The 61865-nt window shown below is 33.2% G+C and overlaps 2 protein-coding genes and 1 long non-coding RNA gene across 14 annotated transcripts; 2 read left to right on the top strand and 1 right to left on the bottom strand.

Annotated features, from left to right (window-relative positions):
• The first annotated feature begins 19591 nt into the window (after positions 1 to 19591).
• Positions 19592 to 24459, top strand: LOC143243385 (uncharacterized). The gene is made up of 3 exons (XM_076487250.1): positions 19592 to 20569; positions 21145 to 21314; positions 23431 to 24459. The coding sequence occupies exons 1-3, from the start codon at positions 20280 to 20282 to the stop codon at positions 23613 to 23615; spliced, it is 645 nt and encodes a 214-aa protein (XP_076343365.1). The 5' UTR covers positions 19592 to 20279; the 3' UTR covers positions 23616 to 24459.
• An 8899-nt stretch (positions 24460 to 33358) lies between these two features.
• LOC143243383 (dynein axonemal heavy chain 12-like) lies at positions 33359 to 49301 on the bottom strand. Of its 9 annotated transcripts, none has more exons than XM_076487242.1 (7): positions 49161 to 49299; positions 43146 to 43241; positions 39829 to 39967; positions 37002 to 37122; positions 36568 to 36780; positions 34091 to 34370; positions 33359 to 33618 (listed from the first exon to the last, which is right to left on the bottom strand). In XM_076487242.1, exons 6-7 carry the CDS (start codon positions 34325 to 34327, stop codon positions 33385 to 33387), a joined length of 471 nt encoding a protein of 156 aa, XP_076343357.1. In that variant the 5' UTR covers positions 34328 to 34370; positions 36568 to 36780; positions 37002 to 37122; positions 39829 to 39967; positions 43146 to 43241; positions 49161 to 49299; the 3' UTR covers positions 33359 to 33384. The 9 variants fall into 9 exon arrangements, with proteins under 9 accessions (XP_076343357.1, XP_076343356.1, XP_076343364.1 ...); XM_076487241.1 differs by having other exon boundaries at positions 36596 to 36780; XM_076487249.1 differs by having other exon boundaries at positions 36596 to 36780; positions 37002 to 37142; positions 49161 to 49293.
• Positions 35980 to 51054, top strand: LOC143243384 (uncharacterized). 4 transcript variants are annotated; one of them, XR_013024394.1, is made up of 3 exons: positions 35980 to 36267; positions 38677 to 38963; positions 50325 to 51054. It is a non-coding gene; the product is annotated as an uncharacterized LOC143243384 (long non-coding RNA). The 4 variants fall into 4 exon arrangements; XR_013024393.1 differs by lacking the exon at positions 50325 to 51054 and adding an exon at positions 49043 to 49179; XR_013024396.1 differs by lacking the exon at positions 50325 to 51054 and adding an exon at positions 41660 to 41756.
• Positions 51055 to 61865: the final 10811 nt, after the last annotated feature.

Here is a 61865-nt window from a genome sequence, read left to right as displayed (position 1 = left end):
TACATAACGCAGTGGAGGAGGTTCCATCATGATCTGGAGTGCTTTCTCCTTCCATGGAACAATGGAGCTTCAGGTTATACAGGGGCATCAAACAGCAGTTGACATGTTGGAGAGAGCATCCTTATTGACTGAAGGCCCTCGCTTGTGTGGAAATAACTGGATCTTTCAGCAGGACAATGCTGCAATCCACAATGCCCGCAGGACAAAGGTCTTTTTAATGGCAAATAATGTGATTCTTTTGGACCATCCAGCGTGTTTGCCCAAACTGAACCCCATTGAAAATGTTTGGGGTTGGATGGCAAGGGAAGTCTATAGAAATGGACGTCAATTCCAAACAATGCATGATCTTCGTGAAGCCATCTTCACCACTTGGAATAACATTTTAGCCAGCCTTCTGCAAACGCTTGTATCAACTATGCCAAAGTGAATGTTTAAAGTTATTTGTAATGACGGCCATGCAACTAACTACTGAGAACTCTTGTTGGGCATTTCCTACCCTGTTGAGGACGTCTTTTTGGTATGGTTTTAAACTTTTGACTAGCTAGTATTGAGGCTAATTTCATGGTGTTCACATTTTCCCTATTAAATGCTATAAAGTTTTTTTTTCCCTTTTCTTATTTTTATCTTTCAAAGCTCTACTGAAATGAGTGGTTGAGTCTAACAATGCAAAATGCATATTTTTTTCTTTGTGTTCATTGGCCTTAAAATTTTGGTCAGCAGTGTATATATATATCATCTGAATAAGGAATTAATGCATATAAATGCAACATTTAGGTAACGATAGTAAATATATGGAACTGTAAGTATCTATTGTTTCTGTTTAGTAAAATACACATCATCTGAACAAAAAATATCACATCTAGATTCAGTAAACAAACAATAATACCTGTATGTAGAACTGTAAGAATTTATTGCTTCTTTATGAATTGTGTAGTTTTATCATCTGAACAAAGCATCAACACAACTAGATTCAACAATCAGCCTTTTGTGGGAGAAAACTTTGAAGAAGTATTACAACTGCAGCTTCATTACACTTGCGTAATGTTATGTTACTCATTCGTTTATTTTGTTCATTCTGGTACAAAATTAATATTTTGTGTTTCATATGATTAACCTTGTTTTATATTGTTTAAGATGCACTTATAAATTATCATCAAAATACTGAACGAACCTAACCTAATATGTGAACCTGAATAAACAGTATGGCTGTGATATATTTGTCTCTGAGGTTGCCTCAGTGATTTATGATAGTTATTTTCTCATTTCATTGTAAGTACTTATACTATCTATTTACTTACTTAACCTTAACTTTTCCTGTACACAAACACAATGTAATCAGTGTTAGCTGAAAATAAGTAAGAAGCCTATTGAAAATATATTGTTGAATTAATTAATAAAGTTAATTTTTTTTATATCTTCTATGATAAATTCAGTTTATTTTACACTAAGATTCTGGTAACAGACGTGTAGGCATATTAAAACTGTAACAATGGAATAAAACCTACTCATTTGAAAACCTTTGATTACAGTTCTCACAAAACTAAAATGTTAGTTAAAATGGTAAACTAACTATAGTTCTTAGTCTAGTTCTTGAAATTTACTTCATTACTCAAATCGCATCAAAAGTAACAGTGAGCATAAATATCCACCATTAGGACTGTTTGGGAAAAGTTATGATTTGACAACCCTACAGATACACCTATAGTATAGAGATGTTTGGATGTTTCAATACTTGTTTTAAAAAGGCCCGGCATGGCCTAGCGCGTAAGGCGTGCGACTCGTAATTCGAGGGTCGCGGGTTCGCGCCCGCGTCGCGCTAAACATGCTCGCCCTCCCAGCCGTGGGGGTGTATAATGTGACGGTCAATCCCACTATTCGTTGGTAAAGAGTAGCCCAAGAGTTGGCGGTGGGTGGTGATGACTAGCTGCCTTCCCTCTAGTTTTACACTGCTAAATTAGGGACGGCTAGCACAGATAGCCCTCGAGTAGCTTTGTGCGAAATCAACAAACAAACAATGTTTTAAAAAATTGTTAATGTTACATCATATAATAAATTACTTTTAAATTTGAAATGTTAGTAAAGATTTTACACTTACATGGGCTCAATTAATAAGGGTTACATAACAATCAGAATAAATAACTTGAAATATGAAGAAGACTAAAAAAATCACAAAGTAATTTAAATATAGATAAACTATTATCAGAGTATGCTTATGACAACTGAAATTAACATTATCAGAAATTATGTCATATGAATTAATATGCGAGACCAGCTCCATCCAAAAAGAAATTTGTAGCAAATCATAACGTTTTCTAAGAAGCGAGAATAAACAAACAGTTTGTTTGTTTTTGAATTTGGCGCAAAGCTACTCGAGGGTTATCTGCGCTAGCCGTTTCTAATTTAGCAGTGGGCTACTCTTTTACCAACGAATAGTGGGATTGACTGAACATTATAACGTTCCCACAGTTGAAAAGGCGAGCATATTTTGTGGGACGGGGATGCGAACCCGAAACCCTCAGATTACGAGTCGCACGACTTAACCCACCTGAACAGACAAATCCAGAATCAGTAGCAAATTCGTCTTCGTAAACTAGACAATAGTAAGCAACATAATAAAGTAGGATCTCTGTCTCGAAATGAGGTCAACAGTGTGTGAGCTTATCAAGATAGGGCTTCCAAGTATACCTCCTGTTCAACCTTGACATACTTCAAGCATCTGGAAAATACATGTAAACATGTTATTCCAAGCGAAAACGTTGGGCCGTGTTTCTAGACACAGAGCATCTTTGAATTTCTATTTGATTCTATTGTTGAAAATGCTGCTTAAAAACCATTGTCATCCTAAGTAAGATGGATTATGGAACGTTATCGCTTCAAGTCCATGCCTTTTACAATGACAGTTACGCTTCAGGGCTGTTTGTAAAGTTCACAATCATTAGGAAAAGCGTAACCTGACGTGGTGACAAATGCGGGGAAGTTCCAAAAGCATTTTGATGTAATACAATACAAAATAGCTTTTAAAATGTTTATATTGCACTAAATACCGATAAACAAAAACTCGGACAAATTTATATATATGATACTCACCTACATATAAACAAACTGCTCCCTTAAAAGACCTGCAAAGATGACAGATTTATTGATGCAACACATTCTTGAACGTAAATCGGGTCTACCAAACAAATCGTTAAAGTATAAACAAAAACAGCTGTCTAACAAGTCCTTAAAAGATATAAAAGTTACTGGTATGAAACAATTATTATTTTAAATTCTTGAAATTAAAGATACTAGCCAGGACTTTTTACAGAGCGCTAGTCAACACGGTATTACGTATTAGTGTAAGAATTGTAAACTATTAAATTTACTCCCCTTTATGGTTCTAATTAGTTCAAGGTAGAGTAATTACCAGATGTCTTATACGAGGATGGTGAAAGAAAACTGACTATAAGTATCTTCATATCTCATCTATTTTTTATTTTAATTTTTAAAACAAGCGTATACACTTCACCAAGGGCATGTCACATTTCCCATAGATGTACATAGTAAATTGATAATTGTGGTTAGTCTTTTTTTCTCTTAAGAGGGTATCGAACCAATACACAGAACCAGTACAATAAAATTAATGGAGAATTCGAGACATTTTGAGATCAACACAAGGTTATTTATCTTCGGAGCTTTTAAAGTCGTAGTTAGACCTGAGAATTTTTAATTTTATTCAAAGAATCACAGACATACAATTTCAAGAAAATTATTTATACTATTTTTTACACATATACCTAAAAACCATAAAATATGCGAATGACTTGCTCTAAATTCAACATAAATGCTTTCGACAATAATTGTTTTAATGGAACAGTTCCAGTAGAAAAAGATAAATATGAGGATATATAACAGTAAAAATCAAGCTTTTATACTGGCGGTGAGCAGAATACAGTTAGTCCATTGTGTGTTTGGCCCGGCATGGCCTAGTGCGTAAGGCGTGCGACTCGTAATCCGAGGGTCGCGGGTTCGCGCCCGCGTCGCGCTAAACATGCTCGCCCTCCCAGCCGTGGGGGTGTATAATGTGACGGTCAATCCCACTATTCGTTGGTAAAAGAGTTGGCGGTGGGTGGTGATGACTAGCTGCCTTCCCTCTAGTCTTACACTGCTAAATTAGGGACGGCTAGCACAGATAGCCCTCGAGTAGCTTTGTGCGAAATTCCCAAAACAAACAAACTAGTCCATTGTGTAGTTTTGTGCTTGAAAACGAACAAATAAGTTTTCATTTATTCTCCAATAAATATTTTAATTGGCACAATATTTTATTCTTGTAGGATTTTTATTATTTTTAACTTATAAATTTGGTTGTTCTAAAAGATCTGAATTAAAAAAACAAATTATTATTTAATTGTCCGTTGTTGTTTTAGTTCAAAGCTACATAATAGGCTGTCTGGGCTCTGTCCACCACAAGAATGAAACCCTATATTTTAGCACTGTAGCTTTAATAAACTCAATACTGACTCAGGAGAGGACAAAAGAAAAATAAACTGAAACCATGTGTTTCACCTTAGAGACATCTTGAATGTGTGTTGTTGTTTTTCATATCACCGTTAATAAAAGGAATTAATAAAGTACAATTATACACAAAACCAAAACTTTTTAAATGTGTATCTAATGTGCATGAAGACTGATTTCCATATATATAAAACCTACTGATATCATAAAAAACGGTCAATTTTTCTGTATTTTTGTTAAATACAACGGTTCCTACTAAAAGTACTTCACTACAAGAAGTCAAAAAAGTCACTAAGTGCTCTACATTGTCGTTGAACACGTACTAATTGTGATTTGTGGAAAAACAAGCATATACAATATTTTGAAGTTATTGTTTTACGAACTTGTTTAAATATTCTTTTAACCAGTGATTTTAAGTATTGGTAGCTGATGCATTAATGGGTTATTGTAGAGAAATGTTTGTTTGGTTGGTCGCACCAATGAGATTAAATGAAATCATGAGTACACGTGCGGTTTGATTGGGATTTCTTCAAATAAGCTGATGCCTTTTTCGGAAGAAACAGTTCCTCGTAAAGTTCCAACGTTGTTTTCAAACTACTTCAAAATATGAACAAGGGTCGCACGGAGATCAAATAATGCTGAAAGTCTTCGTAATTAACTAATGTTGTTTTTCTTCGAACCATTCAGGAATAGTAAGAAAGACAAACAGCTTCCTTTCTTCAATCTTGCCGAGAAGAGTTTTTATTTTGATAAACCTTACACTATGGTCATGGAAAAATGTCATTATGGTTCTGTTAAGTGTGCCACTGCTGTGTAAAATCTGAAGAAGATTATGCGATGGACATTTGGCATATGCTTCATAATTCAGAACATTGTATGTGAGGTTATTAGTGAACAGGAATAGGAAATATTTTTTATCGTCCATGGTTGATGTACATTGTTTGTTTTAATCGAATACAAATTACATTTCCAACTCTAAATGACTATATTTTTGTTTCTTTTTAACATGTCGGACTTCACAACAGTAAGGGAAAATGTTCGATAGCAATAACCTCTAGATGAATGCAGAAGCCCCCTTCTGTTATAGTTAAATATAACGTACTTTTGCATATCTTCAATAAATAGTGTACGATGACCTCTTACAGAATATTCCTTTGAGATAAATTTAAGTAGTCACAAAACATATATTTTATGTTTACTAGCCAACTGATCGCTTAAGAGAAACGTAGCATACAAGTTTGTGATTTTTTATGAGAAATCGAAGAAAATAATGAAAAATTTAAAGTACATATAAAAATATATAACGTACTTGTAAGATATTTAATCTATCTGATATCTTCATTAGCTTATATTTATTTTCTTGCATTATTTAATCAACCTATGTTAAATAAGATCTGAGTGTAGATCATTAAATATGTATATAATCTAAGTTTTTGATTAAATTTTGGAAAGTAATGCAGCCAGTAATTTCACTATTTTCCCTATTTGCTTTATGTGAAGTGTCCATCTCACCAAATCAGCGTATTTACAGTTTAGGGACGATTCCTTACGCCCCCATCCTTGTACAGCGGTAAGTCTACAGATTTACAATGCTGAAATCAGCGGTTCGATTCCCCACGGTAGGCTTAGCAGATAATCCGATGTGACTTTGCTGTAAGAAAAACACACACACACGATTCCTTATATGCATTATTAAATGATTCAAATATAAAAGTAACATTATTGGCTTAACGTGCTACTACGCTATGTAACACAAATTTTGTTCCTGGATAGTATGTGTTATTTCTTAATTGCTTATGTTATAAAAGCCAGAAAATGACCAATATTTCCTTCAAACTTTGCTTATGTGACCTGGATAATGAAAGTTATAAATTAACCTATTTTCTATGTAAAAACGGGCAAAGTTGCACATTTTCATTCACATAAGGTCTGAATAACACAACATATGAATCAAGATTTACATGTATTTATACTAACGTTATACAAATATGTTTAGAAGTAAGTAGTTTTTCGAGATTTGCGACTGTAATCTAAATCAATTTCACGCATCAGCCCTCAAATATAGTCTCCCATCATGTTCTCGTACGCTCCTTGGTAGCGGCGTTTAAAGTCCAGTATATCTTGGTGGGAGCGCTCGCCTTGGCCCTCTGAGTATGCTCCAATGTTCTCCTTGAATTTATCAAGATGAGCGTCTAGAATATGGACTTTCGTAAAATGATAATATAGTATTCTCTCACATTTCAATCCTTTCTAATACAATTTTGTCAATATAAAATTTTCACTCTTTGGACGTCACATAACACAGTACTATAAAAAATGTATTTTTCCTCCTCTGATATGAGAACTTGATGTTAAAAATGGCAGAGTAATCTTAAGACCACATAATTTCTTAACGTCAGTGCAATACCTTAATAGAACGAGGTTTTTATGTAGTGTTCTACATAGCACAAAATTACATGAAAGAAACGAGAATCGAAGAAACATTTTCACCAGAAAGACACCATTTAAAAGCATATTTAATTACAAGTAGTATTTGTTCGTGTTAGGACAAAGTCATATTGGACTACCTGTGTTTCCATCACGGAGAATCGACCTCCTGATTTTAGTGTTGTCTATCTGTAAAATTACTGATCTTCCACCATGGGAGTTAAGAGTAAAGTTTCTGAGTCGAATTATGATGTCTTTTAAATGAGAATCGAAATATATAAGTATATAAATTAACTTAAGAAATGTTTGTCTCCTATTGGGTCAGCGATAAGTCTGCAAACTTATGACGCTGAATGAGTTATTATTCAGTGCTTTAATTATTATATAGCTTTCATAACAAGAAACTTACCTGTGGCACAGAGTATGCCTGTGAACTACAATGCTAGAACCGAGTTTCGATACGCGTGGTGGGCAGAGAACAGATAGCCCATGGGTAGCTTTGTGCTCAACTTCAAATAAAAACAAACAATAGTGTTAAAATATAATTAGTTTAGAAGTCTTAGTTACGACAAATTTCGTTGCGTTAATCGGTATGGGTCGTATGTTGTGTGTGTAGTTTATGTTTTAAGATGACATCACATTACTCGAATTTTATGAATTTTTCTTATTTTCTTGAGTGAGTGTTGTCACATGATATCGTCTGACGGTTGGTAGAAAGTTCTAGGGCTATGTTAGGTGTTTGATATATAGGCAACTAAGTGAGCGCAAGAAAAAATGTGAAGTCAGAAAACGTTAAGTTAGTGAAGGTGAAGTTAGACTTCGTAGTTATTGGTCTAGTCAGTGAAACATTTCAGACAATGCCTTCTGGGATCCTTAATGGAAGAGTAAATTCGTAAATGCAAAGCTCTAGAGAGAAGATTATGTGACAAAATAACAACTAAACGTGTATAAAGATTTTACAGACTCTGGAAGCCGTATATCAGAGAACTGCTGAGTTGTATATACACGAGTAACAAAATGTGAGTGATAAAATAAACGAATTACTTTTCGAGATGAACCACCTTAACAATAAATACTTGGTCCAATATATAATGTGGAATAGTGATTTAGGCACAAGCTCTGACGTTATTCAAATACCTAAACTATTTCAGGTTACATTATTGGTGATCGAAAAGTACTTAAAACCCAAATTAACGTTGTATACAATCACCGTTATACGAGGCCTAACTGTGTTTATTTTATTAGCCAGCCTATAGCAGAGGGTAGGGCCAAATAAGTGAAACATTAGGCGTATACATTATAGGTTCTCCTTTAAATTTTACCTTTCATGAAACTGGAAGAAGAATCTAAACCTAATATATAAACTATGGTATTATTTTATTCTATTGACGACGTATCGAGCAACGCTGTTTTCAACCCAGAAACAAGCCTATCAGTTAACCTAGGAAACATTTTGAAAAGAAACGACATATGAAAATAGAATGTGACGTAGTAGAGCAACGAGAATTAAACAATATTATAAAGTGATTGAAAAAAGTAATAAAAATATAAAACAATGAAAAAAATAATATAAACATTTTAAGGTAATAAATGAAGGTATGGTAATTTTTTTTATAAAAACGTAACCATTGGTTAATAAATACACACACTCTTATACGTTTAATTCAAAACCACCGCACGTGCAAGAACTGTTCTGAGCGTCACGGTATCATTGCAACCTAACGGAAATTTGAATTGTGAGATAGCTTTAAAAGTGTTAGTGCAGAAACTGTCAATATTAGTTAACTGGAAGTAATTACAAAACAAACAAATCTGCTTCAGATTTCGTAAGACGAACAAAACCTAGTAAAAAAACTTGATTTAAATTTTACATCAGGAATTAATCGGTAAAATATGACTTAGATTATTTAAGCACTTGATTACTTGGATTCAAATTAATAGGCCTAAAACAATTAAGTCAATACATTAATTTAATATAACTATAATTATGAATATATGAAAATGCAGGAGTTTTAAATTTAGTACCAAATAAATCTTGAGTTACAGTAGAATTATTGGGAACATAAATAGGCAAATTTGTTATGTGCTTGCCGTGAGATGACTTTTATGCCGATGTTTCCAATTGAGTTCTTCCAGTAGGCGTTTTTGACATCGATTGTAGGCTGTAACACAAAGTTTAATATTTAAGGACTTGAGTATAACTTTTTAGTTTTGCAAGTTGATAAAAGCTATATCTAAATCCATTTTCTGTAGATTTGAAGTCAGAATTTTCTTGTGAATGAAAAAATAATGCATTTTGACCGTATCTTTGAATTAATATATTGTCTACCGATTTTCTGGCATGTAAACGCAGATTTACAGAAATATTACAATTATTGTAATCAGGGGTGTAGATTCAGGGGGGATGGGGGATACATCCCCCTTCATTTTAGGTGGGGAGTATGGTGCATATAATTCCCCCCCCTACAGTTTGGTATGTTGAATTGTTTTATTGCATCACAGGCCTACAAATTGTATGTTTGTTCTTGTGATTCTCGTGTTCTTGCCAATCGAATTACATAATTAGGCCTAGATGTAGGCTTTCTCAGTAGCCGAAATGTGTATCTTTAATATAGGCGTACTTCTAAGCTTTTCGATCAAAGCGATAGTTCGTATCAGTCAGTAGGCCTAAGTATACATGCAAGGCTTGCAAGCACTATCACAGAATCTGCCTACGTCTTGTACGTAGTGTAAGATTAAGTAAAATTTTCATCACAATAGATTGAACAGAGCATGAAATTCGAAAATATTACTCCCAAGCGTAAACTCCTGCGATCTAGATCTTGGAGGCCATTTGTAGTTTGTAGCTGCATCAATCTTATGTGTGTATTGTGCGGTTTTCCTACGCCATTTGTTCTTATGCATGTCTAGCCGGTTTTATTGTCGAACGCCTTACTCTCCTTAGTTGCCGAAGCTGATGACAGTGGTGTACGTTTAGTGTACAGCTTACGACAGGTTCGGGCCGCTCGGATCCAGACGCGCCCCACATACCCCCCCCCCTTCTCCCTTTAGTTTGAGCCTCGATTTTACAACGGGGCTCATTAGACCTGTGTTTGTGGCTCTCATTAATCCATGAAATTTCAGATTATCACTGCCCTCTAATAAAGTGCTAATGCTTTATGGTAAAAGAACAATATATTCTCTTATCATAGATGGTAAAAATATTGTATTTTCTTGTATAATCAGAACACAAAAGGAGCGATTTCAACGGCCTGAAGCCTTTACTCCAATTGTATTGCTAGTTTTTGTTTAGGTGTCTTAATTTAATAGACGTGCTTATAGATATTATATCACAACGTGTTTGCCTTTTGATGAGCTTTAAGTGGAATATAATATATTTATGATTGTTTAATTACTTTTCGAGAAACTTGCAATTACTTGTGTTGTAACTAGCACACATTATTGAATCAGCGATGCCCAGGTGGTCAGTCGGTTCGGTAATCACTGTGAGGTTTGCGCGTTCGACTTAAATACTTTGTACAGTTCAGTCCTACTTCCATTCTGTTCTATCTTCGTTCGTTGTACGTTAGAGTTTTTCAGTAAAGACTGTATTTTAGCCTGTTGAGTCATCTTGGAAACACATGCCAATTATGACAAGCAAGCGTCTGATACTTTCCGATATTAGACAGTTCTGCAAGCCAGCTACTGGTATTACAAGTGACAATGCAGATAATCAAACAGCCTTAAGCAAAGGAAAACAAAACTTGCCATACAGAGGAAATACCATGTTTATCAGAGAGCGAGTCTGAAAATGCTTGTGCAATTATTGCACATCATGAACCACCAGATAGTTGTGAAACACATTTGTGCAGTAATGAAAAATTTGACACTCCACAGATACATTGTGGAAAGCCATATCATCCAGATGCACAACTAATACCACGACAGAAAGCAAAATCTCAAAATATCAACTTCCAGGGCAATCGGTTTGATGAGTTCCCATGGCTGCACTTCGACAATCAGACTCAAAAATTCACATACTTTCATTGTGCCAAGGCGGAAAATACAGTCCTTTTTATAGGAAATTTGGAGAGGCCAGTGGAGTATACCTTCATATCCACCGGTTTTAGCAACTGGAAAAAGGCAAAACAGAAATTCAACGAACAATCCTCCTCTCAGCACAGATTCGCTATATCTGCAGAAGGTTCACTTGATGTAACTCCAGTGACTGCCTAGCTACATGATGGAAAAAAGAAGCAGCAGGAAGAATGCAAAAGAAGTCTAGCCAAATTATTCAGAAGTTTACGTTTCTTACTGCGTCAAGGTTTAGCATTACGTGGACATACTGATACGGAGGGGAACTTCCTGCAGTTTATGAAGCTCCTGGAAGAGGATGATCCTGAGTTGACGGCCTACTTGTCAAAGAAAACCACATTCATCTCACCCCAGGTTCAGAATGAAATAATGGAGATGTTCATCCATCAAATACTGAGGAACATAGCACACGAAGTGCAGCAAAGTAAAATCTTTGCATCAATGGTTGATGGCACTCAAAATGTTACAGGTGCCGAACAGGAAGCAATATGTGTACGATACGTAGATGAGAACCTTGACGTCCATGAGACATTTCTTGGTTTGTACAGTGTTTCCAATACAACTGGTGAAACAATATCCTCGACTATACTTGATGTACTGACTAGACTCAATTTAACACTATCAGGATTAAGAGCACAAATTTATGATGGAGCCGCTAACATGAGTGGTGCGTACAGTGGATGGCAGGCAAAAATAAAAGAGAAGCAACCGTCAGCTTTGTTTTATCAAGGCTAATTTAACAATGCAACATGCAGTTGAAGCTTGGGAATGTGTTTGATATTCTATCCAGTGGGCACATGAACTTGGTGTCTTGCTTCAGAGGTCAGGCAAATACAAGACAATCTTTGTAAATATTGTATCGTCAGACAGCCACAATGGTCCAGTTAAATACATCCACCCACTGTGTCCAACACGCTGGTTGTGCCCCCTAACTGCAATTACATGTGCTAATGATCACTATAGTGACATTGTTGATTCTTTGTTTGAATTAGCAAGTGAAAAATCAGATGTAACAGTGAAAGCACGAGGTCTGCTGGACATATTTGACACTTTTAGTATTGTTGATGGCTCAGCATCCATTAGCTGCATAAGAGGAACTAAACCGTGCATTCTAAACCATATTAGCGACAGTATCTGGCATGATTGATGCATCTGCAATGACAGTTGAGCAACTGTGGGAATTGCGAACAGAGGAAAATTACAACAAGATATTTGATGAAGCTGAGAAAAAGGCAATTTCCCTAAATCTGGTGCCTATTCAACTACCACGCATTCGCAGATCCCCAAGAAGGATCACAGGTGATGGCTCAGCTCATCATTCTGCAACAGCTAGAGATTACTACAGAAGCCAATATTTTGAATTTGTTGACACAGTTATATAATATCTGACCACTAGATTCAATGCAGACAACAATGACTTGAGGCAATATCTGACATTTGAGAACATGATCACATTTTGCAAGTATGACAACTCGGTTATAAACTTCTATCCAGAAATCTCTGCACAACGGCTCGAGTTTCAGTTGCTCATGTTCAAAGAAACAACAAAAGCAGTATCCCTGAAAGGTGCGAAATATGCTTACTGTAAAATGCATGAAACAAACCAGCAGATGTTTAGTGAAGTGTTTCTTCTACTGACAATTTCCTTGTGTGTCCAGTATCCAGCTGCGAATGTGAATGCAGTTTTTCTGCATTAAGACGGCTGAAGACGTGGTTAAGGTCAACTGTGTCTCAGTGCCACCTCAACCATGTGGCAGTTTGTCACACTCACAAAAGATGAGGTCGACAAGATAAATATAGAAGAGCTCATGAAAGAATTCATAAACAGATCATCACAGAGGAGGTCTACGTTTGAGAACATGTAGACCAGAGGACTAAATGAAACTTACTTCAATGAAAAGTATGAATAATTATGTGCTACATTGTATTGATGTGTAATTTTCAAGAGTTCGCAAAGACATTTTAATTATTTTTTATCAAACAACATGAACAGTTTTTCAGTAGATATAAATTTATCAAGGGTAATTACTAATTTTATTAATATTTGAAAACGTAATTCATGCAATGAAAATTATTAGTAACCTTGTCAAGTATAATGGCCATCTTTTATACCGAACAGTGTGCAGGAATAAAATCATGTGGCAGTTAATTTGTGACACATTTGTCTTTATCCCATTAACATTTTGAAAACTGTTCACGACACCTCACATACAAACCCACATGGAAACATTGAAGTATCGTGGCAGCAAGATTACTCTGTGACTGCACGTTTACAGCGTTCAGGTTCACGTAATCAGAAATTACCAATTTGTAAATTGAACAGTCCACATAAGTGGTTGCAAAAATCATCCCCCCCCCCATCGGGTGTAAAACATCTACGCCCGTGTCCCTAAGAGTACTTTCTAAAGTTAATATTTTCACAGGTCATGTACATCTCACTTAATGTATCATAAATTAAAAATACGACACCTTGAAAACATCAGCGCTTTCAAAGTGGGAGCATTTCTTCTCCATGCGTTAACTACAAATGATCTTTTTGTTTTGTTTCTGTCTGTCTGTGACCTTTGTCGAAGTTTCGATCTTATATATTTGGAAGAGCCAAGTGCGTTTCTGTCTCAAAGATCTACGAAGGTCTGTTTGTAGTTGACCTCTTTACAAGACCAAGTTCATATATTTTTATCTATTGTCTGTTGTCATTATGATGCTGACTTATTTTGTTTGTTGTGTTCTTGTATCTTGTGCTTTATGTTTTGTACAGCTCCTGAACTGTTGTATTATGTATGGGAATAAAAGTATGTTGTTTAGTGATGTTTATGGTTAATGTTATGAAATCTTCTTGTTTGGATTCATGATGGGGAAACAACATGGTTTGTTCAAAGACAAACAAACACGGCCTTTTTATAACAGAAGTTTGAAGTTACTTTAGTGACTTTTAGCGATGTTAAAATTTTGTAATCTTTGTATAAGAGTATATTCCACAATTCTTTAGTCATAGTTTTTAATCTTATGTTACATTTTGGTTGAAAATATTCAAACTAGTCAAGTCGGTTAATAGCGAGTATCAAGCTGACGTGAGATTGATCTATGTTACTGAGTGACGGTGTGGTACAAACATTGCAACTAAACGAGTTTAATTAATTGATGGTTTAAATTTGTAACTATTACTAGCAATACAAAAGTAAAATCATTTATAAGGAGAAAGAAAGTATAAGACAATTTAACCTATTGCCATTGTTTTCATTTCAGAACCCATAACAGTGAAGATGTGCATAGTTTCGTTTTCATTAGCGACAGTGGGAATACCACTTTTAATATGTTTATTATGGTAAGTATAATATTTCTGTTGGTTAGATTTGTTTATTTTTAGGTACAGAGCCATCCAATGGGATCGAACTCCTAATCGTAGTGCTATTAATCTTGAAGTTTACAGCTAATTGATTGGAAGAAGTAATAGTTTAGAAATACTTCAATGTATCTGACGTTTATTATCACGAACTTTAAAGTGATTTCGAATACTGAAAAATTTCCAATGATACTTACGATTTTCATACTATTTAAATATATCTAACATGTAAACAATTTACGACTCAGGAGTTGTAGAATTAGCAAATAAATTCGAATATTTAACTAGTACCTACACTAGGCAAAATAATTTAGATTAAACTGTTATTTATCAGTGTTGATTAGATTTACTAAATGACTAGTTAATTCATTTAGTATAGAATTGATATTTTCGTATTTATTTCTTTTCCCCTTACCTGAATCTAGGATCTAATTTAAATTTGTCTTCGAATAACGAAAATTTGTGATGTTGATCAAAAGAAATAAGAATGCTATCATAAAACATGTTAGGTAGCTGGTGTACTAATATACCACTGTCAACATATAATGAAGTTAACGATTGACATGTTGCGGTAAAATTGCCCCTATTTGTCGCCGGTTTCATCTTACTTTTAATATAAAGGTGTACCTACTTATGTCTATAACTACAAACAGATTTAGCAAAATTAGTTCTTTTTCTTTTAGTATGATAATATGGAAACGGAGACAAACAAACCAGCAACAACAGAGAGACGCAACAATAAAAGATAATCCGGATATTTATGACGTGAGTGTTAACAACCATTTAGTTTAAGGTGCTGATAAGCAATATTTATGTTTCAAATTTATGCAATGAGCACAGAAATGTAGTTTTACTTTTGTTTATTTGTTGTGGAGCATAAGGCTACACTACACAATGGGCTATCTATGCTGTCTCCATTAGTGGTAACGAAACTCAGTTTGAACTTTATAAAGCTTCAGATTTACCACTGTGGTACTTAGTTTGAAAGAAAAATATGTTACTTTCTATGAAACTGATATTGTATTCTTTCATATTTTCTGAATGATGTTATTTGTTTTCGTACAACTCTGAACAACAGTTGGTCTGGAGTGTCCTGGTGATTATTGAGTTACATTCACGAGGTCGAATCCTTCCATCGAACATGACTTTTGTTACTGCCTTGTGGTCATTATACTATAACGATCAATTTCACTATCTGTTAGTCAAGAGTAACCCATGTCTAGTTTTGGAATATTACAGTAAGGGACGAATAGCAGTCATAACCCTAGTTTTGTACGAAATTCAACAACAACAACAAAACTAAAAAAAAAAAGAAATGTTTGTGCAATTCGTCCTTAATTGTGAATTGGTATACTACAAAGAAGTAGCTGGCTAGCACCACTCACTACAAACACTTGAAGTACGATAATCGAATTTTGGTATTTCACCGTCACTCTTATAACGCACTCACAGCCCGAAAGTTTAGAGAGTAAATTCACAGCAACGGTATTCGATCTATGAATTCATTCTAACTGAAAACATAGTAATATCCTAGATATACACCTAACTAAGCAGTAAATCTACTGACATATCACCTGTAGAGTGAATCCCAGAAAATACGTACTTTATAATTGTTGTACTAACACTGAAATATATGTTTATAGATATTGAATTTCTATTCAAATTTGAATATACAATTTTAAAACTGTTGTGATCGAATGTTAAGCCATTCTTTTGAGGGATTTTCAAATTTGACACTGTGACCTTAAGGAATTAGTTCATCAAAGTACATATCTATTATATTTTGGTAATAAGCAAAGGAGACAAATTTGTTTTCCAGTCTCAGATATATTAACTTTAACTCAGTTTCAGGATGGTAGCTCGGGTTTCTATTATGTCAGTTCTGCATTAAAAGTTCTGATGGACCCGATGATTAACGGGTCAGCTTTAAATTGGAGTTGAACGTAAATTAATATTGATAAATCTCGTTAGCACTGAAAATAATTTAGCATTAATAAGAGCTGTTCTTTATTTTGATATTCATTGACGCCTCCTTAAATTCTGAAAATGACAAAATAATTACATTTATATCAAGGACAGATTAATATTTACATTAAATATTGCTATGAGAAAATATAAAAATCACACACCTGATTTCTTAAAATGAAATAAGTTTAATGTATTCGTGAAATTAATATTAATGTATTTGGGTTACATTATAATCAATGTTTCTTCTCCTACCTAAAGATTTTAATTATTTTTAAATATTGTTTTAAAATAAATACTAATATATCTAATAAAACAACAGATCGTCTGACTTCTTTTATTAATTTCTTCTATTGGTATTTCGACATTAACGGTCACTATTCAGGAAATAGTAATACTGATAATCTATACAACAACAAGATGTTGTTCTAATGATTCTTTCCTTGTAATTATAATAGAAATAAAATTTATTTGTTAATTTCATAATTTTACTTACTTTTTTTTTCTATATAAGTCTTATTATCTGTTTTCACAATTTTACAACTTCTACTGTCTTTACGAATCCAGTTTCTTCTGCCCTCTTAGAACTGGGGATTGAAAGTGGTACCAAAACTTTGATTAAGTGATTTAGTTTTACGAGGTGAGCACAAAGATACAAAAGTGGTTCTCTCTGCTTTGCTCTCCACACATATATTAAAACCAGGTATTTAACATTGTAAGACATACTGCTGTACCACTGTGGTCGCGCAAAAAATAAATTATAAATTTTTTTCGAAAAAATAATTTTTTATCTCTTATATTACATTCCGAGAAAATGAAAACATGAAATATACCTCTTTTAGGGCTTACCAGATGGGTTAAGACAATCGATTCGTAACCTGAGGGTCATGGGTTCGAATTCCCGTCGCACCAAACATGCTCGCGTTTTCAAACGTGGGAGCGTTGTTATGTGACAGTCAATCCCACTATTCGTTGTTAAAAGAGTTGGTGGTGGGTGGTGATGACTAGCTACCTTCCCTCTAGTCTTACACTGTTAATTTAGGGACGGCTAGCGAAGATAGCCCTCGTGTTGCTTTGCGCGAAATAAATAAAAACAACAAACAATCTTTTATGACTAAATTACATTATTAAAAGATATCAATATATTTACATAAATTACATGTTAGATTTCCCGAAAAAGTCCACTATATGCCAGTAAACAGTTTCTGAGCGTATCTTGGAAATATTTAGAGTTCTAAAAAGAAAACTACATTTTCATGTGTTCCTTTTTTGAGAACGTAGTGTAAATGAGAAAAAGAATGTCTTTCGCAAAAATTTTTGCAAATTTTTTTGGCACTATTATAATTATCTTGTAGAAAAATGTGGTTGTACAAAACCGGTAGTAACTGTGAAACCGTGAAAAAATTTACTGACAATTAGAGAAAAGAAAAAGCAAGTAAAACTTTGTAATTATAAAATAAATAAGTTCCATTTCTGTTATAATTATGAGGAATAGAATGGTGAAGATAATATTTAAAAGAGAAAGTATGATGACTAATTTTAGTTAGTTTTGAACATTTGTATGGTATTAAATTTATACATGGAGTTTATTGTGTATCTGAATCTTTTGAAAAGCATACGTATTTATTTAGATTATTCATATGTAGTTGAAAGGTAATATTTTTCTCTGAAAGGTTCTCAGTAAAACTATTTTCTGAACAGAAACTTTTGAAGTTAAAAAACCGGAAGAATAAATTAATAAAAGAAGCGGCATATCCCTGGATTTACAACGTCAGAAACCTAGTTTCAATATTCGTGATGGACAAAGCGCAAAGCGCTCATTGTGTAGCTTTAGCTTAAATTCAAACAAACAATTTTTTGGTTAAATTTATATATATATATGCATTTGTTTCACTTGGATACAACAAAACCAACGACTTCGAACCACACCAAAAGCCTCGAAGATTCCGAGAAAATATCCGAAGAAAAAGGTAAAATATCTCTATTTTTCGACTGTCTATTGTTAAAATTATTAGGTTTTAGTCAGAACTTTTCTGAAATATTTATTTTATATGTGACAAAATCTCTTCTTCCTCCTCCTCTTCACTAATTTACACCAGTTGAAATATTGGAATACAAGCAATCAAAGTATAGAAGTAAAACTTCACCAAAATAAAACAGAAATGTTTCACAAACAATTTCTATCAAAAAACGGAGAAAAGGAATTGGGAAAGAGAACAATTTATATGAATTCACTACCTTCAACGCATAAACTTCCATTTTCCACAACTGAACTTTGTGTTCGACAATATGCATTCAGAATATTAATATGATAAAAGCGACTAATCAGTTAATCAAATAGAATTAGTCAATACACATCCTGAACTTTTTTCTTATCAAAGCAAAGACAGACCATATGAGCCCAGTGTTTTAAGCCAGAGTTATGCAGGACCATCAAAGTTTCTTAGGCCTTAAAAACTAACACGTCTTATATTCAGTATATCTTACCAGCTTCTTACCACATCAAATGTAATTAAAAAGGATCAAAATGTAGAGAGCAAAACACATTTCTTATAGCCCAGAAATATATTGAAGACAAAAGAAAATCTTGCTCAGGGACTTGTCGCGCTCTAGCAGACATCTTTCTTTAGAAGAGTTGGAACAAAACCAAAATCGTTTTGACTATATTTTAAGTGAGCATGAGTTATCATACATTTTAATGGAGTACCAAATAATCTGTTAACTGGTATAGACTACACTCAGATAAAATAAGACAAAAATCGAATCTAACATTACAGCCAATCAATGCCGTAAACTCAATTCATCACCAATTTAGAGCATCATTATCGCGAAAAGTTGGATGAAAGAAAAGTAAAAATCATAAGACAACCAATTTGCATGACCCTTTTACCAAATGAACATCTCAAATAACTTTCGGATTACAAACCACAATTGCGTGCTTCTGATGATCACTCAAAGCTAAGCACCAAAATAGGGGATGAGACACCATGCTGAGTTATTACACTTCTAATATTTATAAACAAAAAAGTGTGAGAAGTCTTGACACATTCTTGGAAATAAATATTATTATTTTTTCTACATACCTGATGTCCTGTTAAACGATATTTTAGATCATGTTTTGTCTGTACTTTACAATTTCTTCGATGTCAACATTCAAATTTATAAATTTAAACTTTTTGTTTTAATTGTATATATCCTTTAACATTAACGAAAATTTACTTTATCTTATTCGTCGATTGAAATATAGGATAAAATATTTTGCTGATATTAAACACATAAAATTAAATAATAATTAAACTTGGAACATAAGGCAGAAGTACACATTCCTTTTGATACTTATGTGAAGAAGCACATTAGGCTGGTATAACAAGTTGGCAAACAACGATTTATACATACAATGAAGTGATGTACATGTTTCCACAGAATATTGGTCTGTCTTCTTCAAATATGGTCTTTAACTCAGCAGTATATGGTTTAAGCAGTTTAATTCAGTTTCTAAGTCGTTTTTGCAAGTACATAATTGTAATAAAATGCAGTAGTGAGTTAGTGAATGTAGGGTTTCCCCCAAACCAAAATGTAATTGTTCATTTTACATCCTGTATACATATATATATATATATATATATATGCTTGTGTTTGTATAAAATGAAATAATTCGTAAAGATATTAGTTAGAAACTTTTTAGAAGGCAAGTTTATAAAGAAAACATCTGTATAATATTTTTTCTTCAGGTGTAATACTATCACAGAAGATCAAGCACGTGGGAACCACTGAACAATGTCAAAAAGGTAACGTCTTCTGTGACGAACAACAACAGTCAGCTCCTCCAGAAGTGACCAAAACGTATGTATTTTGTAGTAAATCCTAACTCTTAGCTTTACTGATTGTCAGGGTCTTCTAGTCACAGTCTATGGGACGCAGATTTGAACTCTCGTCACACCGAACATCCTCATCCTTTTTGCCGTGAAGGGTGTAAATGTATTATGACGTATTCATTATTTGTAATAATTGCTTTTATTCCAGCGACCTGTGCAAAGAATCGAAGTCACCGAAAACGTCACTGAAAAAGCGACTTCAGGTCTTTGCAAGATCCACCAGAAATTCCATCAAAGGCATCTTCTGCAGGGAAGATGCCAACAGACCAAACAAGAAAGAAAGACGGAAAAATCCGCGAAGGTCGAGAAAATCATGTTGTTTTCCCACGTGCTTCGGAAGAGAAAAAGGAAGTTCTATCGACGAGAATGACTCTGTGTGTCACTACTTGTCGTAAGTACGAGGATTTAAATGGGATACCAAATTTTCATACTGCATATACTGAACGCAAACTATTGAATTACAAGAAACAAGTTGTGATAAATAAATTGTAACTGTAAAAATTTTGTTCAGGCCATGGCCTGACTGGCCTTATCGCTTCTTAGGATTCTCTTAGAAACATACATTTTTGACTATACATATATGCATATGCTGGACTGTCTTAGTAGAAGAGATTAGAATAAATTAATGTTTCAGTTTAACTTCAGTGAAGATCTATTTTAAAGAAGCGTGTTTTTTTTTTCAGATATGAAAAATACAGTAGTTTTGACATCACTTTGGATGATCTTTGATTATTAACTTAATATTCATTCCATAGCAAAGCTTAAATTGTATGGAGTTTGTATATTATGAATATTAGTGTAACTTCTTTTAACAACCATGTCGTGTTTTTCATGTTTGTTACTATCGTCCACTTGACATAACAGTAATTGAATGTTTTAACTTTTTCATCCATGTTAATATAAAAGGAAAATATCAACCTGTACATTAACTTATTTATTCACATGACGTATTACACCACATTTCAGTCACTCTACGTCTGAGGAATCTGAAAACAATTCCCTACCTCTTTCCGACTACACGTGTGGTCGATTCGTTCAGTTTCTCTCGGATGGAACACGTGTTGTGGAAGTAACAAAACCTCCACATAAGCCCTACGGATTTTTTACCGCTCGGAGAAAGGTCGGAAACAGCAAAGGTAAGCATCCTCTTGTTTGTACCAGAATATCGTTTCTTTTATTATTACTATTTCCACAAAGGAGGTCCTAGAGGTATTACCAGTTGTTATCATTTGCACCGCCGTACAGTTGTTTTCTTCTCTGTTTGTTTCTCAGTCTGAAGGCACTAAAATTATGTCATGGTCCAGCATGGCCAGGCGTGTTAAGGCGTGCGACTTGTAACCTGATGGTCACGGGTTCGAATCCCCGTCGCACCAAACATGCTCGCCCTTTCAGCGGTGGGGACGTTATAATGTGACGGTAAATCCCACTATTCGTTGGTAAAAGAGTAGCCCAAGAGTTGGCAGTGGGTGGTGATGACTAGCTGCTATCTTACACTACTAAATTAGAGACTGCTAGTGCTGATAGCCCTCGAGTAGCTTTGCACGAAATTAATAAAAAATAAACAAACGATGATGTAATATGAATGAGACTTAACATTATGATTTGTATTGCCGTGATATTAGTAAAACGTGCACATACCATGAATCATGAGAATAATTATGCACTCTATAACATGCATTATGACACGTGAACTTGAAAAACAAGAAATAAAAATATTTGTTACTCTTCATTTTGTTTTTATCTACCCTTGAAACAAAACACATTAGAGGACCCTTCAGTAAGCATCAATTTTTTGAATATATTTCATCGGTGCAAATCTAACCAAAAATGAAAGGATTATTTGTTATTTTCAGGTTAATTCATTGTAGGGGAAACAATATTGTCCTGACAATTATCATGACATAAACTTAAATAAAATAAAGTAACCGTTAATTTGAAAATAGAATTACAACAATTTTAACTGATGATGGTACCATGTTAAAGGTTCAAACGATGTAGTTATTAAAAGTGAGGATTTACTTCATGTCGAAGTTGTTGTTATTGTATTTTGAAATAAATTATGTGGTCGAGCAAATTCATAACTAAATATCAAGACGAAGCTTGTTTCAGCGCAACATAATATTTTATCAATTAGTTATTTTTTTTATTTCAGGAGAAAGTAAAAATCACCTGTATTAACTGATTTTGAAATGATATATAGATTAAATGTTTTATATCGTGACTGAAACGATCTCATCTGAACTTTTTACAATTTACCTTTACCAGTTGTTCCTTTTGGGATAAAGGAAGAAGGTTTCAAAATAATGTTTGGAAAATAGCTATGGTGGACATAGCGCAGATAACTGATAACGTAGATGGGAGTTATTCACGGAATTACACTCACCAACAACTGCTGCACCCAAGAATGGCATCGGTGTGCTTGTGGACTCAAGTTTGGGTTTTGATATTCGTGACGGGTCGAGCACAGATAACCCATTGTGCATCTGTTCTTTAATCCAAATAAACAATCCAACTCTTAAAACGTTATTTTCTAACCGAATAAGTGTGATTTGACTTTCATTCTCAAAGCATACCCACAGCCTTAAAGATTGAAGTATCTTCTTATGGCGGTGAGATATGAACTTTTATACACGCGGGTCCACTTTCCTTTTCTGCTAACTCTAAGGTCAAGCCCTGTCCACTTAGCACTTTCAACAGGAAAAAAACATAAAATTATTCGATATGACCTTGTGTATTGCCTCTCTTCAGTAGTTAAAAGCCTGAAAAAATGTCTGTAATTTGAGATATAAGTCAGGGAAAAAGGATGCGAAATTGAGCATGGTTAATAATGACCCATTTGCTCCAGGACACGTTGTAATACTAACAGTTATACAACAAACCTCATTAAAAGAAATGGGATAATTACGCCTATATAATTGTAATTCGCTGTTTCGCATGTTTTTAATTTATTTGATGTTGCTTTAAGCCACAATGAGTTATTACTTGTTTTTCTGCCAAAAATAGTTGAATAAATTTCAGTATAACTGATATATGATTAATATATTAAAAACATTGAGTTGTTAGTTTGGGAAATCCTTACCTGTAGAAAAAACGCAATCTAATTTTTCATGTGTTTCGACAAGCATAGTCGAACAAATCAAATTAGATATTAGTGGATGAATTTTAGTTGGGCAGGTAAAATGCAATAACAATGCAAATTCACTTTAAATATTTCACTATTCATATATATATGTATCGTTTTGTTGGTTTCAGGAACATTTGTAACCCGGATGAGAGATTGTGAATCATCGATTTTTCTCTCTGGGCTTCTCGACGTAGGCGATGAGATTATAGAGGTTGACAAGATAAATGTAAAAGAAAAAGACATCGACGAGGTAGACCACCTAATAATGAAGAAAAACAAAGTACTGTTGAAAATACTACCTCGATCAAAATAACAACTAACAATACAGAAATTGATGATATTTCATGATATTGATAAGGTCGTTCCCATTCAAACTATACTTATAATAATATTATAAATACTCACATGTAATATTTTTGTTTTCCATAATTAAAACTCATATCCCGTTTATTTTCTCTTTTTATATAATTTACAAATATTTTCCCACAACTGATGTAAAACTAATGGGTCTACATTCAATGAGACAATTTGTATTACCTCTCTTGAAAAGAGAATATACCTTAGCTAACTTCCAATCCTCTGTTTTTTGACAACTGTTTAAGAACTGATAAAAAATAGTAGTAAATGTCCCACCTATCCAATCTTTAACCTCCCTCAAAACCATTAGGGAAATGTTATCTGACTTAGGAGTCTTATCATTTCTTTAATCTTCTAATGTTTTTCTTAACCAGTTCAAAATTAATTCAGTAAAATAGTTCAAACTCGTTTACATTAATCAATTGTTCAAAACGTAGAATACTGCTTAAATATTCGTAAATAAAAATCGAAGAAAAACAAATTTTAGTAACCCAGCCATCTCATAATCACGATATACTAAGCTTTCTATATCACCCTTGAAGGGCCCGAACTAACAGCATTCTTACATTTTGTTTACTCTTTATGTACGTAAAGAAATCTTTACTGTTAATTTTTAAATTTCCAGCCAGTATTTTATCACACATCCTTTCCGATGTTCTAATTTCGTGTTTCACGATTTTTTTATCTTCTATAATCCTGTGAAACTCTTGTCATACAAGTCAATTTATTATGCTTTTCTTCGAGTTTATCTCTTAAACCCTTTCTGAGCCAACTTGTTCTCTTTTTTTTACCTCCGGCTACCCCTTTCTTTTTCTGAGGAATATATTTAACATGAATGTTGAAAAATTATCTTTAAAAATATTCCACATTTGAGCAGTGTCGCCACATAACTTACATAACCAATTAACAACAGATAATTCTTGTTGCATCCTCTCAAAACAGTTTTTTGAAACTTGTAACCAAAATATCTTTATCATTTATCTCCATTTGTACCAAAACATTAAACCTAATAAACCAATTATCATTTGCATCGAGATGTTCTCTAGCTCCAACACTCTTGATCATTTCCATATTTGAAATTAACAATAAATGTAAAATAGCATTGTTTCTGATAGGTTCCTTGACTATTTGGTAAATAAAGTAATCCTGAAAAGATTACAAAACATTTGTCTTCATGGTTTGACCCTAGCAGTTCCCAATATATATGCCTAAAATTAGAATCGTCCAAAATTATTACTTCATTAACAATTTATATCTTAATCGCATTGTAGAGATTCTCAATTATTACATCAGCATCATTTGGTGATCTGTAAGAAATTCCCACTAAATAGCTTTTCCCTTTTTATCCACTGATACAGACCGTAATGGATTTAATCTTCATACTATTATCTTAAGTATTTTCAATTACAACAGGATGTAACCTACATTGTGCATATACAGTCACTCTTCTCCTACCTCTTTAATACTCCATCCCTAATAAATAGCCAAAAAACCCTCTACTTCAAAACAACCTCTATATCAAAATCATCTAGGGTTAGTCGTGTTTCGAATATTTTCATTATATAAAAATCGCCCATTCCTACCAGTACTCTAAGTTATCTTTTTTCATTTCTTATACGTCTAGTATAACAATAATAACGATTAAACTTATCCTTATAACTCCTTCTATGCTATTACATATCTAAAACATTTATTTGCCTCTTATTTGTTTTGCATTTAGTTTTTCTGATCCTTAATATTGTTTAGATCTAATTAAAATCTTCTCTTACAGCTGAGTTAATAATCTTAGTAAGCAAGCCTGCCCCTACCCTATGTAAATGTAAATCATCCATTACAATAAATCTCCCTGTATCCGCTGAACTGATCCCATAAGTCAACTAGAATATCTGCTTATTCTTAAACCTAGCACTTAACCCTAGTGACATATTTATAGCTTCATCACTACAATTAATTTTTGGCAGTATCTATGATAAAACTAACTTATGGCATTTTTTGTTAAATGATTCTACAGCTAACTGCATCTCTGCAGGCTCTCTTTACATACTAACTAAACTAAACTAACGTGGCAAAGGTTCAGTTTAGAGAGAGAGAAATCAGAAGAGTTCTCCCCCCAACCGGGGTGTTCAGGAACGTTGTGGTTCCTCTTCGTCCCCTTTCGTGGATTGTTATTAAGATTAAGTGGTGTTTTTTTTTTATTTTAATAAATTAATTATTGTTATTATTTTGACTTTTTGGGTGGAGGATGTCTCTCTAAATGTTGTCTTGGGTGGAGGCAAAGGCAGCAGCGGAAAGAAAGGCCAGGGACCTGTCCCGAAAGGAAGAAGTTGAGCAGATGTGAATATAATTCAAATCCAGATCAAATCAAACGGCACAATTCAGGGTCTGGCAAAAGAGTTGCCTGGGCTGGGATCTAGAAATCCAATGCCTAAAGATTTTGATGTGGGGGGAAACGGGAGTGCCCCAAGAAAACCCACTTTCACAGGACAGGCGCCGAAAGTTTTGCCTGTCGTGTGCCCTGTATCTGAAAAAAAAAGGAATTCATGTTAATGAGATGGATTTTATTTATTTAGATTCTTTGTTGAGTGGATTGTGATTCTTGAAATATGTTGTAAGGTGATATGTATTTTGTTGGTGCACTTGATAATTTGTGTAGTGATGCCGTTAGTTTGTTTCTATTTTCTGCTTTTAGATAATATTTGAGAGAAAGTTCTGTTATTCTATCTCTTATAGTTGGTAAATTACTAATGTCCCAAGCAATGGGAGGGAAGCAGTGGGAAGAATGTCCCTAACAACGGGGGTAAGCAGTGTCGGAAATATCCCTAGCAACGGGGGTAAGCAGTGGGGGAACTTTACATAGCAATGGTAGTAAACAGTGGAAGAAATGTCCCTAGCAACGGGTAATAAACACAGGGGAAATGTCGATTGCAACTGGTGGTAAGAAGTTGAGGAAATGTCCCTAGCAATGTGGTAAACACTGGGGGAATACCCCTAGCAACTGGGGTAAGCACTGCGGGAAATGTCCCTAGCAATGGGGTAAACACTGGGGGAATGTCCCTAGCAACCGGGGTAATCAGTGTCAGATATGTCCCTAGCAAATGGGGTAAGCAGTTTGGGAAATGTCCTTAGCAACGGGGGCAAGCAGTGGCGGAAATGCCCTTAGCAACGGGGGCAAGCAGTGGCGGAAATGTCCCTAGCAACGCGGTGTAAGCAGTGTCGGAAATGTTTCTATTAACGGGGATAAGCAGTGTCCGAAATGACCCTAGCAACGGAGGTAAAAAGTAGGGTAAATCTTCCTGGCAACGGGAGTTGGCAGTGTCCAAAATGTCCCTAGATACGGGGGTTATCAATAGGTTTAATGTCCTTGTAAATCGGAGTAAGCAGTGGGGGAAATGTCTTTAGCAACGGGTGTAAGCAGAGGGAAAAATGTACCTAGCAACGATAGTAAAAAGTGGGTGAAATGTCCTTAACATCGGGGTTAAGCAGTGTCGGAAATGTTACCAGAAACTGGGGGTAAGCAGTGTCGGAAAAGCCCCTAGCAACGGGGTTAAAGAGTGGGGGAAATATCTTTAGCAACGGGGGTATGCAGTGGGGGAAATTTCCATAGCAATGGGGTTAAGAAGTGGGAAAAATTTCCCTAGCAACGGGGGTAAGCAGTGTCCGAAATGTCCCTAGCAACAAGGGGTAAGCAGTGGGGGAAATGTCCCTGACAACGAGGGAAGGAAATGGGGGAAATGTCCCTAGCATCGGGGGATAAGCAGTGAGGGAAATGCCCCTATCAATGGGAGGCAAGGAATGGGGTAAATGTCTTCAGCAACGAGGTGTAAGCAGTGGGGAAATCTCCTTAGCAACGAAGTGTAATCAGTAATCATCACTACGCTCCGCCAACTCTTGGGTTACTCTTTTACCAACAAATAGTAGGATTGACTGTGGGATTGACCGTAACATTATAACGCTCCCATGGCTGAAAGGGCGAGTATGTTTGGTACGACCAGGATTCGAACCCGCGGCACTAAGTTTTTGAATCAAACGCCGGGAACTTTTAGCGAGTGTGAGCTGAGATATAGGAGAGTTTTCTGCAAACTCTTGAGTTTATATGAATAGTGTAGGAAAAACTTATAACCCTTTCCCAGCGACAACCACCTTCACTTATCTGAACAAAGATAAATTACTATACTCACTTGGATAAAACTAATTACCCATACTGAAAAAAACAGCACCAGTTGAATGAGAAGAAAAAAGAAATGGATCCAACTAGGTCGACGAAAGTGTGGGTCGCCAAGAACAAAGCGATGCTGACCACTGAAATACAACCACGACTCTGGAAAACGAAGAAACATCCACAACGAGTGGCCTGAAAAACAAACAAAGAAGTCTACTTCGCTTGGTGGCCAAAAACTATGAATAATTTAGAATTTAGAAAAAATTCCCCATTAGTGGCACTTTGTAATATTACAAAAGCAAAATTAACATCTCTGGAATGTGATAAAGAAAACAATAAAAAGAATATAAAAGAATAACGAAAACCAGAAAGAAAAATAGTTAAGTAATTCAAGTGAAAATTCTGAAGATGAAGGTGAAGAAACTTCTCATACAGAGGTGGAGATAGTTCCTTCCTACACTAACAATAATACGAATGATGTTACTAACTTAAACAAAGCCTTGGATGTTGATAACGCAAAAACTAATGAAGAAGAAAAAATCTAGAACAAAGCGATGAACAAACAAATGAAAATGAAGAGTTTACTCTGGTAGTGTCGAAAAGAAAAAGTGGAAATTCATTACAAAATGAAACTACAAACCAAAAAATACACCAGTTAAAAGAAAACACCCAAATATTCTATTATTATTGAGGCGAGCCTGGCACATATAATCAACCGCAACAAGCAGCGGAAGTTACCAGATGTAAACCAGGTGTTGAAACAGCTTGTGTCAAGCGTTTTCCTTGAGGCGGTATCATTGTCCGAAGTCAAGGAACTGCTGACGTAAATAAACTACTTAAAGAATGGCCCAAGGACGCCTTCGCACCTGGGAACATGAATATATATTTACCAGGAACTAATCCACAACCTAAGGCAATAGTAATCCGTAGGGTGTACCACTCCATAACAAAACAGGATATTGAGCAAGCATTACATAAACTAAATATACCATACTCCTAAAGTGGAAAGAATTATCTCCAAGGTCACTAAGAAACCAACAAATTTAGAAAGAGTTTACATGGAACAACATTACAACATCTTGGAACTGATAAACAATGGTATCATTTTGTGGTACCAAAATTCCAAGTTGATCAGCTTAAAACACCAGCAGTAGAAATTACACAATATTATTGTATAATTGCCAACGATATGAACACGTTTCAGCGGCATGTCTAGCAACACCGAGGTGTTGCGGATGTGGCGGTAAACACCACATATCTGCATGTAAAAGAACAAGCTACACCAAAATGCTGTAACTCTGGGGAAACACAAACAGTAAATTACAAAGGGAACCTTCATGCGAAAACAGTATAACTGTTTCTCATTATTTCTGTACCAGTAATGTGATGTCCCTGCGAAAACAGAAATTAAGCTCTAAGCCAGAACCCTATAACCCATAATTCCTGGAGAATCTTTTAAAAGGCTCAAATCTATCACGGAATTAATAAGTTCATCTTGTATGAAAAGCTGTGGTTCATCAGATGCTTCAAGTTGAAAACACTCATTATTATTATTTCTATTGACATCAGATTCAGAATCAGATAACACTGTATCAAGAGTCTCTGGTGAAGTAGATACAGCTACATCAGGTCTTATTACAAAATGAAGATTGGATAAGAAATTTCTTTTTTTATTCCGAGTATTGCAGCCTTGCATGTTTTTGAGAAATCTTGTGATATTTTGTCATTGATTCTTCACAACAAACTAACGACAAATGTAACAGAATATATTTGAATCATTTACATGACCTTTTGCTGCAATAACGACAACAAATAATACTAAAAAGAAAAAAGTATCAAAGTGCACGCACAATCAGATACTATCCAGAAAGAGCCCAGCATGGCCAGGTGGGTTAAGAATTCGACTCGTAACGTAAGGGTCGATGGTTCTAATCCCTGTCGCACTAAAGATGCTCTCTTTTTTCGGCCGTGGGAGCGTTATAATGTGACCGTCAATCTCACTAGTCATTGATGAAAGAGTAGTCCAAGACTTGGCGGTGGGTGATGATGACTAGTTGCCTTCCCTTTAGTCCTACACTGTTAAATTAGGGACGAATAGCGCAGATAGCTTTCGAGAAGCTTTACGCGAAAATCAAAACAAACAAACCTGTTTCCTTGTTTCTCTCTAAGTTCAGCAGATTTTGTTAAATGTTTAACAGTTAACTGAAAAGCGAACTGCATTCTCTGTTAAAACTCAGTCTTGTAATCACTACATAATAAATACTTTAGAGGTCATTATCTCTTTCTTAGGCAGCAGTACATATCTACCATGTAGTTGAAAGAACGGACTTTCGAAAGTAGACTCATTTTCAGCACATACGTAATAAATGAAAAAGCTCTGTCCAAGTATTCTGATCTTTCTCACAGTATTGAGACATCGTATCCAACAAAGTTCTGTTGAATCTTTCTACTAATACGGTTGGAGTTGGATGAAAAGCAGTTGTTTCAGTTCTTTTTTTTTGTTTTTTTGGCAATTAACAAATGAGAAATATCTTTTATTAACTTGGAAACAAAGTTACTTTCTATATCCGACATTAAATACTGGAGTACAACGTGTCCAGCTACAATGTTATTTTAAAATACTTTAACAATCGTATTCGCTTTTTTATCAGACACACAAGTTATTTATTTACTCATCTTTATTTTGTTCACTAATCACATGATTTTAATTACTTCTAATTCATCCTCATTTTCGGTTCTAATTTTGTTAGACTATTCTCATCAGTTTCAGCGACTCTACACTTATGTTACATGGAGCATTCACATTAGAATGTTTTCTACCCGTTATATGAATTATTTCAAAATCATAATCTTGGAGTACTAATGACCAACATGGCTAACATAGAGGAAAAGTTCATTAATGTTATTAGTCATCCTAATGGTACATGACATGTGATGATAGTAAATTTCCTACCATACAGATAACAACAAAAAGTTTTCATTCAATACACTACGGCTAAACATTCTTGTTCTGAGACCGAGTAATTTACTTCAGCTTTTCGTAAATGTCTACTGTAATAAGTTAAAGGATGTTCTTTTTTGTTTTCATTTAATTATGGCAACACTGCATTTATAGCATAACCTGAAATATATATGTTTAAGATAATTTATTTACTAACGCCTGAGTAACTAAAAAATGAATAACTTAAAATGAGTGATTTTAATGCAGCGTGTCCTAATTTCACGAAAGCTTTTTGTTTTTTATCTGCCCAAATAACTTTTCTTTCTTTCTTAGTAAGCTCAGTCAGAGGTTTGCCAACAATTCAAAATGTGGTGTAAACCTACTACAAAATCCTATATATCCTAGAAAAGCAGGAATATCTAACTTTTTAGTTCAGGTTTAATACTGTTTTCATTGTCATATGTCTTAGATATTCTATTTCATTTATCAATAACTGACATTTCTTTAGTTTCCTGTATATTACGTAACAGATAAATGTCTTCAACTGTTACAATAATCAATCACTTTTTAAATTCTTCCCCAAACTTTAATTTTCCGTTCTTCTGAGGACCTTATGCAACCGGGGATACATAATGACTGATAATGCCCTCTGTTACCGCTTGTTCAAACATGTTTCACACTTCTCTATCTCTGGCATTTTATGAGGTTTTCTGCTATAGGTTTATTTTCATTTAACACTATTATGTGACAAACTTGATTTTCACGACCAGGGTCACATCTCCTACAAATATTCTTCTGGTTACGTTATTACGCTTTCTTTATGTTTTCTTTCACATTTCCTAAGAAATAAATAATAATTTATTTTACTCTGTCGTGTCTGGTGTTTACTATTTCTCACATGATGCTGTGCTACTGCATCTAATGTTTCACAATTAGTAGCCTTGTCTACTACTGCGTGGTTAGGAAATATTACTTTACCTTTCACATTTTCTTTTATGAAACATTCATTAGTTATTACAACAATATTGCTATATTAATTAATACCAATGCTTGTAGCTACAATCTGTGAACAGTATGAGTGTAATTATTCCAAAAGAAGTATGAAAGATGTTCTGCACCCTTATAACATATGTATCTGATACCACTGGTGTTTCGGTACTTTCGAAATTCTCGTACAGTTGACATTCAAGTTATACAGAGTTTTCGTGTGAACAGGCTGGAAAAGCTTGTAATGAGCATTGGATAAAGAAACAAGGGCTACAAACAGTTAGCCTGATACCAAGTTCACACACAAAAGTCCAACTCCAACATGTGTTTTGAAAATAAAAGTCGAGTTTTTCCCCGAAAAATCTAGATGAGTGATGATATATATTCACTTGTTATCAATGTTCTTCTCTTTTATTTCAATTTGTTTATATTTTTCTTCAGGAACATAATAATAAAAAAATATCATTATGATGAGGGAAATAATAAATAAATCTAACTGAGAGTTTGTTTTCTACAAAATTTGTAAACAATTTCTACACGATAGAATAAAAAAACAATATCAATTTCGATATCTACGTGTGTGAATTATAGAAAATTTGTTTTTAAAATTCAAATAACTTGTATGTAATTTAAATTATGAGATCTATGTGCCATTGGAAAACATATTAGGAACAGTATTCAAAACCCCATATGCAGTGATGTTAATGGGACACACACTTACGTGACATTAACAGATCAGTTTTAAAACTTAGTTTGCCAATCCTCAAAATACGTTTATGGGATATGATGTGTGACTGGCGACTGAAGAAGCTTTCTTTCATGATACAATTTTTTACGAGATACTGTGACATCTAACGACCTATTTTCATTTCAACAAATGAAAGCAGTGACCGTCTGATAAATAAAAGTTCGCTATTAAATCTTTACCACCATCTATAGTCAGAAATCATTATTAGATGTGATTTTATATGAATTACAGAATATTTGTTTTTGAAACTAAACTGATTCATCAAAACTGTTAAAAGACAAACAGTTTATTATATTCATTAACTTCTGATCTAATAAACCAATGGTGATCAGAATTAGATAATAAATCTCGGGATTAGTACAGCTAATTCAGAATAGGATTTTTACTTATTAACAGCCCTAATGTCGACAATATGCCATAAGATCTAGGTTATTTCTAAACAAGATATCAAGCTAATAATGTAGTGTAATCATAAAAAGTGAATAAAATGAAACCCGACAAACCTTAGAACATACATTTACACTTAACATGAGACATTGGTGTTAGACCTATTACATTGTTAACCGTTACATTTTCTGTATAGTTCCACAGAGATTCTCAACAAGTGTTTATCATAATACAACCACACTATATGCATGTAATGTCTATTGCTGAATGCGTGTTACTTTTCAGACCGGCTTATATACGGCAAATATAGTTTGCGGAATACTATTTAAGTTAACAATTTCATACAACATATCTTATATACATTATAAATTAAATATATTACAGACATATAATAAAAAAGTTAGTAAAAGTAAACTGAAAAAAAGAATGGAACATACTATACGAAGCACATACCAATGACTTGGAAACATGATTGTAAAGTATATTAAATATTTTTATTGGTTTCAAATCTGTTTAGACATTCTTAAACAGCAGTTAAGTAAAACTGTAATATGGATAAAGAAAGTTATTAAACGAGAACATGAGTTGTTAGTCGTACATTCATTCATGGTGATAAATACCGAACATGTTGGATTTAATTTAATTTCTGTTCCTCGTTGGATAGTTAAGATCTGCTGAGCTACTACAGATAGAACTTCTAAATCAAAACAGGACCAGGCACCACAGGAAGCAAGACCCTTAGAATAAAACATTAAGCTCTGTTCAAATTATTCTATAAAAAATTATTAATATCTATAGAAAACTTCTGATATAAGTTAGCCATCAATTTTGCTTTCATCATATCTTAAATTAAGCAAATTGTTATTGATAATATTGCAACATCTTACATTTGTGAATGTCATTTCTTATAAAAGACAATATATACATATATTAATGAATTAAAGATCATAATAAATTACAAATTATTTACAATCAACTGTAAACTGAAAATACAAACTGTTCAAAAAGTGGTACGTACTAGATTCTAATACAAACATTTTTAAAAAGCATAACTAGTGTATTGCTGACAATTCATTTAGTATTAATACTTCACTTGTATTTTTGTATTGTGACTTTAGTGGATATCTTTAACCTCATTACCATACAGTAGAAACGATAATTGTTACAGTGAGAAATTGTTTATTTCATGAGGAGCAGAGGATACATTACCTTGAAAAACTTTCCTAAAGCAATATAGTCCAGGCCATCTGAACAATTAAATACAACACACTGCTTTGCAACAGCTTTGGCCAAGTCCTTTGTGGTTTCAGTCATCCCAGTGCCTGGCTGGTCCTTCAGGAGCACAACCCAAATGAAGATGCAATGCCCCAAAGAGGGTACATTAGCAGCGATCAGTGAGAGGAGTAATAACAAGCCAAACAGTGTTTCCCAAATATTCATAGCCATATGTCAGAGATGAGCTTATCACAGAAGTTATCATTTTTTCATCCTAAAATTAAAAGGTGGCATAATTGCTGTCTTACTTCTCAAAGTAACAGAATGTTTTCCTTATTTTAAGTTATTTTAAGACCAAATTAAACTGTCATTTATAATATACATGTTAGTGTGCATGTCTATATATATACACATTTTTTCACAGTTTGACTTAGAATATGTTCCAATATCATTTTTTACAGATGGTAACATTAAAGAAATAAAGTAGTATTTAAACAACTTAATAAATGAGCTATCAAGAAATGTGCTTTACCTAACTTCTGCGTGTCATGTTCGTATATGCATATACACCTCGACATTTTACTCTATAACTAAACATTTTAAACTGAGAAAACGATTTTTAAATTTGTCCTTCAAGAATAAGAGGGATGAAGGTTACTTTACATAAGACAGTTAGAAAACATGACTGAAAACTGATATAATGGTTGCTAACTTATGGCAACACATTATTTCTTTTATTAAACCTTATTAACCTCACTCATATATAGTTGTAGATAATACGATATGACTCAATATGTGGTAGATTCAAAAGATTCAATACAAAGGAGCTGTAGGCTCAGTGACATTTTGCTTTCATCTCATGGTTGTCAAGTCCTTGAGAAAGACACATTATTTTGATTGTTTCAGTCTATCAAGCATATCAAGCTGCACAATGGGTACAAATTATTAGCTAAAAGGTTAAACTGTGCCAAACTGGCATCCTTTTCAGGTGGAATGTATCACTACTTTTATTTGCTTGTGCTAGTAAAACTGGAGTTCATTGCTGGTTTCCAAGAGCTGTCTCAGCACAGGATTGATATCATTTCATTACTGTACTACCTTTTGAGTCAAATACATACCAATAGTAATCACTGTCAGATGAAGATATGCATAATGAAAGACGGGCATCACAGGAACATCAGTAATGGTTTATACAAAATTGTTATTTTTCTAACTGAAATTCTATCAACAAAGCTAACTGTATAACAATACCACATTGAAGAGGCTTCTAAAGTTGTTTAATTAGTATACTCCTATCTCACAATACAGCTGAAATGGAAACTTCCGTGGCAACAATTTGAAAATGACATATCATACACTAGACAAAAAAATATTTCCTCAAAATTAATATCTCAGAAGTGAGTAGATGAGAATAATTTTTAAGTAAAAAAGTCAGAGATAATCCAGTTATTCATGCTAAAACATCCCCTCTGGACAATTGCTGACACTAAATAAAATATTTATAACAGCAGCACTTTAGAGAAAGAACCTTTAGTTTTAATGCCAACATAGCATTTAATAGGAATAAAATCCTTTGAATCTATACTAGGTGAAGTAACAATCACATGAACTTGCAAACTCATAATAAGGAAAGGAAAAATTATCAAAAGCCCTCCACAAACTAAGTAAAGTTAACAGAAAATGTTATGATAAAAGTGAAGTATGAATCACAGGAAGAAGCAAAAACTTTATACATGTGCATAAGTGAGTGCTGAATCATGTAAATTTCAGTAAAGAGAAAGTCAGCTACACTAGAAGGGTGTGTCACACTCCTATTGGTGGAGAGTTGTCACGTGCTCATTTGCATGCTACAACACAGTAATATCCTTGGGAAACAAGTGAATTTGGACCCTCAATACTAGTGGTGAGTGAAAATATTTGTATATATAAAGCAGCACAAATAGAGGAAAGCTATTATGTAAGAAGAAGTAAGATTGTATCAGAAGTATGCCTTATGAACTTTTTATAACTGGCTCCAGTATTTCCTTTTATTTTAGTTGTTAATTTGAATACATTGTTTTTATAATAACAAATGTTCTATGTAACACCAGCCTACAACTGAGTATCTGAAGTGTTCTTTACCTGTTGACAGTACTAAGATCACATACCTGAAGCATTCCTTTCCTGTCGAGGTGAATATTTCAAGTGATTTTTTACCTGTTAGCAATAATAAAATTAAGTATCTCAACTGTTCTATGATTAGCATTAATATCAAATTTCAGCATACATTTACATAAGAAATGTTAGCCCCCCAGTGATATAATGGTATGTCTCTGGACTTATGCTGGTAAAAATCAGGTTTTGACACCCATGGTGTAGCTTTTTACAAAATAACTAAACAAACAAACAAGAAATATTAATTGATATTATGAAATTGGGCAACACCTCTTCATCTTAAGCTATAATTTGTTCATTTATACCTGTGCTCTAACCTGCCAATAATATCTAAGTTGACTTAACCATATAAAATCATTTTCAGATGACACTTTGTTTTCTATTAAAGTAGCCAACACATCTCGAGCATGCACATCCAGTACAACCAGACACCCAAGGGTTGTCCTTGTCTGTTGGGGAAAATTTCCTTTCACTAATGTCACAACTTTTTCTATCTGCCTATTGTTTTGTTCCAAGTATTTATCCAAAGCCTGAAATTGTAGTCAATGTAAAAAAAAAAGTAAATTACTGTAATGCAATGCTAAAATATTTGAGTTTGTTGTTCCACTGTTAAAATGATTTATCTCAAAACCTTATTAAAAGTATTCAAACTGCAAACTACATGTTTTGAAGAATAACAAAATATTTCAACAGATGTTACATTTACAAACATCATTTTAGTGAAACTTTTAATGTAAAATCAACAACATACTTCTAGTCCATTCTTTATAGCTTGATGAATGTCTGCTGTCCAGTATGTCTGAGAAACACAGAGAATAGCTTATCCTGGCCATTTCATTACCCATGACTCACGAGGAGATTCACAATGTGATCTAATAGATATAGATATCACCTATCAAACCATGAAGAGCAAATAATTTATTTTTAATGAATGTACAAGGCATGCTCATTAAGAATATGTAAATTCCAGTTCCTATGTTATCCTAACAGATTTTTTAAAATATAGTCAAAATATTAATACATGAAACAAAAATATTCAGTAAACAATGCAAAATGAGTAAAATGAGCCCTGATTTACACATTCTTGTTACTTACAAATGCCTGAAATCCACTATGACTTACATACAATTTTCCTACTTATAAAAGTGAAAAACTTTTGACCTGTGATTTAAATAATATTCTCTCACACACATAATAAAATAAATACAAACACAATCTCTTCATATTTTTACCTATCTAGCAAAATACATGATCTATTTACTTTCCACACATGGTACCTATAAAAACAAAACAACATAAAAACATGACTTATTCATAAAGATAACACATCTTAATGTAATACATGACTAGTACATTCTTCTCACATACAAATATAATACAAAACAATGATTCCTAATACATATTTTGTCAAAAAATATTGATATAATATTTCTACTCCTACAAAAACATCGAGTTAGGTACCCGTATAAACAGAATAATGAGATACAACATGACAAGTACACTTTTCTTACTCTCTAAGTACAAAATACATCACATATATTTTGACACACAGGATACAGTAATCCTTAATTACTTACATATTCTTCTTTATCAATCTTACAAAACACACACATACACAAATAGCAAGACTTATAAATTTCTCGTGCTTCAAAATGGTATAAAAAATGTCAGTTTATACACTGATTGTATTGTGCTGAAACATATTCTTTTCAAATAAAATTATAATATAAAAGAGAATAATTTTATGTTATTTTTAATTATAAATGATAAAAAGATGCATCATTGTATATATATATAGAAAAAAATAATTTCCTATTTGCATAATAATATGTATAAATAGCATTATATAAGAGCAATTGTTAACTACAAAAGTAATCCAAAACATGTTATTAAATACATTTTTCCTTACTGGTAAAAAAAAAAAAAACCATATCTTATGCATTTTTCAAATTGATAATATTTACATACATAATGCATAAACAATATAACTTCTATAATATTCTTACTCACATACATATTTCCAAGATAATCATGACTTAAAATTCTGTTTCTTTGCATAGGTAACACTGATAATTGCATGAGTTTGCAAATTCTTCCAGAACTGTGCAAAGATATTAGCACGAAGTCATAAATTCAATTTCAGGTTACTTTCAAATGGAAGGTAAATGTGAAATTTCAGAATTTTATTAATTTTCATATTGAGTGCAACAGAAAGCCTGTGGTAGTGTTTGAGTTCAACACACACTTAATATTGTGTATGTCCCCCTTTTGCTTTAATAACTGCAGACAGTCTTTGAGATATTTTTGCAGTATATTTAACAAAAGTATCCTTTAGGATTTTACTCCAAATGTCTCTAATACATTCCCATAAAGTTTCTTTGGTAGTAGCATTTGATTCATCAAGTTTCTGATTTATCAAATTCCAGATTTATCAAGTTGGTCAACATTAAGGCTCTGTGGGGACCATTGCATCATTTGAGTTACTCCAGTAGCTTCTTCCTTACCTAAACAATTTCTGCATGGGTTGGATAACTGTTCAAGGTCATTAGCTTCTTGGTAGTAGAATCTTTTAATATGCTAATCACTGATGGTCCATGAGCTGGTCCATTATTTCATCCATTTTGCAAAGGTTTCTTGTTGCATTAGTAGAAAAGCATTCCAAAACCATCACACGGTCTCCTCCCATGCTTGATGGTAGGTGTTATGAATTGAGGTAAGTAACTTTCACTTTTCTTCCTTCAGTTATACAATCAATGCTTTGAACTAAATATTTCAAACTTGTACTTACCTGTCCATAACACCATTTTCCGATCATCAATAATTCAGTTTTTGTACTTTTTAGCAAATCTCCGTCTCTTGAAAATACTTGGAGATCAAAGTTAATTTTTTTTAACAGCTATAGAATTGAATGTACACTTTTCTATCATTTAGCACATGGTCTTTATCTCATGCATGAGGTCAATAGCAGTCTTTTTTCTGTTGCAAATGCTGCATAAACAAAACACACAAGTGTCATTGTGTTAAGGTATTCTGCCTCTTCCTTTTCTATTTTCAAATTTATTTATCTCAGTTTCATGATCTGGGGTGTACTTGACAGTGTTTGGGAACATTTGAAGCCTGCAGCCAATTATCAGGGTAATCCAACCAGCATTATGTAAAGCTTTTATTAAAATCTCTACTCTACTGACAATTATTTATACTTGTTGGGCCATGGCATGACAACAAAATTTAATATATAGTATTAAACACTGTTTTTATCAAGGTTTAGTTGTGGAGTGCTATTCAATTGACTTATTTTAGCATATCCCAAATTTGATCAGTATGTTCATTCAAGCAGAAACATTATTACATGCCCTTGGTACAAGTATATTGAAATTCTAAAGAATGATAAGTATTCTCAACAAGGCTCATTCAATTTTCAACAGAGACCAGTGAAGCATTGCCATGGCATTGAAATTCATATTTTGTTATGGCATAAAAGAATTAGTCCTATAAAATAGTAAGAATAAGAAAATATTTTCTTGTTCTAACACATGTACATGTTATTGTATGTAAGTACAGAACCTAAAGGAACTTACTTTGTGAATGCTATCTTTCATAATCCCTTCTAACTGTAAAAGCCATTTCTCTACCTGTCCTCAAGCACGAGAGGTAGATATTGTTTCTGTCAACTCTTTTCACCCTCACTGCTCTCCATATGAGTTATGTCCAGATAATCTGTAAAGTTTATTCTTTTTATAATCTGAGACTGGGCCTTAAAAGATTATACATAGAGTTTGCTGTTTGTTACACCTTTGCACTTGTGTAGAAAAATGTTTACATTTATCAGGCAGGCAGTAGTATGGCCTATGTAGGAATGGCTAGAATTGTTCATAAATATGGAATTTTAAATATCTTTACAATAGGTCATAGAACTTTACAATAGCAATAGCGTTACCTTTAATAACAAACATATGTAATGATCAAGTTATAAGTTCTGGAAGTGTCTGTAAATATTACAATAAAAAGTTTGAATTTCTTCTTTCTTCTTTTATATTACATGATAACTCAAAATTCAAAACAATTATGTCAACCAAATTCACTTAGGTGACATAATGTAAAATGAAGTCTTTGCTTTCATAAGTGTTATTTACTAAAGGTAATTAAAGAAACAAATTGTAATTCTAGTGGAATAATGTTATCATTATCCCCGGAGGAAAACCTTCTAACAGAAATTGTTGTTCCTTGAAAAACCTTAAGAACATGGAGAAACAGGAAGTAAGACAATAATTGATGAACAATAAGTATTAAATAACTTCTCAGGCTTTTAAACGAGTACTCATATTTGTATTAATCAATTTATTTGGACTATCATCACGACTTTTTTTCTTTCTTGATGTACCATCTTTGGGCTCAATTACCTAAGCCTTCTACAAGTGCAAGATGTTTAGTAAACAAAAGAATCTTACAGAACAACTCAAATTAGAAGTTGCCTAGCAACAACTAAAATAAAATGTGCCCTAAGTTTCTGTAAAATAATAAGCCTAAAGGCTAATAAGGTAAAATAAAATAATGTTACAAAGTCAAGAAACGGAGCAAGTCATATTATTATTGTAATTTGTTAACATAATGCTAGAAAGATAAAACCACATCAAAAAGTAAAATCAACAAAAAGAAATTAATAAAAATTTAGGGTACTTTTTATAAAAGCAACAGAGAAATGCATGGTTTGATTTCTTTAAACAATAAGTAATCAGTAAGTATGAAGGGGGATTCCAAGATTATGGTTAATGCCTATAGCAGGACCACAGTCATGAGGTGCAATTCTAACGGCTTCCCTATTGATTTTCATTCTGGTATTACAGTCCTTGGCAATGAGTTTTATATTCTTGAGATCAACATTGTGGTTTTCCTCTCAAGTGTATAATGCAATGCCTGAAGTACCTACAGAAGCATGTGCAAAGTCTCTTTGATGATGTTTCATCCCAATATTAACAAGACATTTAGTCTTTCTAATGTATTCTTTTTATGCTCACATGATATGTTGCAAACAAAGTGTTTTTACATGGAAGTCTGATATTTAGACTTAACCTTGATTAAAATATTGCACAAGTTAATCGGGCACCTGAACATAATTTGAATGTTAAAGGTATTCATTATTCTTTTCAATTTTATCCAAGTTCTTAAAAGTAGGATATCACCATCCATAGTTTATTTTTCTGTTTAATGGTACTTTCCTCATTAAAAAGTTTTTGACAGTCTTTTTTTATCAATTTTTCGAGATATTTATTATTACTAAAAGTCAATTCAAATTGTAGAGGTTCAGTTTCTACATAGTAGTTTGCTGCATATTCTATGCACTCTACATGGTGAGGTTTCAATGATACTATTTTTAACAGATACAGGATGCTATCTGATAAACAGTTGCAGGTCATCATTATTCTTTATAACCATTCCCAACATTACCTCTACTGTTACTCCTGAAGATAATGTCACACAAACAGTGAAACGTGTAGAGTCTTTTAGGGCAAGTCCTTTTTTTAGTAATTATTTATCATGTGAGATTTTAAATTTTATTGCTTTTAATTATGAATATATCTTTTATACAAGTTTCATTTTAAAATTATTTAGGTTTACTGTTGTTTTTTTTTTCATTTTTGCTTCGTAACTTGTGATTTGAATTGTTTTGTTAGATCCTGCTGTTTACTAAATGTTTTGAGCATGTAAAAGGCTTAGGTAATTAAGCTGAAAGCTTGTGCTTTAAACTAAAAAAAAAAATGTGGTAAAAATCTGAATGAATTACTTTATACAAATAAAATTTATAGTTGGTACCTCACTGTATTTAGAACACAGTTATAAATACAACCTTCCTAAGTCTGTTGAAACACTGCATTAAAAAAAATAACAACAAAGAAACAACTAAGGAAAATCTTATATTTTTGGAAACAACAAAAGCAGGGCTAACTGATTAATGTCTTTCTCCACCAGTACGTTGTATCATCAAAAAATTAGGAATGTGGTTTATCATATCACATCAAATTCTTTCATTGATTTACTGCCTAAAATATACACAATAACAGATACAAATAGCTTTAAGCTAAGCACTGAAGCTATGTTTACTGTTTGCAATCTGAGATAAATAATTTTCAGACTGCTTTTTTAGCTGCCATTTGACAGTTTTTATTGTTTTCTTTGCACAGTGTAGCTGAATATTTTAAATTTTGATTAATGTTGATGGAATAAATTGTTATATATATGACGACAATTAAGCTTTAAAAGTTGTCCAACTGTCTTATCCCCAAAAAAATGCTTGCTGTTAGTGAATATAATTGCTTCTAGTGACATGCGTATATCCCCTTCAAACTGCCACTTTTCACAGATTCTGAAAACAAATGTAGTTGAACATTTGGTTAAAAAAGTAGTTAATAATGATGCTTCAGCGAAACAAGTACTTACAATTATGCTCCTTTAAAAGTAAAAGAAATCATTACTCTTACCCATTACCTTGCAGTTTAACCACGATATAGCCAATACCTCTGCATTTACAAGGATTATACATCCACTTTAGTAAGTACATTTACTGATAATGTGTTTTGCATAAGTAAATAAATAGTGAGTTCTACAAATAAACAAAGGAGATTTTAATAAAGTAACCAGTCAGTCTATTTTAAGTAGATATTACACATTTATTTTAATATATATGCATCAAATCTAAACGTATTTGTCAATGTATTCTAAAACAAGTCACCACAAAATCAAAGGGTTGCAAACAAAATAAGTAATTTTTTAAAATGTGAATATTGCTAACACAGTGAAAAATGTAGCTAATCTATAACATAAACCATCAAAATATAAATTAAAATATGGTTTATACTATTTATAAACTGGGAATAGAACAATTTCCTTGCAAACTCACCTCTTTGGATCTTTTGTTTCTGACAAGATTTCTAAAAGTTTTTATCATTAGATAAAACCTTGGAAAAAAAGCCTTTTCCAGGTAGTCATTTAAGCCCTATGAGATAAAAAAATATGAAAATACAAAATAAAGCACTAATTGATGCAAAATGTATGTTGTAAAATATTATGTTCAATCAATTCCAATATATTTTTAATGAGTTCCTTGGACATCAGTTGCAACAAATGTGACAAATCTATTGTAGCTTATCCTTTTATGATAATACATATAACGTGTTTTTAAGCTGATAACACAACTACAGCAATTATACAACTTTGAATATAATTCAGAGAAGATTATAATAGAATATAAATATCAGTTTATGATTTGAATGATGAAAAAAATTAATTATATTAATTATTACAAAGTCAAATTGTTGCCATTATTGCAATAACAAATACATTTTCATCTGGACTTTTTTAACCACTATGGTTAAAAAGTCAAATTATCATTGGTTGAAACCATTTCCTGCTTCACATTGGACATATAGAAAGTCAAATTTACAAATTTTGCACTTTAAGAACAAACAAAATTACTTTTTGTACCAATCTTTCTAGAAATGTAGCATCAAATTTTTGGTAAAAAAAACATTAGTTTTTTTTAATCACAGTACATTATTATATTAGAATATAAAGCAAAGTGATAATGCAATAATATTGTTTTTCACCTTACAATAAAATAAGATTAACCAAAAATAACACTATAACCTCAGTCTTCTCAATACAAAATAAAATAGTATTATTTTTAGATTTTTGTCCAAGAAAATATTCGGACAAAGCCCTATAGTTGAGAAGTTCTTTTAGATTTTTGATTAATTTGAGGAGGGGTTTTAGATTCATGAAAAGAATAGCTTCCTTCATCCTTACATTATTGTATACTAAATAAATTCTGATAGGAGCAATAGACTTAGTCACTTTGTGATTAGCACTGCATAAATAATGTTATTATGTAGCAAAAGCCCTCCACCAATATGAAGACATCATAACTTGTGAATGCAAAAAATACAAAGTTGTACTGGAAGTGTGGAGGAAGAGTGGGACATTTGTGCAGAAGTGGGTATTTTAAGGTAGGGAAAACGTTAACTTTCAAGATGATATACATTTAATCACACAAAAACTAAAATCCCACATTAATATAGTGAAGGGACTGGTGCAAGATTTACCTATTTCAGCTCCATTCAGAGAGCACCCAAAGAAACTCATGGAGTATGACACCCAATAGCAGGAGCTTCACATGGATATACTTGTGGGATACTACTTGTGCAAAATTTTGAGAAATAAAAGTACTCTGAGTGGCACCACGAGCCACTTTACAGAATCCTGTAAAATAGAGAAAATGTATTCATCTGACTAAGGATGGTAAGTAGATTGGAAGATAGCAGACTGGAATAGGCAGTAACTCACAGGAGATGAGACAGCCAGGTGATGAAGATAGTGTGTGATGAAAGTGGGAGATGTAGTCCACATGCCAGTCTGTAAAATGTCATCAAGTGGCCATCAAAAACAAGAGGCAAAAGAATGGGTGAGGTGGGAGATTTGATGAGAAGAAATATGAAACAGCCTGCAGGTATTGACATCCAATGAAAAGTAGACCAACAACAGCAGTTGACAAACTAAGCCTGTAAGTTTAGATAGTGATAAGTCCCTCAAAGAAGAAAATCCCAGGGAAGAAAGAAGTGAAGAAGGGAGCCAGGAAATTATGAGATGTAGGCTAGGTAGCAAGATACAGCATAAACAGAATGTGACAGAAGACACAAGTCAGATTGAGCATGGAAGGAATCACCTTCCCAAATGCTGAAGTCTTAGAAAGGAAAGAGACCAGACACGATAAAGTAAAAGATATGGAGGATAGAAAAGGGTATGGAAAGAGTTCAAAGCATAGAAGTCATAGAGATGGTGACCTAAGGGAAGGAGTAAGAGGAAATAGAACTATAGGGAAATTTAATATAAGGAGCAGGTGACCATTGGCTCAGAGAAACTGGGTAAGAGTATGCAAGATTATTAAGGTCCAAACTGGGCAAGGGAACAGGGCAGGGATATCTATGGAAGGAGAGAAAAAATATGGATAGAACTGGGGAAGACAATACCTTGCAAAATCAGGAAAGATAATGGGTGGTAGACAAGGCAGCCTAATAACCAACAATGGTAGAGAGAGCCAACCCTTTGTTGAAAAATATTGTAAAAAAAGAGAGATAGCCAACAATGAGACAGTCAGGATGAAGATGGTGATGAATATGTCAGAATGAAAAACACTATTACACTGGTAGATAGACAGGGTAGATGAGCAACAAGAATAAGACAGGAAAAAGATCACCAAATAAGAATGTCTGGTTTGACAGGTAATGGATTGGATAAATCCCAAGTATGAAATCAAATAGCAACATGTTGCAGCAAGAAAGAAGGTGTGAGAGGAAGGAAAAGAGGGAAATAGCAAGACAGAAGGCAAAAAAGAAAACCAGTGATGAGTCAGTCAAAGAGGTGCCACAAGGGCCCATAATAAAAATCATGGAGGTGTGGTAAAAGCACAGATGCATAGATTCCCCAGGAGAGAGCTCGCTCATCTGAAAACCCAAAGTCAATAAACTATTCCATGGGGCAGAACAAAGTCTGGTCAAGATATATGGTCTGCATTGAGGTTTACAACATATAGTACATGACAGACAATAAGGCAAATGTATTGAGAAGTGACACAAGAAAAAGAAGGTATAGGGTTTGAAAACAAAGAGTCCTGGATCTGATACTTTTCTGACACTTGATATAAGATACGACTGTGAAGTTTAAAGAGTGAACCATAACTAAATGATCCAACAGGAGGGGTAGAAAATGGGAACTTGCCCAAAGTACTGCCAAAAGTTTGAGTACATTAAGCTGAAGTCAAGATACATCCTTGATCAGAGTGTTCAACATAAGGTTGTCATTCAGAGATGCCTCTCTTCCTAGTAAGAATATATTGGTGAAAAAGGCATAAGAAAAATTTGGGTGGAAGTAGGTGCACATTTATAGTGGTATCGAAGTGGTAGACAGCCACTCAAAAATGTCTGTGAGAAGAGAAACAGTAGGTCCAAAGGTTCCTGTGATTCATTACACTGGTTGCACAAGGGCATTCAGAGATGGTTGATATGAGCATGGCCCAGTAGAATAAACAGTTTCAGGAAAGCTATAGTTACTAAAGACAATAGAGTCTCTCAGGCAACACGAGTAGGACAGACTCACATCCCAGTGAGAGAATGTTCCATCATTTGCAGATAGACAGGGTAAGATTCAGCCCAGCTGAGAAAGAAGTTGAAAAAATACTCCCAGAAAAACAAGGTATTTGATGGGATAAGAAAGAATTTAGAAGTCTTGGCAAGCCATCCTTCAAAGACAGTTTCCTACAGAAGGAAAGTATGAAGGTAAGACTTCTCCTGTTAATGGGACAGAAGAAGCCAATCATTCATGCAATAATGAAAATCATAGAGCAAGTTCTTTCAGATGGTACACAAAAACCTTGACTGTTCTGTTAAAGACATAGGAGGTCAATGCAATGCTAAAAAAAAAAGGATCGCTGAACTGGAAAGAATGATTTCAAGAAACAAATTTGAAATATCTTTAAGACTCAGCATTGGGAATATGAAGAAACATATCTGAGATGCCACTCTTGCTCATCCAAAGTCCAAGGAAAAAGAACCAACAAAGAGTAAAGAAATTTTCCATGCAAAAATGAGGGATGACCACCTAGCAGATGAAAGTGGAAAGGTAGATTACCAGCCTCCAGTCCCCAGTTTTATTGGGGACCACAAACAGGTGAAAGTAAGACCCTCTCTATGACTTGTTTGTGCAATAGATCTGGCACAGTGACTTCCAGATATTGAAGATAGATGTAATTTGAGAGAGAAGTGAAGTTAACCAGCCATTAACTGAGAGAAGAATTGAAGGGACAGTCCATGAAAACTAACAAGTATGACCTATCTAACTGCAGATAGTTGTTAACAAAGATGTGCATATCACAAAGACCAGCCCCCATGACAACTGAATCTGCTCCATTGTCATTGATGAATCCAGAAAGTCTGACACTGGGCTGAAGAGTATTGAGCAAAAGGATAAGATAGGAAAAGGGGTAAAAATATAGGAAGTGGGAGGAGTATAATGATCCAAGTAAACAGGGAAAGAGTAGTAGTACAGACTATGGCAGAAAGGAGAAGGGAACAGGAATTGCCTGAAAATTCAAGTAGGGCTCGATGAATTGTCTCTTACATGAAGTGAAGAGAGGAAAGGTAATAAAACACAGAAAGTAGTATTAAGCAAAGACAAGAGAACTAAGCACTGGAGAGTGAAATCGACCTCAGTGGGCTTGCTCCCAAACAGGCAAAAGAGATTTCAAGGTCTATGACTCTAGAAGGAGGAAGTTCAGTTAACTGTAGGCCATGATAAAGGAATTAGAAAGCAAGAAGGACAAGAAATAAGATCACTGGCATGGGGTAGATCTATAAAGGAAGCAATATTAACATCATTATCAGAAGATGGGAAAAGAATCGAAATTATTTAAGTTGGGAGTTGTGACGTAGAGAATGGGAAATATAGTAAAATGGAATGAGAGATAGAGTGATACAGTCCAAATAGCATGAGGATGTCTGAAAATTCTCCTCAACGACAAGAGAGGTTCTCAAAGCATAACCAGAAGGGGGAGACAAACAGTAAAGTTGTCTTTCTCATCATATTCCTTCTCAGAATGAGGGGAAATAATTCTTGGCTGCATAATAAAACCTACTACCCTATGCACAATGGCTATCATGCCATTTATGTTTAACATGTTTTCAGTAGCCAAATTAGGAAATTGACTATTGCAAGGTTATTCCTCATCTCAGCAGATGCCAAAATTGCATGAACTTGAAAGTTCATAGTTTGATAAACTAAAGAAAACAAAGTTCCTTTATTAGATTGCAAACCTCTGTAAGTTATGAATACAACAAAATACATCAAATACACACAGTGCTAAGGAAGATTAATGAAGAATCTCAGTGGAAAATCTCAGTGCACAGGAAGGTTATGTCATGCTCATATTAGTGGAGGGCTTTTATTACATAATAACATCATTATGTAATGGTGAAAATCATGAGAAATCTAGTGAGTGTTGGTTGAAGTTGTCTAAAGAATTGTGGAATGCAAATCTCTCAGGCAGATGCACAAGAAAGATTGCTTTCTGTGTGAAGAGGTAGGTATGGTCTCAGAAGTAAGACATTTTTATATTAATGAATGTATTATTGTGAAAAGTGTGAACTATCTAAAATATTTATCAGTGTTAATATAATACAATTCAGAAAATGATGGTTTAATTAAACACAAGTGCAATAATAATGTGAATTTACTGAGCTTATTTGGAAATATGCAATCCACTTTGTTGATTTTAAAAGTAAAATATACACAAAACTTTACTTAAAACACATTGATAATAGCAAAACAATTATGTCATTAACTGAAATGTTGTGGAAAGCAAAATATAATTTAAAACTAAGCAATTACACAAGAAAAAAGTGGAGTGGTCCACAAATGGCATCTAGCACATGAGTGGCATGTGCATTTATGTTAGCAATTTGCTTACAGATGTGAAGTGTGAAAGTTGGAGTAAAAGTTAGCAATGAAGTGGATGTAAGGAGGGGTATTCCTAACAGTTGGCCAGACTTCTATAAAAATTATATATCAGTGGTGAAGTGAAGGTGACAACAGCTGAGTGCTTAGCAGGACATATTAACGTTATAAAATATAAACAAATCAAAAAAACAATTACCTATTTTGTTTATTTGATTTATATGTGTATATATCTTTATTTAAGTTAGGTAGTGAAAATTTATGACCATTTTGTTTTCTTGAATATTTTTATAGATACTTTTTTAAATTTATGATGGGGAACGTCCCAGAGGTGAAAACTGCCATTGAGTATACTACAGTTATCTTCTCAATGATATTAAACAGTTTCAACAAAAAAGGACTGCAATTTTACCTTTTGAATCAGTTCCAACAACTCACTGGATTTCTTTAGTTTCTCTAAATTTTTTTCAACCTGGAGAACTGCCAGAACATGTCTGTCTAAAACAGCAGCTTTCATGGTGTCTCTCCAGTTCTTGTCTACAGTTGTGAATCATCTGTATTGTATGATAAGAGTATTAAGATGATGTTTTGTTTATATAATTGTTTGAATAATTACATCTAAGATGTTGGAACACATTTAAAGTTTAAATGTACCACAAAATTATTTAAAAGGTGGTGCTACCCGTAACAATAGATTTAAACAAATAAAAATATGTTTTCTATTTGTATTTCTTTCCTGTATGGAACGTTTTTAATAACTGCATTTTATTTTTATCACAACTACATTTTTCTATTTCAACTAATAAGTATAAGAAGATAATTGAATTACACAAAGCACTAATAATTATATTTGATGTTTAAAATACTAAGCTATATACATAAATATGTATATAAAGAGAATAAAAAAGTCAGAGATAAAAGAATAATATATAAATTGTCTTCACACAAGCAATAAAATACTACTTATACAAATTCTAAAAACATTGAGGAAATATTAAAATAGTTGTAGTGCATACCTTCCCTCCTCTGGCATTTGAGCCATAATATCAGGGGAACTAAAGATTGGCTCTAAATATAGCCATGTAGCTTGAACTTTTAACCACTCATCAATTATCTCTCCTAACATCAACAACTTGTGTTCCCACTCTCTGTAAAAATGAAAAATAAAAAAGTGAAAATACTTCACAATTTGAAATATATAGTATATGAAATATAAAGGTATATATAGTGTTTATCATAAAATAAAAGTAATATTTAACAAAGAAAAAATCATTAGAACATAATTAATTTGATAAAAATATTTTATCAAACCTTTTTTTATATTTATGAAACATTACCTTTAAGTTTTTCTAAAAACACAGTAAACATTACTCCTTAGTATAACATGTTTCTATTACACTATCATTTCAAACATAGTCCTTTTTGGATTTTTTTCATGTATATATCTATCTTTATGTGTATTTTTCTTTAAGAAAACAATACACACACATACACATGTATATGATTATATCTGTACTTAAAAAAAATTGAGAATGACCATCAACTATGTAACAAAAAAAAAATTAATTTTTTGCAGCTTACTTTAACCACAAATAGAGTTAGCTAGCATTCCTGTCAAATGAAATGCATGTGTATCAACATAAAACTAATTTATTCGTTGTGGGCCTGGACTATTAATGAAATATCTAGTTCCAGACTAGAAAGAAGACTGAATATTGTTTGTGAGTTTGTAAAATTTTAGTATATAAATAATTATTTCTCATAATTATTTTTAATAACTGTTATTATAAATTGTATTGTTTTTTTGTATATCAAAATTGGTTTGTGTTAAGAAACTTGTGTGTATTAATCCTGTTGGCAAATATTGTAAATTTAATACATTGTGACATTTAATTATCTTCTAAATTAAAATTAAAATGTCTAGTTATTTGAAATCGTAATATGTAATGTATGTGACGTAATTAGTTGTAGACTAATAGATAAATTATAATATGTAACATACGTAATAAATGTCAATATTATTTTCATTTTTTACCTTAGAGTTCATCAACTCCTGAGTGCTTTTTGGAATGGTTAAAGCTTTATCTACAATGTGTTTGTACTCATCACAAATCCTACAAGATAAAAACTTATACATGTTGTGCCATGTTAGTTAAAATTAAATAAAAGTAGGCATTTATGAAGAAAACTCTAAAATTGCATGTTAAATATATAGAGCAATCAAACAATTTCTCTTAAGTGTTTAGTTTTTTCACATCTGTGTAATCAAAGTGTATTTTCTTTAACAATAAATCATTACTTCTTGGTGTTCTTGTGTGTCAATCATTTGTGCAAACACAGTGAATACAGTGTAACGTGGTTTCATACACTTACTGCTACAGTAATTATATCTCATACACTAAGCCAATAATGTACAGTGACTCCTACTGCTTACCGTTTTTATTCGTTTATAAGACGATTCGCTTATAAGACGGGTCCCAACTTCACCTGAGAGATTGTCAATATTCTGTTTAGACTCTTTTATAAGACAGAAGGAAGGAAAGCAGGTAACGAGAGAAAAGTGAAAAAATGGAAATTAATAGAAACCTAATTTTGGGTTTAGATATGATATTTCGATTTCAGATTAGAAGGAGAAAAATAGAAGAGATAGAAAAGTGAAAATAAATGAATAAATCCAAACTCGGTGTTCAAGCGTTTAATGGAATTTCATCAACTATTTTATTTACTGTATGATAAATATTCATATTTAAAACACATAACAAAGAACAATCTAACGCACAAAACTTATCACAACATATTTCAGTATCAAAGTACGTTTATGCTAACTTTTAAACCACATTTCTTCAAAGTATTAAAAGAGTTTAAGCAAACTGCACTTTAATAGAACACAGCAAATCAGTATGCAAGTTATGAAATTCAAAAGCCTTCAAATTATTCGTTGTCGCTATCTCCAAACAGTTCATAAAACTGCTCCTCGGACAATCCATCATCGTAGAGGTCACATTCCTCTGTGTTCTCCTCCTGCTCTACGTCATCTCTGCCGCCGATAAACTCACTGAAAAGTTCATCATCCTCACTCCCATCTATGGAATTCGAAATTCCGCATTTGAGGAACGATCTGATAAACTGAGTGAACTAAATTTATTTTCTATGTCTGTAGACCTCGCCTATAAGACAGGCCCCCCAATTTGAGCCCGAAATCTCGAGGAAAAATCCCCGTCTTATAAGCGAGTAAACACGGTACTTGTGTCAAAGAGGCATTAAAAACAGGAAGTTCAATTCCAATAGCTGTTCAGCAAACTTATTCCTTTCAGCAACCATCCTATTCAAAAAATTTTCCACAATAAGCAGTTTGAATATTCCAACTGGAACAGCCTCTTGTAACAAACCTGTAACCAGTTGAGGCTATGCAATAAAATAAATATTAGTTGGACCGATACATTTAGCTCGAACAATCAGCCACCTGTCAGTTTATACCAGTATTCCAGTGCACTGTCAGTGTCTGGGTTATTGTATCTGTCATGGATGAAGCAGTTTGAAAAAAAAAACCCTAGTATTTACACTCCAGTCCTCTTGAATCATCAGGCTCACAAGGTTCATAATTACTACCTACTTCATCCTCTTCAAATGACTGTGCATTGGAATTTTGTAAATTACTTGCAGTTTCATTCAGAGTAAAACTCTAAACAACTTTGCTATCTTGTTGCCATAATAGTGATCAAAACAAGGCACTGCAGAAATCTCAGGTCATGTGAACTGAAATTTTAGTAAAAAAATATTTTCTACTATTTGAAAGAGGGAAACACACATGCATGATCATTGTACAATACTAAAGGACTGTTTATCTGTTTGCTTACACACAGTTATAGCATCTTTGCTGATTGATGTGTTAACACATCATTAGTGCCTGATTAATAGAAATGACTCATTAGTACTTCATTGGTGATGAACATGTTAATCCAACAATAATAGTAAGGCTTTTCTCAATTGTACAGAATTTCCAGTCATCGTGTAAGTCTAATATTTTGTTTATTAGGGTGAAAACCTGAAGGTGAAGAATAGAAGTGATATAAATAAACAAACGAAAAAGGTTATAGTTATTACCATGAAATAAGACTTTATTAGTTAAAAGAAGTTGCAGTTCTATATCAATAAAAATCATAAATAGCAAGAGTACTACAAATGACTCAATACAATCTAATTATTTTAGAATTTCATTTTCTAGTTCATTGATTTACAATAGTAAGTATATTTTACAATTTTTTTTTTTTTATACTGGTTGACTTTCATTAAGGCATTTCATTTTAATTATGATCTGTAATAACTGATGTAGTTCTAAACTAGTTGGCTTTCGACTACAACATACATAATTTTTGTAAAGGTCAGATATGTTTTAAAATTGTCTTTCACAAATTATCAGTGTTACCTTTTAGCTCTTCTGATTATTTGTAGAGATTAATAACCCAATAAACAATAGATTCCTACTTCCTTCTATATATACTTCCTTCTGTTTAATAGATTTTACAAAAATACAACTTAACAACTTATGCATCATTTTTTAGTTGTTATCTTTTTTATGTCAGGATAGGTTATCAACTTAAAAATATTTTAATAAATTTATAAAATGACTATTATCAAGTAGATAAGATAATATATCAGATGACATAACTGTGAAGGTACTTATTAGTGTAAATTAATATTTACTGTGCAATAAAAAAATGCTACACACTTTTTAAATTAACAGTATGTATCTAATACCCTCTCATTTTATGCTTTTTGTTGATAAACTGATTAGATTAGAATTTATAACATTAAAAAAGTCTGTGCTTAAATTTTTTATGGTGTTACCTTTTACTTTCTTCCTGGTGCTCATTTGAGATGTTATTCAATAACTTTTCCAAAAGGATCTCTGTTTGGCTAGCTAAACACTCTTAAAGTTCCCGAAAATCCAACTGGAACATTCCGAGATCAACAATTTTGTCTGCAGTGTACATAAATTTGTTGATCCAGGATTTATACTCATAAACCTGTTTTCTCCATACTTCAAAGCTGCTCTCACTCTAACATATTAAACAGTGATTTTTTCAGTCTAATGAAGATGCATTATTGGGAAATAAAAAAATAATAAACTAAAAAATACATAAAAAATGTTATCATAAAACTGTATTTGAACAAAATTTACAGGTTTAAAACATATTTTAGGATAGCAAAAACTATTTTAAAATTAGGACCTCCTTCTTTTCTTTACTAACATCTCTAACTGAACACTTCAATGAATGAAGTTCTTAAAAATAAGTTCAAACAGTGTTAGGTAGTGCAAATCAAAGACCTGCATATCACATAACAAGGTTCTTGAAATTTCAGTGGAAAAAGAACTAGAAGGTTTCGATGGAAAAATTTAATATCTAATAAACTTAATAAAATATCAAATTAAAAGTATTCATATACGTCTAATAATGTAAATGAAGAGAATTTATCTTTACAGGAAAACTTTGCAAAAAAAGCATGTATATGACTTATTGCAAAAGTTTTACTATATCAAAGAAATAAAAATAGTTTTTTGAATCAATAATAAAAGTGAGTTTGGTAAACCTTAGACACAGAATTATAAATTCAAAATGCAAAAAATTATTTTTTAAAGTTCAGAAGTTGACATTTTCATACACTGAAAATGTATTATAAATAGGTACTTACTTGTCTTACATAAAGCTATCTCAACCTTTTTCTGCCCTCTAAGCATTGTAAAACATTTTCATGATCAGCCTGCCAGTTAATATACTTCACCAATTTCACATGATACCTCAACATGTACATATCATGTGAATACTCTCCACTAATTTTTTGCATCACCTACATTTTGCAGCTACCTCCCTCTGCTATTGTTATTCAATCCTCACTTTCATGGCAGGTTATAAAGAAGAACACCAGCCAAGGGTAGAGGAAGTAAGCAGCTATCAGAAATGCATTTTCAGTGCATGAAATATGTTAACTTCAATATGGTCTTACCTCCTTTCATATAAAACTTGAATTCAACAGTGCAAAGTTTTAGCATACAATGTGGGAACCAAGTGGAAAGTGACTCCCCTGAATGAATGTATGTGCTTTGAGATGAAAATGAAACACACTTATGAGGTACCATACTGACTTCTGGAACAGGTATGCTCTTTGCTCATGATGTAGGAAATGAATCTGACATAGGTGTAATCCACAGTAAAATATAAACAGAATTAGCTACATACACGTGCAATCTCAACCAGACAAATGAGATTTCATGACTTGTCCTTGGCATTAGAAGGTTGATGATGAAAAAAAGATAAATTATGACATAAACATAAACGTGGCTAAGCCACGTGGACTGTGTTATCTATATATATACGTAACAAACCTAATCATAAGTATACAGGAATTAAGAAGTGGAAGTTAGCTTCTGGCTGAAACTGGACAAACTCCCAAAACCACATTAGGAACAAGAAGTATAATACACCAAAACTAGCATTACAGGGTTGCCTCAAATCAACCTCATGAACAAAGCAATATCTGTAACCAGTGTCACGAACAGAAATCGTTCATTACCCAGTCATAAATACAGGAAAGAGATATCCAGCATCTGGAATTATTAGGAAGATTTGTAACACTTACTCAACCACAAGAAACAGTGCACTTATGTCCTGTATCTGTCACTGAGAAGCAGGTGAAGTCCCCCAAACTCAATTGTAGGAGCTGGAAAAGAACCTCCTGCAACCAGAATTAATGAGAATAGGAGTCTCTACCATAAACAACTATAAGAATAGGAGAGTGTCATCCTGCACCTAGTTTTAAGAGGAGGATTCTGTATAGGCTGGGCCTGCTCCAACCGATTTGTTACTTTATTTTGACAGGAGTCCACCTGATAAAAAAGCATCCAGAGGAAATGGAAGGAGGCAGATCAGCCTTGCCCTCTTCTAACTGGTAAAGTTCTAGTCTCACTCATGATCAATCTTTTCAGAAACTAAGAAATGGGTAAGAACTCCTATGTTACACTGAAAGAAAAAGGGGAATTAAATGTGGTGGGGAGTCCAGAGGACCATCACACTAGAGAAAGTACAATGGGTATCTTTAATTCCTACTTTTAAAAGCATATCACTCCCAATTAATGCAATCAAAAGGTCAGCAAGCATGGGTGATAATCCCCTTCTGCTATACTCAGGAAGTCCATGAGTGATGGTCTCCAAATGATATATACATATACATACCACAGGGTATGCTACAAGTGGTATTGTTGAAACATCCCATTCCTACAGTGAGTGTTATAATGTAATCATGACGTCAATAGTGCATATCTGACCAGGCAAAAAGATATGACAAAATGATGAATAAGGTGAGAAAACACATTGTGGAGGTGGGGGCCTTCCATGGAGGAGTTAGAATACACCAGCCTAATAAGTTATTATGAAAAATGAAAGGTTTCCAGGGTATAAAAGTTGGGAAATTGAACCTCAAAAGTAGTCAGGTAATACCACATAAAATCATAAGGAGAGAACTATACAAAAGTTGATCAGCATCAGCACCAGTGAAAGATGAAAGTGATAGTCAAACAGCATCCATGAGCAGCACAAATCTTAGGGATGAAAGACCAGTTAAGCAGTATGTCATAAGAGAAATGGTAGAAGAAGTGGGTAACATTGAAAACAGAAATATCTAATTTGTGATTTCCATAAGCAATGAGGAGAAGAAAATAAAATCTTGAGGGGGGAAGAGGATGATAGAACATGAAAATGAAAGTTCAAAGTAAGAATGGTAAAGATGTAAAGAATCACACTAAGATCCCAATCATGCATATTATAGGAACATAGAGGATGCATGACTTGAAATAATAAAAATGGAGAGAAATGAAAGGGAAAGACAAAACCTGCAGAAAAGGAATGTGTTTGACAAGTCTATCAGATATCTAGAAATGACCAACGTGGAGAACCCTTTGTCAAACAAACAGGTGAAGAACAAGGAGAGAGAATGAACAGAAGGGTAGAAAGGAAAAAATCACAACAAATAGATCAAAGTCTTAAGGTATACTCTCACCTATGTGGTAAATGGACATGAAAGAAGGACTAAGGGTACAAGAAAAAAAAAGATGTTACACATGGAGTCAATCCCTGGGCTGAAACAATGCACCTGACAAAAGCCATGTGTGAAGGCAGAGTGTGGTGACATCTGGACGAACAATATATAACTGAAATCAACAGAATACAGATTTAAGGGTAGACAAAGGTTACACAAGTAAAGGCTGGAGCAGTGAGAATGATGGTTATATTGGCCAAGACAGAACCACTAGTAAAACAAGACATAGTGTGGTTTGGAATAAAAATAGAACTCTTGAAAGAATATCAAATAAGATATTAAGCATAATTGTGAAGAATTCTCCAAACTTGACTGAACACGACTACCCCAAAGTTAGTGGATAATAAACAGAAGAAGAAAGAAAAGGAAATTTGGTGATCCAGTGGAGAAAGGCATAAATGAGATATCTCCAACTGAGAACATATCCACCTACAGGCCTGTAGATTAAGAGACTATTCCACATGTAGAATCTTGTTGGGAGGAGATAAAAATCCACTACCAGATTTAGGAGAAAAGGCAAGTGAAGACCACAAAGTGGTAATTGTGGGCCCAGAAAAGAGATTTAGGATCTGAAAACACAGAGACCTTGAACTGTTACTTCCTGGCTCTGTGATACTGATTACTACAGTGAAGATGTCAGAATGTAACATTACCACCCACTCAATGATAGAGAAAGGAAGAAAGTAGGATAAAGCTTGATGAACTGCCAAAAACTTGAGAATGGTGATATGGAAAGAAGAACTCCAAGCTGTAGATTACAAAGATAAAATGACATTACTAGTGTCATGAACATAAGAAAAAAAACCAAAGCAAAGCTCAGCTCTGTAACCAGGAAAGAATAAAACATGTCAGTGATGGAACAAAACAAACATTTAAGTTCTAAGTTTACAAAATTAGTATGATAAGGCACATAGTGAAGAATTACAAAAAAACAACAGCATTTATTCAAATAGAACAATCAAGTACATATTACTGGTATGTAATCTAGAAATTATCTAAATCTACCTAATTAGCAAAGTACTTATAAGTATCAAATAGACAACCATCTAAGTGTATCTAGCCCACAAAATATGTAATAATAATAACTGTGCAAAATGATTAAGATTACCTAGAAAACACATTAATAATCCACATCTAACTTACAATTCATCTGAAGTAATCTAGATGACAAAGGACACATAATTACATCCAACACTGAAGAAAATTATGAGAATAAAGCATGGAGATAAAAACAATGAAAAATATCATTCTTATAGATTAGTGAATTACATGTTACTAGTAAAGATATGTGACATACAAGCTATTTAAACATATATAGTTTAAAAAGTACTGATAAATATCAGACAAACCATCTAAATCGGCATAGTCCACAAAATAATAAAAAAATGTGCAAACCAATAAAAATTACCTAGAAAACACATTAAGAATCAATATTAATTCACAAATCCTCTAAGTTAACCTGAAGAAAAAAGGACACATTTAAGTCCTACACTAACATAATGATAACATGATGATAAAGCACACAGTTAAGATTGATGAAGAAAATTATTAAAAGATAATAAGAATTGTTTGTCTGAAGTTAAGCACAAAGTTTCACAATGGGTTATCTATGCTCTGTCCACCATGGGTATTGAAACCCAGTTTCTGATATTGTAAATCCACAGACATACTGTTGCACCATTTGAGAGCTGGAATAACAAATAAGATGTTACAAGTAGTAATCATGTGTAACTTGCAATCAATTTAAACATACTTAGTTAAAGAACTAAGTGAAAATAACCTAACAAGCCCTTGAAATTTGTTAAGTCTACACAGTATTTAATATTAATGAATATGCAAAGAAAAACAACAAAGTAATAATCAATATCTCATTTGCAATGCCTCTAAAGACACTTAGATGACAAATGACACATAAATTTCTAACATAGCAAAGTCTAAACAGAGATGACACAAAATACTTAATTCTTCCATTTTTAGACAAGGACAAAGCCACACAAAAAGTATTGGAGCCAAGCTACAAGTGTATTAACCAGGTGTGAAGCATTCATGTTGAAATACTTATCATGGATTCCCTGATAGAGCTGGAAGCAACATGAGAAAGGACAGGAAGAACAATTCACCACCAACGTGAATGACATTGCAGTACAGGAATGGGTGGAAGGTGAAAACTCTTTAAGAAGTGTACAGTGTAACAGATTAAAATAAGCTACTAGAGAAAAAGAGTCCAAATTATTTTCTCATTAATTGTATTTTTTCTCAGAAACAATGCCACATGAAAAATAAGAAGAAATAACTGTTGAACATACAAACGTAGCTTCCTGCAAATTAAGACAAACTTTCTTTGCAGATGAAGTCTAACATGATTCCTGAGAAGCTGTTTAACAGTAACATTTTCGACTGTAACAGGAAATGCATAGTTGACACAATGTTTGCAATTCATGAGATCTCTTATATTTCAGTAGCATGCAAAAAAACATAACTAAACAATGCTGTACCAATAGAGAAGGTGTGAAAGGAGGTAAGACCACATCAGAAGTTAACATTTTTCTTGTGTATTTCTTTCAGAATCTGCCAATTCTTAAAAGTGAGGATTGAGTGAGAATGGCAGAAAGAGCTAAGCTGCTTCAATATAGGAGCACAATACTGTTGGTGGAAAGTAGTAAGCATGATATGTACATGTTCAGAAATGGTGCAAAATTGATAGGGGTATATAGACTGGTGCACTGATTGAGAAAAGTTTTTAACAATGCTCAAAGAGCAAGAAGAAATGTGATATAGCTGTGTTTGAGATCATACTGGAATAATTATTATTAAAACAATGCAACACATATAATACAATATGTTAATAATATAATAACACTTATTTATTGCTAAAGTACAGTTTATTAATACAATCACACTGTCTGCTTTAAACTCAATTATCAAATAATACAAATATTACTATGTAACCAAGAGTTTACCAACACAGTTACATAATAAACTCTCTAAAGACACAGAGCATTGTTTACTAACACAATCACATTGTAGTGTTAATGAACAAAATGACATTATGATTTTTTTGGTTTTAAAACACTTAAGTAACACAGACACAAATATCAGACACTAAATATTCCACTTAATAAATCAAGTAACAAAAGTATTTAAAATTTTTACTCTCAGAATATAGTCTTCTAACATAGTCCAATGCAGAACTTCATATTGTTTTACATTAACCTGCTATATTGCTGTCATTTACACAATATTTAATTATTCTTGTTAATTTGTCTTGTGAGGTTCATTAACATATATTTCTTTACATCTAGCAAATGTTTAGTATTATTTAATTGGTCCTGAAGTCTCCACAATGTTCTATTTACAAAGGCCTTCAGTAAATTCTTAAACTAGAAAAACACATTATAGCAAAAAAATATCTGATAATAATGGCCTCTGAAGAGAATACATAAAAAAGTTTGTGTGTGTGTGTTTTTATACAGCAAAGTCACATTGGGCTATCTGATGAGCCCACTGAGAGGAATCGAACCCCTGATTTTAGCTTTGTAAATCTGGAGACATACCGCTGTACTAGCGGGGGGAGAAAAGCTTTAATGAAGAAATGTAGTAAAAATTTATTGTTGTTTTAGTAAAATCCTACACATTGGACTGTGTTTTCTGTCCACTGTAGTGAATTGAACTCATGAATTTAGAGATTTAAATCCATAAAGTTACTGCTGACCCACTGGGTTTGGGGACTGCTAAAAAGTTAGAATTCAGTCAGTTTTGCTGAGGTTTGTTTTTGTAATTATAAATATATTTAGAATAACTTATCCATTTTACAAATGCTCTTAAATGTTTACTACATCTATCATACATATATATATCAAGCAGAAATGCTGTTTGTGCATATACACTTCTCACCTACACTTGACATGCACCTTCAGGGCCTCTACAGAAAGTCTTGATGGATCAGCACATAAACTTAGTTCTCTATGTTATCCCCCTTGGCCACTATGTATTTTACCTACTATTTTACTGATATCTATTTAACTCTGAAAGTACTCTTAGCGCCCTCCTAGGAGTGATATTGGTGGGCTTGCATTTGGATCTAATCACTGTATGTTACTTTCTAAGGACTACTGTCTTCTCCCCGTGTGCTGAGTAGATATATCAGATATTTGAAAATCATAAGCATGGGATGGCTTTGGCATGACTGTAACCATTCTGCACATTACTCAAGCCTACTCAGTTAGAGACTGCATGATTATTCCCATGTCTAAATAAGTCATATGTAGAGTTTTTGTTTTTAATCTGTAATTTGTCTCAAAAGGACAGTGTACATCCTGTGCACAATATTGCTGTGGGTCCATACTGAATTTTGTACTTGGCTGCACCACTAGAAGTAACATGTTAGGCAGCACAAACATAAGCAGTTTTTCTATTATCCCATAGTTAGCCATCATAATCAAATATAAAATGATTAAATATAATAGAAAAAACTGTTAATTCTTTATATTTTAACATGATCACTGATCAAATGATGCAAATAAATTTCCTACTTTAATAACTTGAAAACATACCTCACCATCTAAAATGTAAAGATACTTATTAAAGTTGTTCATGTATTTCTGAAGATGCTGGAATTGTTCTTTGAGAACAGTTAATATCTGTGTCTTGATAATACTTGAGAGCCAAAACATACTGTATTCAGATGATTTTCAACTCGAGGAATTATTCTGACAGGATGAAGCAAAAGAATCAAGATATCCAGCAAAAATGTTTCAAAATCATGGTGAGTTGGTTCAAGTTTGATCTGCTGTCCAACTGCAACCAATTTTATAATAAACATGTGATTTTCCTGAAACAAAAAAAGACATGTATACAAATTTTACTCTATAAAGAAATAGATATTTTTTGTTACAACATACTGGATGGTTGCATCTTATCTACTCTACAAAGCCTAAAACACATTTGTAAAGTTTAGAAAATATTTTAATGTTTTCTAACTAATCTGTAACTTTTTTTTCTTTTTGTGACAAACAAGTAAAAC

The sequence above is a fragment of the Tachypleus tridentatus genome, unplaced genomic scaffold (genome assembly GCF_004210375.1).
Source record: "Tachypleus tridentatus isolate NWPU-2018 unplaced genomic scaffold, ASM421037v1 Hic_cluster_2, whole genome shotgun sequence".
NCBI classification, from domain to species: domain Eukaryota; kingdom Metazoa; phylum Arthropoda; class Merostomata; order Xiphosura; family Limulidae; genus Tachypleus; species Tachypleus tridentatus.
This window is presented reverse-complemented; position numbering and strand designations above follow the sequence as displayed.

What these genes read in the sequence shown, in the direction of transcription:
- LOC143243383 (XM_076487243.1), bottom strand. Translation starts at nt 34,327, where the DNA reads ATGGCTATGAATATTTGGGAAACACTGTTTGGCTTGTTATTACTCCTC. An exon ending in CTTTAGGAAAGTTTTTCAAG is followed by an intron (nt 33,619 to 34,090) that starts GTAATGTATCCT and finishes TTTTATTCTAAG; the next exon opens with GGTCTTGCTTCCTGTGGTGC.
- LOC143243385 (XM_076487250.1), top strand. Translation starts at nt 20,280, where the DNA reads ATGTATTATGACGTATTCATTATTTGTAATAATTGCTTTTATTCCAGC. An exon ending in TCTGTGTGTCACTACTTGTC is followed by an intron (nt 20,570 to 21,144) that starts GTAAGTACGAGG and finishes ACCACATTTCAG; the next exon opens with TCACTCTACGTCTGAGGAAT. An exon ending in AAAGGTCGGAAACAGCAAAG is followed by an intron (nt 21,315 to 23,430) that starts GTAAGCATCCTC and finishes TGTTGGTTTCAG; the next exon opens with GAACATTTGTAACCCGGATG.